This window comes from Fulmarus glacialis, unplaced genomic scaffold (assembly GCF_000690835.1).
Source record: "Fulmarus glacialis isolate BGI_N327 unplaced genomic scaffold, ASM69083v1 scaffold23051, whole genome shotgun sequence".
In the NCBI taxonomy this organism is placed as follows: Eukaryota; Metazoa; Chordata; class Aves; order Procellariiformes; family Procellariidae; genus Fulmarus; species Fulmarus glacialis.
The window spans coordinates 17,949-82,314 of record NW_009192487.1 but is presented as its reverse complement, the minus strand read 5'-3'; the positions used below and the strand labels follow the sequence as shown (position 1 = coordinate 82,314).

General features: G+C 49.3%; 2 protein-coding genes across 2 annotated transcripts in view; one reads left to right on the top strand and one right to left on the bottom strand.

The window, feature by feature from the left end:
- Window positions 1-7,648: 7,648 nt before the first annotated feature.
- On the top strand, window positions 7,649-26,544 carry CASQ2 (calsequestrin 2 (cardiac muscle)). Its single transcript, XM_009587100.1, has 10 exons — window positions 7,649-7,729; window positions 9,212-9,312; window positions 11,479-11,590; window positions 12,999-13,072; window positions 13,542-13,672; window positions 18,410-18,455; window positions 20,910-20,964; window positions 21,656-21,756; window positions 22,122-22,196; window positions 25,929-26,544. Exons 1-10 carry the CDS (start codon window positions 7,687-7,689, stop codon window positions 26,130-26,132), a joined length of 942 nt encoding a protein of 313 aa, XP_009585395.1. The 5' UTR covers window positions 7,649-7,686; the 3' UTR covers window positions 26,133-26,544.
- Window positions 26,545-42,418: 15,874 nt separating this feature from the next.
- VANGL1 (VANGL planar cell polarity protein 1) overlaps window positions 42,419-64,366 on the bottom strand; it is a 31,840-nt gene continuing 9,892 nt past the window's right edge. The window contains exons 4-7 of the mRNA XM_009587099.1: window positions 49,688-49,821; window positions 46,196-46,328; window positions 43,919-44,153; window positions 42,419-42,664 (exon numbers count right to left, since the gene is read on the bottom strand). Of these exons, the coding sequence (XP_009585394.1) occupies window positions 42,419-42,664; window positions 43,919-44,153; window positions 46,196-46,328; window positions 49,688-49,821 (748 nt within the window). The remainder of the gene's footprint in view (window positions 42,665-43,918; window positions 44,154-46,195; window positions 46,329-49,687; window positions 49,822-64,366) is intronic.

The following is a 64,366-nucleotide window of genomic DNA, read 5'->3' as shown; positions in this document are numbered from 1 at the left end:
CGCTCTTCAAAAGGCACCTTTCTCAGCTGCTAAAGTATGATCGGAGAAAGGTGTGCTAGCAGCAGTTCTCCAAGCAGAGACCAAGATCTAAAGAAAATCAAGCTGGTTTCCTCCAGAGACCCAACTTCTATGCAAATGTCACCTGGAGACATGGCAGACCCCTGTGAGCTTGGGTTCGCTTGCTGACACAGTGCAAGGCCAAGTCTGCTTAGGCTTTGCAGGCTTTCTTGGCCCTGAAGCGAGGAGCTCTCCTCACTGTCCAGCTGTTGCAGGCAACCTCTGTAGGTGCCATGCAAGACCTTAAGCCGCGCGGAGACTCCTTCTGTGTCACTCCTCCCTTCAGAAATGCAATAGAGGAAAAACGTTGAAAAGCCCATCCTCTTAGGTCTCAGCCGTCCTGCCACACTAGTCAGCTTCCCAAAAAAGTGCCAGGGAGGGTTCCCAGTGCCTTCCTGCTGGGCTGGTTCCCGGGAGGCAGGGTCTCACTCTTGTATAATGAGGTGCCTTTGCCCCGTCCTGAGTGGGGGGCCTCAAAAGGACTAGCTTGAGCTCACACTCGCCTACTCAGTGGACGTGTGTGGTGTTTAGAGTTATCATTTCATGTTCTCCGCCCCGGACTTTGACATTTCTCAGGAGCCTGCCTGCGGGCTGGGGCAGCTGTTGCTCTGTGAGGCAGACCGGGTATGGTGGGCCATGCCGCGCTCGCCCACCGTGACCTTACTCCAGAGCTTGGTCTGCCAGTGCCCTTCATCTAAAACCAAACTAATCAAAGCTTATGACTGCCCTTCCTTCATGCCTGAGCTTCATTTGTGGGGAGAATGGAAAGGGGATACGATAATTCTCTTTAAACACCCAGGAGGGCGAAGAGCTATTTAAGCACAAAGCCTAAGGACAAATGGGCTATGAATAAACCGAGCCTGGAAATTAGGAAGTCCCTAGTCACCAGAGGAGGAAGACATCAAGGGGAGAACAGCCCAATGAGTTTTAAACAGACGTTGACCAGGTTGTGACAGAGATTGAATGACATGGTCCTGGGTTTCATGACCAAAGATGTCCTTTTGCAGCCTCTGCCCCTAAATAACAGGCACCCAGGTAAGGAAGCCATGGCCTAGGAAAGAAGTGACTTAGCAAGGTCCAAGTTCTCCTTTTTTGTTTTCCTTTGCACATTGGGATTTACCTACATACATGAGACAAAACCTTGCCCGAGGAAATAGAACAAGCAGCGACAACGAAGAGCTCAATTCCCGGGGGGGCCGCAGAGCAGGCGTTCGCTCCTCCCCTCCCCGGCGCCCCGGGATGGGCAGCGCTCCCCCCTGAGCAGTGCTGATGGTGCTCATTCCTGTGTGCTCTCTGGCACAGCTTTGGCAAAGGCCAGCTGCTGTACGTGATACGTCCTTTTTCTGGGAACCCTGTCCAGCCCTGGCAGGAGACAGACCGCCGTCAGCTAGCAGACCTCTGACACCTCGAACCCTGAGCAAAGGGAGCTGCGTGTTTTTAAAGCTTTCCTCGGTTCTTACTTCTCTCTGCTCACTCCTTGTCTCAAGGACCCCTCCATTTCCCCAGGGCCCCCCCTTGCTGATCCTTCCCGTGGATGCAGGGTGGGATGCTCCTGGCTCCAGCCTGCAGCATCCCGGGCTCTCCAGGGTTTCGGAGGCGCTGGCTCACACCCACTTGGTCAGAAACTCAAGAAATCTGGCTTGTTGCTGGGAGCTGGAGGCGTAGGAATGACATGGTCAATGGTCTGCGGAGGTGCACGGGAACGGGCTGAATATCAAGCATGTTTCCCTCCTCCAACACCTACTGAAAGGAGCCAGCTTGCACCCGGCATGGGCTTCTCAGCAGCATCCAGCCTTCGGTTTCAAAGCAGCCTCTCTGAGGCCAGAAAGACAACAAGGCAGCGATGGCCTCACTTTTGTTGAGGACAGCCCCCAGATTGTGCCTCCGGTCTCCGTTTTGTCAAAGGGGAGCTTAGCGGGGTGGCCCCCAGGCACCGTCCCAGACCCCGCAACTTGGGTCAGCACACGCACACATGCACACAGGCACGCATGCCCCAGGGGCTGTCCTTGGCGTGCAAGCTGCCCAGCTGAGTTGGCAAAACATTTGTGACGCAGTGCCAGCGAGGACTGGCTGGGAGCAGCGGCAGGTGGCCCCTGCACCTGTGGGTGCTCGGTGGCACGGGCATCGGCCCCGGTTAGCTCACGGCTGGGGAGGCTGCGCTTTGGCTTACAGCTCGCTAAAATTAGGGATGCCCAGTGGGGATAAAAATACGGCCCTAAATATGCGAAACCTTTAGGGAGGCAGCCAAAGAGCACATCGTATGTCTGACCGGGCTGAGCGGCTGAGCGGCAATTAAAGCCCCGGGGCGGCGTTCTTGGAGCATTACCTGTGAAAGCCACCTCCGCGGGAGTGACCTTTAGGTGTTCCATATTTGGGGACTTGCCTTTTAGTCCAAGGAGCACTGACGCCCAGGTTCAGCAACAAACAGCCTCTCCGGGCAGCTCAGGTGGTGGAAAAGGGCAGGAAGGTGGGACCAACGCGCTCTCCCCCAGTCCCGCTGCCAGAGGAGTGGCTCCTCTCGTGGCAGCTGCTCGGTAGGCTTCTGCCCCTTCCCTTTGACCACCACTATGCTTCAGGACCTGTAATTCGCCAGCCTGAATTATGCAAGAACCCAAAACATTGCTGTTGGGGTATGTAAGGGGATGCTAGAGGAGACAGCACAGCTTTAGGAAGGAAAGTTAAGCCCCTCTGCTCTCCAACAAACTGCCCACCAGCTCGAACAACAGAGAAGCCAACTGTAGCGTGAAAGCATGAGTCCTGCATAAGGATTCAAAGCTTTTGGGGAAATACCCTAGGCTTTTGCCATCTCCTCCTGCTGTTTCTGAAAATAAAAACCTAACATTTTGGGGTATAAAGTCGTCAACTTTACATCAACCAGGATCAACATAAACTGCAGCTTTAAGGAGAGTAGGGGAGAAAAAGCGGAGAAGTGTCGATTGCTTGAGGGATGTTCCCTCAATCTCCTGTTGCTCTCCTTGCATTGCTTGAGTTTTCTTCTTCCACCACCATCAGCTAGGGAAACAGAAAGCTCCCCGTGCAAGTTTACTCATGACGGCTCTCACAGAGACCCAAATGTCCCCAGTGCCCTGCCTCCCAGCCTCAGCGGCTGGGGAAGGTGAGCCTTACTGTCTGTGGGAGCTCCAAGCAGGTGCTAGAGAAGCGGCAAGAAAATCCAGGCCACGAAGCCATAATGTCACTCCACAATGAAAAACTGACCATGCTGAGACATCCACCCCACCCACCCCCGTTTGTAACCCTCTCTGCTGGATTTTGTCTGCCATTTAGCAGCAAAACTGACACCAAATGCAAGGTTTGGCACAATTACTGTTGTTTGCAGCTGGAATAGGATCATGGCTGGGCAGCCTGTCACCTTTATACCGGTGACACTTCTGCTGCTCTATAACCTAGGATTTCAGAATGACCCCGTGGGACTTCTTAAATCTCCCAAAAGCGTCACACCTAAGTTCAGGAGGGTATGGTAGGTATGAAGCTGAGACGTTCTGGCAGGGAGTTGTTTCTTTCCATCCCCATTCAGATTGCCTGTAACTGTTGACACCATCCAAGACGAGGTGGTGCTTGCTTACTTGCTAGTACTCGAGCTTCACTTTGGGCTGGCTCCCCTCACACATCCCAGAGAGTTATGCGCTCCCTCGCACTTACTCAAACCCAAGTATGGCTATAAGCTGAGGGAAGTGGGAAAAAGGAGGAGTGCTCCCAAACTCGCACCTCCTTTTCCCAAGGTTGCACAGGACAAAGCTTGTGATCCTGTGGCTAGAAAGTGTGCATTGCAGAGCCTTCAAGCACATGAGAGGAAGGCTGCAAACTGTGCGTGAGATATGAGCTTACAAGCGACTGTGGTTTTTGCTCACGGTCTAAGCCAGCTCTGCTTGCCCAAAGCTCCTGCTGTACCTCAGGGACTGCATGACCAGTTAGGTCCAGTTCTTCCAGGCTAATTTCTCCCCTCCATCTCCCCATGCAGCTGTTGAAGCTAAATTACTCGCTATAGAGGCTGATACAAAGGCAAGGGCTCTGGCTGGCCAAGACTTCAAGCGATATGAATTTAAAGGGAAGAGGAGGAGTGGGAGGAGGAAGGGCTGTGTTCTTACATTACAGCTGCCTCTGTCCCAAGGACCCGAGCCAAGAGGATTGTCAAGATTAGAAACATTATCTGCATTCAAATCCCACTAGCATTATGGAATCAAAAAATACTGTAAGGGGATATATAAATGCTTGATACTGTAATGAGCAGGGAACAACAAGCCAAGCTGCTGGGCCTCTGGCATACTCTCTATTTTGCTCCTTTATGGGGTTCAAATATAGGTGTGGGAATACGTCCTCACCTAAGCACCGGTCAGACTCACTTGCTGCAGTGAAAAGCAGGGAAAGCAAGAGCAGGAGCAATGTCCAGCCCCTGCATAGCTGGCACTTGAAAAGGCCACCATGCAAAGGTCTCCTGCCTCCGGGTGCTGCCACAGTGGAAAGAGCTCCCAAGAGTCTCGTGTTGCATGAAGATTTCCCCGGTGCAGGACCCCAGTGCTCTGCTCATGGGCACAGGCTGTACCGCTCACCTCATTATCTCATTAGTGTGAAAGTCCCAGCGAAGGAGGCAGGCTGCCCGCATAGCTCTCAGCTCCCTCCCCGCAGACGCACGCACACGCTGTACACATGCACTCTCCTATATACACACGCTGTTGCACATCTTCTCTCGGGACAAGCCTCTTCAGAGGAACATCTCCAAACACTCGTACCCATGGTACATACACCTCCTAGAGACAGTCTTGCTAGACACAGCCACACAAGCCCTGCCACACCCACAGGCACACCTCCAGCATTACTGTGACCTTTTTTGCCCCCCGAGCCCTAACAAAGCGCACACTCCCACAGTCTCACACAAAGAGGCTTTCATCCCGTCACCCACATTTGCTGGACACGTTTGCTCTTTCCCAGCAAGGTCCCATGCTCACAGCTACACGGCTGCACCCACACCCCTCCAAAGAGCTACCTTGCGTACGGTGCATGTTCACATACATTCATCCCGATCAACGCCTCCTCTCTCGCAAATGTCCCCGCTCACACCCAACTACTTGTCTGTAGCACGTGTTGCAACCTCACACGATGAAGGAACATTTCTGAGCTTCTTCAAACACCCCCAAGAAACGCTAACCATCTCCTGTGTGCAGGAGTCAAGAACTATTGGGCTTAAACTGCCTTGACTTCGTCTGGCACATGGCTAACATAGCTGTAAGTAAGTAGCTAGATCAAGAATGGACTGGACTGGACATGACTGGACAGTCTTCTTCCCTTGGGCTTTCTCTGTTTTACCTCTGGTCACAGTGCAGCCAGAGCCTCAAGCGTTGACTCTGAGGAACCTCTTGCTGCTCTACACAACTGCCAACAAGCAGGGACTTGCTGACAATGCCCGCTAAAGCTGATGATCCTGCAGGCTCCATCCCTTTGTCCAGTAAAGGCAGATCCCCATAATGGGGAACAGAAAGCAGCTTCTCCCACCACCGCCTGCTTGCAGATGTCTAGGGAGCTCACAAGAGGTGTCCATCTCTCCCTGTGTTACTGGGAGAGATGCTGCTCTCAGGTGCTCTAACGTGGATGGCTGTGGCCTGAGCCAGGAGATGAGATGCCAGATGAGTCAGCCCAGTGCTCCGATGCCTTATCAATGGATGTGCAAATATGGACCAGTGCTCTGCCCCGTTCAGGCAGTATTGCCTGTAAGCACAAGCCCTGAACGTGCAGCCTCACCTTTATTTCAAAGCACTGGCAGAGAGCAAGGAAAGAGCGGTGAGACCATGTGTTTTCTGCATAACACGGAGCACCCCTTTTGCCTCATATGGTGGCATTTCCCCCTAAAGACAACAGGTCAGTAGCCACAGGGGGATTAAGGTTGCAGTGATGCTGTGATGGTTAGTGGAGAATATGTCCTTCTAGAGGGCTTCAGGACAGGCCTGAGGATGTGTATTTGGTGAAAGGGAGAAGACAACCATGTTCTCCATCACTTCCCTTTGCCCAAGCAAGGTCCCTGAGCCCTGATCCCCAGGGTGCCCGCAGTCTCCCCCAGGATTTTGGGGAAGGGCTGGGCACTGCCAGCATGGGGAACTGGCTGGCCCCGCAACACCCTGGGGCGCAGGTTGGGGGGCTGCCCCACCACTTTTGCTCCCCGATGCCTTTAATTGCCACTCTCGCAGCAGTCGGGTGCAGGCGGAAGCTATTTATAGCGGGGAGCCAAGGGGCCGCACGGCTGCAGGGCCAGCGTCGCTGGGTGACATTCAACCTGGCTTTGAGGCTGGGGGGGTGGTGCCAAAATGGGTCCTGGGGGAGGACATTCCTCATAAATCAGCCTGCCATCCCTCTGGCCGCGGCTTTTCTTCTGCCTCCCTCCAGCCTCCCACTGCCGAGCGCAGGCAGCTGTGCCCTAATAGGGACATTCCTGTCCCAGAGGCCCCTGACCCTTCATCCCCATTGTCCCCCCCATCCGGCAGGATTGGGAGGGGGAACAGCAAGAAGACCATCAGCATCAGAGGCGTTCGTGGAGCAGGGAGGGGGAGGCAGGAGGAGGGGGCTCTTACAGCTGGTTGGTGGTCTCAGAGCATCATTACCGCCTTGTAGGGTCTCTGATGTGCTTGTGATGGGGCTCAGTCATCTGGTGACTAAGGGGGCTCGTTTCCCAGGGTCACTGCACCTCTACGGAGCCCATCTGGAATTCACAGGGTCTCACCCGGGGCCACTCCCACTGCAGGGCACTTGCAGGGCGGCTCTCCTTTCCTCACATATCTATTTTCACAAAACAGGCAGGAACTCGATATCTTCAAGAGGCCCCTTCGTCAAAAATGGTGGGAACGGGGGGGCAGTGGTTTCTGAAGCTGCGAGGAGGCAAACACGAGCATGGCTGGGAATAGCTTCCTTTCCTTAGGAAAAAGAGGGGACCAGGAATTGCGGGGTGACTGAAGCCTGGACAGGAGACATGACTTAATGCATTTCATAGGAGAAGGGACCACTTTTGCAAAGCCAGGAGTCCCTCTGCTTTATTTTACTGGGAGCCTGCTTCAGCCATCCCGTCTCACCTACGAAGGAAATGTGATGCTGCAGTGCCCTGCATCCCCTCCAGTTTGCAGCCACGGCTGCCTGGCACCAAGCACTTCCAGAGTTAAAATATCTGTGGTGCCCGCATGTCACACTCCCCCGCAGGAGGCCACCAAGGCACGAGGGAGGAGACAGCTTTTTGCTTTGTTTTGGTGGCACAGGTCTTTCTCCCAGCCATGCCCACTGCTTTGGTGTCCCCGATTGGGCCGGGAGCCCTCTCCCCATGGCCGAGTGTCAAACAGCAGTTAGCAGCACGTGGTATCACCAGCAAACTCGGTGCTGCGACACAGTGGGAAGAAACCCAACCCTTGTGACCTTGGGGCAGCGTTATCTCAGCGGGGAGGCAACATGTGACACATGCCACCCATTGGTGCTGCCTGAAAGCAGAATATGGGTCATTTTTGTCTGTGGTGCCGTGCTGGCAGGGCATGATGCCCTTTAGCTACCCTGTGGTGTTAATGCCACTAATGTTGGGCTCTCTGGTTCCTCCCACAGCTGGCGGCACAGGTCCTGGAGCCCAGGAGCATCGGCTTCGGGATGGTGGATTCCAAGAAGGATGCCAAACTTGCTAAAAAACTAGGTTAGTCCCATACCTGATATCTCTGGAATGGCTTGGAGAGGGTGTTGGAGTGATGCCCAACAACCAGCCCCATAGAGGACAGCCAAATCCTTGCCACCAAGATGGGGAGGGTGATGGTGGCAATTGCACACTGACCACCTGCCCACCCCAACGTGGGCAGGATCAAGTTGGGGGACAAGGATGAGACACCCTTCCAGCTAAAAGCTTCCTTGCTCAGAGTGCCAAAACAAAACCAAACCAAGAGAAAAAGAAAACCAATTCATGCCATAGCAATGACAGGGTGGAAGCTCACAGCTTGCTGAACAGAAACTGTAGATAGGTGTCATGGAGTAACTCCATGCTCTTCCTGCAGAGAGACAGGTCTGACACAGTGGCGCAGAACCAAAACCTACAGGGATATGACATAGGCCCCCAAATGTCACCAGCCCCATGGCAGAGTGACCCCCAGCCACTAATGGGAGAGCCACAGCCTTGCAATGGTTTGGCAGCCAGCTGCCAACCCTTCCTGACTTGCTCCCCAGAGCAGAAGAGGGAACCTCCTGTAAAGATGAAAGGCTGCTGCATTGCCCACCCCTGGAAACAGCTGCCTTCCAGGGGCTGGCAATTCCTTCATATTTTAGCCCACAAAGCAATATGGAAATACTATGGCACATAAATACAACAGCACATAAGTATACCATTAGGCTTAAGGTCAGAGACTGTTTCAGCATACTGGACTGTATAGTGGACTGTAATTTTCTTTCCTAAATTAGAGGCTAAGTGTGCTGATGGAAGCCAAACTAAAGCTGAGAGCTTCTGCCTGCCCAAGAAGGAACAAACTACCAACCACCTTGACCTGTGGTACTCTGCCATCATGCATTGCAGGAGCTTAGTGCTGCTGATTCTGGAGCCTCCACTGAGATACTGTGGCAACCAATCCTCAGTCCAGTGATATCATTCAAATCTGCCAGCCTGCCACCTGTGGCATCTCTACCATAGGTTTCTAACCCTTTTGCCAAGGCTAGCTAAGCCGCAGAGAGTTTGAAGCTCGCTTTGGCTTCCAGCTCACTGTTTTTGTTCACATAGTTCAGCCTTCTCTAGGCAGAGAGCACAGCCCACATCAAAATCCATTTTCCATCTAGTGTCAGGTTGTTCAAATTTGGGATGTCAGTTAGAGCCCAGTGCTATTTACTGCAATATAGATAGCCAAGCTAAAACAAGTTCCTGGTACAGAATCTTTCCAACTGAGGCCAAACTGTGACCTCAATGAAAAAGTTCAACATTTGGGAAGAAGCTACCGCAAGTTCTGGGTGAGGGCTGTCCCTCGTGCCATGACACATCAGTCAGGAGATTGCTCGGGTCGTTTCTAACTGGACCAACTCAGAAAATTGGCAATTGTGTTTTCCCAGGAGGTGTTGCTAGAATAACAAGCAAGATACTCTGTAGTAAAAATGCTTTTAGTGACATGTTGACCACATCATGTTTCCTGTCTCCTTCTTGCAGGCTTGGTTGAAGAGGGAAGTCTCTATGTCTTTAAGGAGGAGCGGTTGATCGAATTTGATGGGGAACTGGCCACGGATGTCTTGGTGGAATTCCTCTTGGATGTAAGCACAGATAAGCTCAGAGCTAGATAAAGCCTCTCAAAGACGACCTTGCAAATACTCATTTTGCTGAAAAGCACTGGTTTATCTTTATTTGAAATGCCATCCCTGTTTGCTACACACTGGTAGAGATGATGTTTGCCAGCTTCCCAAATACTTGTCTGACCATGAGTTCCCGGGAAAGCTGGTACCTTTATATGCCACCAACTGCTTACATCTTAAAGACATTTTTCCCTCTTCACTGTTTATGGAGTATTTGATTGGAAGCAAGCAACAATCCCACATAACTAGCTGCTAGCTCAGTTAGCAAGCTGGCATGCAAACACTGCCATTTGCAAAATCTTTCACTTTTTTTTTTTTTAAAGAAGAGTTATTTTCAAAAAACATGCAAGAAGTAGCATTCCCATAGAAGAGCAACTAAAACCAGTTCAATTCATTGAAAAAGATATATGCTGCAAACTATTTGCCCATTTCTAGACACAACCGCACAAACAACGTAGTGTGCTACTGCCTCTTCAGTGAACTTACCAAATTGCACTGCCATGAGTTAGAGAAGAGCCTAGGACTCAGTGCTCTCAGGTCATTTTGTGCACAGGCACAATATGTACTCACCCTTGTGCCTAAATGCAAAAGAGATGCTGACTCCCTCATCAACGTGTTGCACTTCTCTTTACATTTTATTCCAATAGCCCAGAAACATGGTCTTTGCTTTGTAGTGAAAACATTTTGCAGTGGCTTGGCTTTCCTTTGAAATGAGGCTCCCTTTATGAGCAGCCGTGCAATAATGCAGATAAGGCAGGTAAGGCAAGCAGCGGAGCCAGCAGAGTTTGTTTCCCAGGGTGGCAGGTTTTTTTAGGAATGCCAGCGGCGAAAGGCACGTCTGGGGAAGAGAAACAGCTCCCTAGGACCTCAGCTCTCCTGCGGCAATGCGTCTGTGACTGCATGCATCAGGTATTGTGGCCAAAACACATATAAGTGCCTTCAGGGACAGAAGCGGGCGTCTTGCCCCACCTAGGAGGGCCACAGGCAGGGCAGGGCTTTGCTGTGACCCCAGCAGCGGTGGGATCCCTGGTTCCTGTGGCTCAGGCCACTGCGTCAGCAGGGAGCTGCCCACACTGCTCTGGACACAGCAGAGGCACAGCCGCACGCCAGAGCATCACTCGCAAGGGGTGCAGCGTGAGGCACTTTGTGAGGTTTTGCTTGCTGTACTTTGTGGTATGCCGCTGAAGAACCATGTTCTGTGAACAAAGGAAGAGAGGAAGGATTTCTGTTTGTGTTTTCCACTCGAGAGGGAAAATACCTAGCAAAGCAGGGAAATAAAAGCAAACACATCTGTGGTGCCCCGGCAGCCTGCTCTCAAAGCAAAACAAACCCAGAGGTCCTCTACTCCTCTGTAGGCTGTACAGTGGCCTGTCTGCATTTTTTTTTTCCTAGTGAAGCCACACCTGATTTACACCAGTATTTCTGGGCAAAATAATCATACCAAATCTTTTCACCAGCAGTAACTAGTTAAGAAAACAGAAACAAAGATTAGACTAACAACAGGCTGAAGCAGCAGATAGCTCTTCCAACTTCCTCATCAACACTGTGACGTGTCTGGGGCCAAAGCATGGGTTTAACCCATTCTGCATAAGGAGGATCAGCCAGGAAAATTCATATCCAGACTTTCCACTGCTCCAAAACATTGTTTAGCCACACTCTAGCATGCTGGTTTTAATGTTTTCTGAAAGCAAGTTCCTTGCAGTAACCTCTTCCAGCAAATTACAGTTAAAAACAAATACATCCATCATTCACAGAAGCTCAGTCTCCATGCCAGCCCCTTTCAACTGCTCTCCCTTTTTCTCAGCTGCTCTAAAGCCAGTTGCAACTGCTACCCCTTATCTCGCATCACAGCAGGTCCCTCAGCATCCATTTGGGTTACCCAGACCTCTGTCAGCTTCCCTCTAGATGCTTCAACCTATGCAGTGAACCTACTAACAGCTCCCTCTGAAGGTGACCTGCATCTCTCGGTTCCTCACATTAAGACAGAGAGCACTAAGCAGGGTTTCCAGCAGCAGAGAAATTGGGTGACCTCTTTCTCCCCACTTAGGCTGCTAGTGACATACCCTGCCAGGCATAGGTTGGTGCTGCAAATCGTTGCGTTATCATCAAATGCATTTCTCATGGCAGCTGCTAGAAGACCCCGTGGAGATCCTAAACAGCAAGCTGGAGCTTCAGGCCTTTGACCAAATCGATGAGGAAATCAAACTCATTGGCTACTTCAAAGGAGAAGACTCTGAACGTAAGACGAATATGTTCCTCTTGGGGCTTGGAGCCTGGCTGGGGGGTGGGCATTGGTTCTTCTGCATGAACGTTAGGGCTGTGTGGGTATATGGCAGGCTGTGACAGTGCCAGAGTTGCTGGAGGATGAGGTGGGGTTGCAGGCAAGTTTCTGCTGTTGCTATCCATGAGCCCATTCCTACACCAACAGTGGAGACCCTTCTGCAAGGTGTCTGCTGGCAAGAGAAGGGGGCGATTATCCAGGGTCTCCTGAAGTAAAGTAAGTCTACCTCACCCAAAATCAGCTGAGGTTACAGTTACCTTGGGTGAGCACCTAAAGGGAGCAAAGCTCCCTCTCTGACAAGCAGTGAGCCCAAAAGGTCAAAGAAAGAGGGAGGGATGTCGCACAATAAATACTAACATGGCAAACACACAGCCGCAGTAAGCAGGACGCCTCAGGGCAGCCTGGCAGAGGCACTGACCTGTTTCTCCTCGCTGAACCCCAAGACTGAGAAGAAGCTGATCCCATGCCCTGAGGGATGTGCAACTCAGGGACCATGCCAGGCAAAACCATCAGCTTTCAGAAGTCTTGAGAAACCCTCACCAGAGATTCTCCCCGGCAAGCCCCAGCAGTCTCCTCTGCCAGCCCCAAGCGCTCCCCCTGCTCTCCGGGCAGTGCTGGCAGCGTGCACCCCACACTTGCAAGGCTTGCCTTTAGCAAAAAGACAGGTATTCTTACCTGAACGAGCAACATATCATCAGGTCTGCTGCACCTCATCAGCCCATCCACCTCTCCCTTCAGCTTTCTCACCCGCTCAAAATGGCAGGGCAGCTTGGGAAGGGCTGTGCCCCTAACCTGTTCAGTAATAAGTATTTTGAAGAAAGGTGGGAAGGGCTCCCACCAGGCTGAGAGCATCCTTCCTGACTCCAGCTGAGGACCTGATACCCGTAACTGTAAAAACATACCTCGTTCCTGCCCCCTGCTCCTGCAGCAGGAGAAGCGTGCCTAATTGTGCTTGGTGACTGTTTAGGGAACAGAAGCAATCATTAATGCTGGAGAAACTCCATGTATTTCCCAGGCTGAACTACTGCTTGTGCAAGAGGGCAGCTGCAAACACCCTTATCAACAGGCTGGAGTTATAACCCCTGGACCTGCTTTGTAGGGCTGCTGATTTCAGCCCTAGTTAAGCGTGGCATGCCGGGATCTGTAGTTTCTCTGAGCGCTGTGGGGCTGCACAACATGTGTCCTGTTCGCTCCACGTGAAATGGTCCTTGTTTGTAAACCCTGGAAGGGTGGAAGAAACATAGTGCTGTCATCTGATGTATTTTGCAATAATTTATATTTGTTCTTCCCTAGTGCCTTCTGTGCTGATTGGAGCGTGGCCAGCTGCCTGTGAAATCTTTTCTTCATTCCCCTTTTCTCCCTCCAGATTACAAGGCATTTGAAGAAGCCGCTGAACACTTCCAGCCGTACATCAAGTTCTTTGCCACCTTCGACAAAGGGGTAAGCATCCATGTACCTCACTGTGGGAGATCACAACCTCCACCACCTGTTTTCCAGAAGCTCAGGATGCTCCCAGATTTAATATCTGGCTCCAGCCTCTCATTTTCAGCGTTCCTGTAATTTGTGGTATTGGTGTCCGCATTTGGATTTGGTCCTGTCGCAAGATAAAAGGCCATTGCTGCAGAGTGGGGGCAGGTCCTGGTCCGGGTTTGGAAACCAGCCCCATTAGGTTTGTGGGACCTTGACTCTGCCTTTGCTTTGCCCCAGTGCTTGAGACCAGTAGTGTAGAGAGCATCAGTGTTTTTTTTAACCAAGGAAAGATCCCTTCATATTTTGTTGGCCACCCTTAAAAGGTCATGCTCTGAAAGAGAGCCAGCACCTTGACCTCAGCTCTGCCACTGGGAGAGACTCTGGGCAGGCAAAGAGGTACGTCAGGCTCACTCACCTCTGACCATCTGCACTGCAACAGGTTGCCAAGAAGCTAGGTCTGAAGATGAACGAGGTGGACTTCTATGAACCGTTTATGGATGAGCCTGTTCACATCCCCGATAAGCCTTACACAGAAGAGGAGCTGGTTGAATTTGTGAAGGAGCACAAAAGGTACGTAGCATGCAGGACACTCCTGGCCATGGGAAGCGGGTAAAGGTGTCTGTCATTGCAGGCTTGCCCCTCTAGGGCATCCCTCTCAGTAAAAATTAGGATGACGACCACCTTTTGGCGATTTGCTGACCCACGTTTGGGATTTTGGCTGGTCTTTTCCTACTCCCAGAGGTGCAAGTATCTGTGCCGCAACCAGAGCCCACCACTGTGGGGCTGTGACAACACAGCTTCCCTCCTCCTCCTCTCTGGTTAGCCTTCCCTCAAAGAGCAGGGAGGCTTGCAGGCAGTGGAGAACAGAAACCCTGCCCTACTTGCCCATGCTTTTAATTTAGGTCTGTACAGAAGATTGTCTTCTCCAAGGCCTGTCAAGCCAAAACAAAATTCTGTCCAGTCCCTCCTTCCCCCAAACAGCTTCACTAATGGGTATATCCCTCTCCTGATGTCAGATATGGCTGTAGGCAGGTTCTGAGCTCAGACCAAGCCTGGAGGAACTGTGATGGACTAAGAGGCTCCTGCTGAATGCCAGCGCAGAGAGGAAGCCACTGCTGTTATGGCTGTCTTAGTCCTCATCTGCAAAGGTGCTGAACACCTACAATGTTTGATCAAGTCAGTGGGAGCTGTGGATGGTCCATGCTTTTTTGCAATCAGGTTTATTGCACAGTTGTTTAGGGACTCGGCCACCAACAGTCTGGAAGCAACGGGAAAGGCAGATCCCGTGTAAAAGCACAGGGTTATGTATAAGGGCACAACTACTTATGAAGTGCTGTATTTTTACACCCTTAAAAATACAGCACAGGATACTCACACAGGCTATCTGCTGCTCCTGCAGCTGCATTTCCCAGCAGATATTCAAAGGGCCAGAAAAGAGTTCAAGAAAAGCAGGGCCATTGATACTGTTAGGGGAGCCCAACTCGGGCTGAGCTGGAGGTTTGTGTTCATACACAGAGGGGTCAGAGACAGGAGATCATCTCCAGAGTCTGCCAGTCATCAGACTTGGAAACAGATCTCTGCTTTTTCTGAAATATGAAGGGGTCCTCTATCTCCCATGTACTCGCGGGTCACTTTGCTGACCTCCTGGACTTCCTGACCCCAGTCCTTCCCATCTTTCTTCCCAAGCTCTTTCTGCCAGGCAGCAGTGTCAGAAGGCTGATTAAACACAGTCAGCTAAGTGCTAGCCTAATAAGGCAAGCTCTCCACCAGCACAAAATTGCAGTGGAACCCCCCCAAGTCTTACATATTTCAAGATGCTATGTTGTGCTTGGTAGGAGCAAGGGGTTGGGCCATATATTTTGCAAGTGCCAAGGCTCAGAAGGGAATTAAAAGGAATCTCATGAAATCGGATGCCTGAAATCCCAAACCTGCCAAGGAGCTACCATGGCGGGGGAAAAACCCTGGGGTGACAGTGGTATGTACCCAGCAGTTAATACTGACTCTCTCGGAGCAGAAGTGCTTCTTCCTGCCTTGCCACCAGTAAAGGACCTAAGCCAAAGGCTGGAAGTGGAATTAGTCAGACACAGAGATGATCAGGCCTGTAGAGAAAAACAAAGCGACCTCAGCAGCTGCCACGTGCTGGTTCCCTGTAGACCACTCGGCAGGATCTTCTGCTCTGCAGGAAGGTGTAGAGGACCACCTGCCTCCTCCCCTTCACACAGCAGACTTTCTCGTTTCACCCCGGCCGGCAAACACGGGCTATCCCTCCGCTGATGTGCAAAGCCCCGCTGCCACCTCTCCACCCTGCAGAAGGAGCCCCGTCACATCACTGGGGAAAGCTCCCAGTGCTCAGCAGTACCCAGGCTCTTTGGCATGCTTTAAACAGCCCTTCCAAAAAGGGCTCCCCACTGCCATGCCCAGGCGGGCTTCACCTCCTCTTCCTCTAGCCCTGCGTGGAAACTGGGATTTGCTGAGCTCTCACTGCAGCCTCAAGACAGGAGCTGAACCAGGTGTCGAGGAGGAGCCCGTACGCAGCCTCCCGGCTGATGCTTCCCTGGGCAGCTGCAGGCAGCGGTGGGAAAGTTCATCCTCTCCCGAGCAGGTCAGGAAGCCGGTGTTCAGCGCAGTGGGGTGACTCGTCCAAGGTCAATAGGTGTCCGGCTGGGGATGGTGGCCGGGCGCCGTGACTCCGAGGTCTCAGCCCAGATTTTGCTCTCAGTTGCACAAATACAAATTACGTGGCAGTTCCTCTGCCTGCAGCAAGAGGCCTCTGGGTTTATGCCTGTTTCACATGCAAAATGCTGGGGGTGGACACCCCCACCCTGTTCTCTGTAACTGTGGTGTAGCATCGTGGGGGCTGAATTCTGCTCCCTCTTATTCACCTAAACCCCACTTACCTCTCTCCCTCCACCATTGGGGAGTAACCAAAGTAAATCTTGAGTAACTCCGCAAACAATCGGTACACATGGGTGTGATCAAATCCTTCCCACTGAGTTTCCTTTCTCCAAAAGCTGCCCGCAGAGAATGGCTAGGGAAAGCATCTTGAAAGCCAGGTACGAGTACATAATGTGCATTCACCTGATATAATCTCCAGTTTCTGACAATCAGCAATAGGGAGACTTGCTGGGTCAAAAATTGTATACCTGATCTTGTGCTTAGTGGCTATTTCTTCAATTTCTGTAGTCATTTTTCACCTCGTTTCTATTTTGATGCTGAAAGTATCCAATTGTAATGAGTTCAGTGGCTGAATTACGCATTGCATCACAAGAGCATTCCCATTTGTTCAGCTTATACCTGCTACCTAATAATTTCACTGTGTGCCTACTAGCTCTTGTGTTATGAGGAACAATGACTAGCCATTCCCTGTTTCACTTTTTTTTTTTACCATTCCCAATGTTTTAGATCCCCTGCCAATATCCTCTTTTACAAGATAAAGAGTTCTCATCTATTTAATCTCCCCCAAACAGAGGTCATTCCATACCTTCTTTCACTGCTGCCATGTTTCCATGTCCCTTTTTCAGTTGTCCCATACCGTTTCTGTGATGGGATGACCAGAACCACAAATACGTTCACTGTGGAGGTGCGTAGTGTAGTTGTCCATTGCTGTAACGGTATGATGTGTTTTCCCACTTGTTTGTAACCTTCTTTTTGCCTTTTGCCTTTGGAGCTGATGCCTTCTCAGTTTGTGACTCCTGGGCTCCTTTCCTGAGAGGCAATAATTAATTATAACTAATTTAGAACCCATTGTTGTATCTGTATAATCAGGGTTGTTTTTCTGCAAGTGCGTTACTTCCTAAGTCTATCATGCAGACACTCAAATCCCAGGAGATCCCGCTGTATCTCCTCACAGTCAGGGCTGTGTTGGTTTGTCTGAAGAATTGCATATGATAAGGAAACGCTACCATATTCCTATTTCCCATCTTTTTCAGATTACGTGAGAATACGTTATGCATATGATCATGCTAAAGCATATGCTATGAATCTTAATTGGTTAATTCCTTCTGTCGTGAAAACCGACATTCATCTCCACCCTTCATCTTCCAATGTCATTAATCCACAGAAGGATCTCTCCTCTAATCTAACTGCAGCTTAGTTTCTCTGAGACCCTTTAGCAAGGGACCTTGTCCAATGGTCCTCTGAAGACAGTTTACTGCATTGACCAACATACCTTTGCCCGCTCGTTGACTTGCTCTGGGAACTCCAGCAGATCCATGGCCATAATTTTCCTCTTAAAGGCCATGCGTCTCTTGTCCTATCACATCATATTCCTTCAAATGTCTGTTAACCCTATTTTTTCTGGTAGCATCGTGCCTATAAGGAAGTCACCCTTCCAGATCTGTGGCTCCTCAAGTCCTTTAGGAACCTCTAAAAAACGCTCCTTGTTTCCACTGCTCTGGTAGCGAGGCAAACCAAAGCGACAGGTTACACATCTCATTGATGCCACCTGGTCCTGGCAACGTGCTGCTACTCCCTTTGCCAATTTGTTCTAGGGCCTCATCGACTGACATTTCTCTTTGCAGCAGCTCCTGGGGCTGGTCTGCCAGGGAGACCCGCTCTGCTGGGGGAACCTCCCTGAACACCTGATGCCAGAGTGAGCAGAGGTGCAAAAGATTACTTGTGCTTGTCTGCCATGGCCTTGTGCCCCTTTAACACCCCAGTCACCTCTCAGCCCGCCAGGCTCTCTGACAGGCTTCCTGCTACAGCTGTGTCTGAAAACATTTACCATTCTTTTTTTTTTTTTGTCCTTTATGAGCTACATCTCAAAAAAACTTGTTTTGGCCAGTCTTATGGTTTAAATCTTCTTGCCAGCGGTTATTATGATCCAAATTTTCTTGCCAGTGATTATTCTGTCTTCTTTGCTTCAGCAGAGTTTGGAAGGATTTTTATGGTGGAATTATGCTGGGGCAAAACCGGGAGAAAAGGGGAACAAAGCCCAGTAGGAATGTCCCAGGGACTGCAATACACAAGTGAATGGGTCACCTCGTCCTCTCAGCAGGGACAGAACAATCTGCCATGTGTAGGACTAATTCACCAGCGTACCCCAGCACAGAGAGGCATCTCATCTTCCCAAGCTCAAATAGTGTCTGCAGTGACTCTAGGGGGGGCAAGGGCAGGGTTTTATCACCATAAATAAAAGCGTAAGTTGACCTACTGTGCCCCCGTGCTTGCATTCAAAATGTGGTGGCTGACGGCGCTGACTCCAGCCACCAACCAAATATGCCATGGTGACCTTTTCCGTGACGCCGGCAGCGTCATGTGTCATGGTGCTGTACGCGTCCTCAGAGAGCGTTTCTGTCTTCCTTTCAGGGCCACCTTGAGGAAACTGCGCCCAGAGGACATGTTTGAGACGTGGGTAAGCACACGTAGTGGGAAGCCTTGCCTCCCCTGCTAGCTTCCAACAAGAAACCACTGCTCAAAAGCTCTAGCCTCTTGTCTTCCCTTCCTTGCAAAGCCACTTTCCCTCCTCTGGGAAGAAGGGAAAGCCTTGGCTATGATGCCCAATGCCTGTATTCAAACTGTGTGCTCAAATGCTTTGCTGAACAGTGGTGGACAGCTGAGCTGGGTCCTGTTTCCACCACAGAGAGAACAGGGAATGCTAACCAAGTGTGCCAGGCGGGGGTTGAGCCTCTGTAGCAGCCATGATATAGCTATGGAGAGCATCCTTCCCAAGGATGCTCTATCTTATCTAAAGGGCATCAGTGCTGGTGGTGGGGTGACTTCAGTGGCCTGCTCGCTGGGCAAGCTACAGAGGTTGTACCGAACAGATGACTCATGGAAATTGTACCAGAGCAGTCGTACAATTCAAAATGCAAGCGAGGGCAGGCAGTTCAGTTAATTATATAGATTACGGAGCAAATCGTGCATTGATTGCACTTCTTATGGTGTGAGCAAGCTGCAAGTCAGCGATTGTGAAGAACTAACCAGTGGTTTGGCACCGATCACATGCAGAGGATTCTCCTGGTCTGCAGGTGTGGGGGAAAAGGGGAAGGGTGAAAATGAAAGAAAAATCATGTATAACAAATTATCCCTTCACTGTGAATGAGTACGATGTTAATAACCAGTCAGGGACCTTCAAGTGCCAGATGAACGCTGAAAAACAAAGCTGAACAGGTGCTTTACAGACGCTAAGGAAGATGCAGTCATTCCTCAGCAGACTGTGCAGAAAGCTCAGCACATTTATAACAGCATTCAGTTACCTCCTTGTTTGGCTGTGTAATGTGAAACGCTGCAGGACTCTGAAGCACCAAAGTCTTTAATACAACAAGGCAAGAGGTAATAAAACTGAATCAGGAGTTACGAGTCACTTACACATGATAGCTTTTCATATTATTTTGAAATACAGGTACTGTATGGAAGATAGCTTCCTAAACCCATTGAAGTCCCTCAAAGTTTGTTCATGGGGCTTCAGTGGGACCCAAATTTCACATGCAGTGGTTTTGCTTTTATACTGAATATATTCTAAAATAGCCCCAGGAAAAGTGTGAATTGTCAGCGATGGGATGTTCGCTTTACCAGCAGCCTGGGAACGCAGAGCTTGCCTCTGCTACGAGCAGGGGACTCGTATCTACAGGTGACAACAGGCTGGATTCTGATCTCACTGCAAGTTCAGAACACCCCCAATGCCTTCATTGGAGCTACTCCAGTTTTGTTTGCTGCCTTGGAGGTCAGAATATAGCTATATTATATAGCTATATATATAGCTTTTTTTTTTTTTTTTTAACTTGCTGTCTGACAATGCTGTGGGCAAATACGGAGAAAAAGCACTGGTGTAGATTTTGCCAGCTGTAAGTGGTCTGAATCCCAAGTAAATCTGCCTAGAATGCCCCAGTGAAAACGTATTCCCTGAAGATGCCAGCAAAGGCCCAGCATCTGCTATTGTTTTTAAAGATAATGTTTTCCACTTAATCTTTCAGGGTTTTTTTTTCCTTTCAGTTTTTGATGGTGGCTTTGTCACCTCTGGGCTCAGAAGGGAAAAGAAATTAGCATTTAGATGGGAATTTTTTCTTGCATTAAAACCAATTGAAATGGAAACAGGGACTGGCAGTGGGTGAGGAAGGTGAAGCCGATCCGTGGGATAATTCAGAGATGACATTCATAGCAGGCGGATGATGAACTGGCCGGCAGATCCATTGGCCTTTCCCAACATCATTACCCATTACTCACGTGTCTCATGGAGAAAAGCAGTCCACCAGGCTGTCATTTCTGTCCTCCACTCAGTGGAGCCCCGAAATGAGCCTCCTACTCAATACCCCTTGCTGCTCACCGAGACCCTCACCTAGAGCAGAAACCCTTCACCTCCTGAAAGTGTCCAAGTGAGCCACCTCGCCTCTCATGTTGTAAAGAAACCTCCTTTGCTGGCCCCATAAGGAGCATGTTTGGGGTCTGAGCACGGTGGCAGATATTTGTTTCCCCACAAACCATCCCCTGGCAGCTGCAAATTTATGAGGGTAGGTGGCCTCGAGCATGGAGGGTATTCCCATGATAGACAGCCCTTGGCCTTCTCTGCAGGCAAGGTTTTGCCCCACACGATCAGAAGCTCCCTTGCCTTTGCCATGATGGTGCCCACCTCATTTTTAGCTGAAGGGTTTCAGCAATGCTACCCAAACTACCTGCTTCAGCGCCTAATACCTCCACAACTCGCCCTCACCTCAGCTCTCATTTCTGGTGTCTCGGTGGGACTCCAGTCAAGCCTCCCTTTGCAATCGTCCTGTTCGTTTGAAGGGATCACACCGCTCCTCGTCTCCAGCAACTGCCCGGACACTGTCCTCCCTCCCTGGCCCATCAGTAATAGTTTTGTTTTTTCCAGGAGGACGACATGGAGGGAATCCATATTGTGGCCTTCGCCGAAGAAGATGACCCAGGTAGGAAGCCGTTTACCTCCTTGCATGACTCTCCGTCACTCAAGACGATGTAGTTTCACGTGCTTTGTTTGCATTGTGGAGCCCCGCGCCCTGGCCGGGACGGGGAGCCCCAGCCTGCCGGGATGGAGAGCCGGGATGCTTCTGGGTGTAAATGCTAGCGTGTGTGCTAGCCAGGATTCAAATTCTGGATATAAACAGATGGCCGGCTGGGAAAAAAAAGTCATCCCCTCCACCCCAGCGCCAGGATTTGCTCCCTACCTCTGCGTCCACCTTGCTGCGTGGCTCCAGGAAAGTACTGAGGGCCGGGCGCGTGATGCGCATGCGGGAAACCCGTGGGCATCAGCTCCTGAAAAGCCGTGGCGTCGGTGTTTCTCAGCACCCTCAGCGTGCCAAAAAGCTTCGGCCTCTCGGGATCTCGGTTCCTCCCTCGCCACAAGAAAATAGTGACATTGTTCCACTCCACGGAAGGATTATGAGACTTAATTCATGTGTAACTAATTTCAATACCCGGGGAGGCTGCTCAAAATTAAAAGCCTTATTATCAGCAGAAAGAGCTGGGAGACAGCATTTTAATGAGAACTATAAACAACTCCTGTGTGCAAAGGGGGGTGAGGGAAGTTGAAAACCCCGCAAGCGAAAAGTGCCTGCATGTTTGCAGGAGAGGGCTGCAGCGGTTCGTGTATCATTTCAGATGGTTTTGAGTTCCTGGAAATCCTGAAGCAGGTTGCCAGGGACAACACTGATAATCCCGACCTGAGCATTGTCTGGATTGACCCCGACGACTTTCCTCTGGTGAGTGGCAGGGGCTCCTTGCCTCTCTTGGTTTAATTCATGGATGGGAGGTGTGGGGTGCATGTATGCGAGTGCAGGAGTTGCCCCAGCGCATGCACAGGATATAAAGGATGGGAAATGGGAACACCGGTGATCCCTGAGAGCTGCTCGTTCGGGTCTGCCTCCCACAAAGGTGGTGTCTTGGGAATATCCCCAGAGCCAGCACTTTCCTTTGCCGTGTGCGGTGGCCCAAGCTTGCGTTCAGCCTCTCTCCTTTCCCGTGCACTCATCGATGCACGCTCCCTGCACCACAGCCCGGCCGGCTGAATTAATGCAATGGGGTATTGCAAATGCCCTTGTCTGAGCTTTGTTTCTCTCTCCTGCAGCTGATCACTTATTGGGAGAAGACCTTCAAGATTGACCTGTTCAGACCACAGATAGGGGTGGTGAACGTCACAGACGTGAGTAGCATGTGCCCAGAAAATCCAGCGATCCCAAGATTACGGTGCTAGAAAGGACGGGATCTGAGGTCCACTGGAATCAGTGGGATTTCTGCTGTTAGGTGGAAGTAGACCAGGCTTTTTCTCCAGGAAAAAGTGTAAAGACCTCACCATTCCCATGCACAGCTGGGTTCATAACACCTCTGATGTCAGGCTTCAGGGCTTTGGTCTGAGCGTGTTTCTGCTACCGAGTCACACACAAACCATGTCTGCTGAGGACAAGAGCAGTCCCTGTGGTCTGAGCTTCAGGGCTTTGCCTGGTTTTGTTTTCCAGGTCTCACATTTCCACCCCAACCCACAGCATGCACTGCTCTGACTGAACCTGGGTGGGCTTGTGGGGGAAAAGCGTGTGTGTAGGGGTGAAAGCAAGCCGTGCTTGGGAGAGGAGAAGAGGAGAAAAAGGAGGGTGTTTTTGCAGCAGAAGCAGAATGGCCCAGCTTGAGTGTAGGAGGGAAAGATGGTCCCCAACAGATGACAGGGAGAAACTGCACAGCTTGAAAAAAAACAAATAAATACACAGCCTTAATAAGATTACGACATAAACTGGTAACAGAGGGATCCTGCTGGGGCGAAGAGGGTACACTGGGGTTCATCGAGGCTCTCCTCCTCGTCAGCCACTGCCATGCAGGTGGTGCTGGAGAGATTTGGGTGGGAAAAGGAGAAGTGTCCGCCCCACGCCCAGTGGCAGTGAAGGGTTTCCACACCATCCTGCAGCCGGCAGTGCTCAGAGGGAGAGCTGCACAGGCAGGTGCTGCTTGGTACCCACAGCATCCACAGCTGTGCATTCGGACCAGCTTTCTAGCAGCTACTGTTTTCATCATGGTTGCCTTCAAGCCAGCAAGCCATGGGACTGATGTCAGGTTGTTCGCACACGGTGAACTTTTAAGGCAGGTGGGAGAGGGACCCATCCAACCCCCACTGGCAGAGATGTGGGGAGAGCTGCTGAGTGCAATGTAATGTGCATCACAGTCCTGACATGACTACGGAGAGAAACCATTTTTCCTCTTTCTGACAATAACTGTCCAGACAATGAGAGAGCACGTAACGCGGCGTGCTCCAGCCTGGCTCGCTTATTACCTTAGTTTATTTTTGATGGTTAAGTGCTAGGTGTTTTAATCTCTTTAAAATGAACCTGTGTGGGTATGTAAGTGTCTCTGGAAGCAGAAATCTCTCCACTGCAGAAGTATTTGTAATTTGGTGCTTGACTTCGTGTTTGAAATTTCAGCTGTATGGGAACCTGATGTTTCATTAGAAGAGAGCAGAGAGGGACTTAGAGTTGGGACAACTGCCCGGGGCTGGGCGCTGGCCCTGGGTCCACCACCAACCTTGCTCCCGGCCCCCATGTCCTCTCTCCTGTACCTCCCCAGAAAAAGAGGAACAGCGAGGGAGTACTAGACGATTGTCCCTCCTGTTATAACAAATGCTGCAAGACCATAAGATGGGAGACGGCAAAGTGATGGTGTTATGAAGAAAGTGGAGGCCCTGGATCTTGCTCGTTCCATTGAGGGGAATGAGAGGGAAGCACACAGGCTGGCTTGGGAGTGACGGAGTAGATGCGGCACTGGCTGGACGCGAGCGGTACTTTACCTGTAATAGAGCAGCATCCGCCAGACCTAGTGAGTGGGGACCCAGTGGGTTAAGGCTTGTTAGCAGAATTGTTAAGGGGGAGACAAAAGAGAAGAGGGACAAGATAGCATCTGTCACCTAAAATCATGAGAGAAATGGACAAGCCAGAAATACAGCCCAAGTGTTCCAGTCTTTTGCCCTTATTACTAGCCTGCAGTATCTCTCTTCATTACATTTACTGCAGCTGGATGTGTTTAAGTCATATCAAAGCTACGTTAAACAGCTATCAATGAAAATTCACGGAAGTAGGATTGTCATTGGCAAAAGAATCATATAGAAAGCAGTATCAGGCAGGAACATATGCCTTATTAACTAACAGTCACTCAGAGACCTGTAAAAACTCATGCATTACCTAGCTTTGGTAAAGTAAATGTTTGAGGCTGTTGATTATAGTATTTGCAATTTTTATTTCATTACTCTTAAGTCTGTTTTCTATTCCTCAAGAGAGAGATTTAAGAAAGTTCTAGGTTGGTGGGTGATATCTAAAACAAACACTGAGCTCATTTTGTTATTTCAGTGTTACATCACTCCATTCAGCCAAGTTACACAGGTACGAAGTGGGGCTTACACAACGGAGTGAAAATAAACACTGCTGTTGGCTTTGGTGGACATAACCCCTGTGACCCCATCGCTTCTCTAAAAACCTGCCAATACAAACACCAGAGCTCCCAGTGGCCCCCACTGGCCCGTCACGTTGTAGTGGCTCAGGACTAGGGCCATGACACGCTACAGAATATTGCTGCTTTATTTGCACAGCATCTTTTCTAGGTGCAATGGGCCCACTCCTGTTCCCCTGATTTAAAGGTGTCACTTTAGCTGACAGTCCTGAGGTGGGGGACAAGATCATCTCATGAAGCAAGAGCTGCATGCCTCTCCGTGGCTCTTTTTTATTACAGTTTTGGTGTTTTAGGAAGAAAATGTTGTAAGGGCGAAACAGCTTTCCCTGAGCAGCAATTTTTATCAAGCCATACAACAAAGAGAATTAGGTGCCACAGACAGGAAAAAAAGTGGGGCGAATTTGCAAAAGCCGATAGTTATCTTCCAACATATGAAAAGCACTTGCTTCTGCAACATCAAACGCTGAATGAGATTACCTCACAGCACCTCTGCGAAACAGGAGGCTGATCCTATTTGATGGAGGGGACACAGTGAAGGGAAAGGGGCTTACCCAGGCATTTACCCAAGGAAGCAAAGCAGGGAGAAAACCTTTCATTTCCAGGTCTCAGAGACTGTCTAAACTATGCTTCCTGTCCTGGCTAATAGCTGCAGTTTAGCCAGCATCTTCTTACTGCATTTTAGACAGCATCTTCTTACTGAATCCCCCCATCCCCTCCAGTTTATGGAAGTAATGCAGACAGCTGGAGAGAAAGAGCAGGGGGCACCTCTAGTCCAGGGCACTGGTGTTTTTCACCATTCTGCAGCTGGAGCATGGTTGAGATGATCTGAGGAAAGGCTCTTCCAAGAGGAGAAACCACTATCACATGTGGAGAGCCCAGAGCAACATCCTGAAGCAAAGGTGATGGTAAAAGAGGCTGGGGAGAAGGGGTGCTGAGAGCAGAGTGTAAAGGCTCAAAGGAAGAGGTCCCAGAAGGGCTCTGGAAGGAAGGAGGGAAATGCTGTGATGTCCTGTGAACGGGGGCAATGCAGGGGGAGCTGGCATAGGTCTCTTTATGCTCTCTTTATGGAGACTTGGAGTCTATAGAACTGGCCAGACGGGGTGAGGACAATGCATCAGGTGGACGATGCTCTTGCTCACAGGTGTAGGCACTGCAGGAGAGGAAGGGGCAGCGGGCACACATCTAACCCAGGGCAAACAGTACCACACACTCATGTAAACCCATTGACCAGTCCCACCACCCCTAGTCAGAGGCAAGAGGGCTTCAGGGGGAAGTGGTAATCCCAACATGTGGGCAGAGAGACGCTGTGGCTGAGCCTGCCTACAGGCTGTGGCAGAGATCCCCCGCCCCTGCATCCCCCCCCGTGCTCCAACCCTTACCCCCACAATAGAACCTGACCTCTTCCTTGTGTCTCTGAGGGTGACTAATCCCCCATCACCTGTCCCCGCAGGCTGACAGCATCTGGATGGAGATCAGAGATGACGATGACCTGCCTACGGCCGAGGAGCTGGAGGACTGGATAGAGGACGTGCTGTCTGGGAAGATAAATACCGAAGATGATGACGACGATGATGATGATGACGATGATGACGACGATGACGATGACGACGATGATGATGACGATGACGACGATGACGACGATGACGACGACTAACTATGACTTTGTGCAGAGGCCTCCCCCCGCGGCAGGTCCCTCCATTGGAAGACCTGTGTTTGAGCGTCAGCAAGCACCACTGCTCCTCTTTCCCCCCTGCCCCGCTCCCCCTGCCCCTGCTCTCGCTGGGACCCCCTGGCCTGATTCTCAGTGGTGCTGAGCCACCAGGACTGCCCCTGCGGCGGGCAGTGCCTGCAGGCACCCAGCACCGCTGTAAATCATGCCTCCTTAGTAAGGGCAACAGGAATCTGCAAGGAATCTGCCCCCAGTGCCCCAGGGCGGGAGGAAAGTGCCTTCCTGCTCGCTGCCAGAGGGACACAGGGAGCCAATTTATATTTTCCATGCTCATCAGCCCAGCACTTAACATCTAAAGACCAAATCTCAAGACATAGGGAAGGCCATTGTAAAGTTTGCAGCTATTCTGCCAAGACCACTCAGTCCTGCAAGTTCTGCTGCGGGAGTCTGTAGCTACTCATTAACATGTTAGGAGCAGCAAAAAGCTTTGAGAGGGGAGGAAGATTTTAGGGATACTATTTAAGTTTTCGGTGATTCCATATAACGACAGGATATTCTTGTCTGGCAGTGCAATGCAAAACCAAACACCACAATCCCTGTCTGAACCTCTTTCTTCTTGAAAGCTCAGGCCAAAGATAGGGTAAGTGCAGGTGGTCTGATATGGGACATCAAAGCTTGCGAGTTCCTGAACTGCTGGAAAGGCTGATCCAGGTCTGAGCCCAAACTCTTGAGGCTGAAGATCATGGCACTGAGCCAAACCATTGGTCTTAACCCCAAAGAAACACCAGAGCAGATCCCGGGCCAGTTCCAAACATCTGCAGCCAGGTCTGGGCTGGGCCTACCTTGCCTTTCAGGTGAACCTCAGCAGGACTGAAGGTGGTACACATGAGATAGATAGCATACTCCTGCTAGTGGAAACATTCATAGGGGCCCACCCTGAAGCCCTCCTATTCCCCATGACCTTCCAGCTTTAGCTGACTTTTAATCCAAAGCCTACATAGCATCTTTTCCCATGACCAAGATGTTGGGAGGGAACTCATCCATCCAACCATATTAGATGCTGGATAATGAGAGCTGGGCAATGAGCAATGAAAGGATTCAAGCTGTTTGGCTTTTAAGCATTCAGTTGCACAGTTACTCCCTGCTTAGAGACTCGGACGTCCCATGGTAGCCCGCGAGAAGCCTCTTTTGACTGCAGACTGAGAAGGAGCTGAGGGCACCAGTTCTCAGTCGAGGGGGTCAATCACAAAGCCAAGGGTCAGCAACTCAGTCCTGGTGAGTGCAGCACCATCCATGTGCAGGTCACTGCGACAGTGTTATGTCTCCCTGCTTTCCCATGCCGGCAGATTTCAATTGTCTTAGCTTATTAGGTTTGACAGTAGTGCAATGAGTTTGGAGATAGTTTTATCTTCATAAATATATTTATAAATATGTTCTCCAGTCGTTCAGACTTGTTAGCATAGGTAGGGTACACACGTCCTCTCTTGCTACAGATGAAAAACATTGTTCTGACCTTTCTTATACTGGCTTATGTCAGAGGTAAGTGATGTTAGGGGAAATAACAGTGCGAGGGACATGAGAATCGGAGCTCGTTATATGAATGCGAATCAGCCTGATGAGAAACAAGGTTTACACACTATATATTTCCTTTATCAGATGAACTGCAAAGCAAGATTTTATAGATTTTCTTTCCTGCCTGTTGATCAGTCTCTTTGACTCTCTCTCTCTCTTTACATTAGCTGAAATAGAAATTTGAAACTACTGGTATAAAAAAGCTGAAGTACTGATATATTCCTACGTGTGCTACATCCCCTTGGTGGAAAGTGCCAGCATGAAAAATACGCAGCTGGATATCTCTATATCTTTATGTATATGAATGAATATTGTGCTTATATGGTATATGACCGTAGGCCACGTTAGCTCCTCATTGAACATCAAACACTCTACCCGTGCTTTTCAGGCACAGCTTATTAGAAGAATAGACAGGACAGCAAAGCCCCTAGGTCAACTATTATCTTTTATAGACTTGCCCTTTCTTGCTTCTTTATGATGGATAAGCACTGCCTGGAAGACTTGAACCAAGTGAGTTTGAGGAGACCATCCGCCTGGTCACACTGGGGTTATGAACAACTCAGCCCCATGCCAGAGGACCTGGTCGGAGACTTTCAGAAGGTTGGAAATGCAGAGTGCTCTCAGCCTGGAGGTCCCCTCCTCTCCTTCACACACCCCTCTCTCCTGGCCGGAGGGGTGCCCAGCACCCTCCTTCTGCTCTTTTCTTTCAGCTTTTTCCTCAAGAGGTTTGCTCGAGGACCCTGGCTCAGAGAAAGAGGGAGCGAGCGGGACTCAAGGTCTCACTGATGCACATCGAGCAAGAACAGTCAAAACTGGCAGTTTAGCAGTCTCCTAGTCTGTGATTAAGGGACAAATGCTGCATATGTTACTCACCTCGGCAAACCACTTGTTTATCTTTACCTTGGGGCTATTCCCAGGAGTAAAACATGCACAGTTTCACCCTGCATAAGGTAGTAGCTCCAGATCAGTCACCGCAAAGTGCCATGAATTTCTATAAACATGAAGAATAAATGAAAAGTTGCTCTACTGCCTTTCCCAACTGGCACTGTCTCCGGACGTCCCGATTGCCTGGGTACTCTCCATGTACCTCCCCTCCCGCTGTGGACGCCTGTCTATTCTGATGTGCCCCTCTCCAAATGCCCCGAGAGGCACAGCTTACACAGGCAGAGCAGGCAGACCCTGCAAACGGCACTACGGACGCGTTCAAGTGCAGAGGTGTTTCACAGGCACATACACATTTCAATGCATCAAGCAACAGAGCTCTGGGAGAAAAAAACCATTAATGTAGTGGTGCTTAGGCTTATACAAAGGCCAGTGAGGCTGAGCTCAAACTGGCTGGTGTCAGTAGTTTATGGAAAGTTTCCCTTGAGTTATGAGAGAGAGGGCTAATCCTGTGGCTGCCACTCCTTCATGGTGACAGCACAGGCCTTGGGGCCACCCTTTTCCTCCTCTCTCATCCCCCCATTATGGTTTTCATGGCTCTCTTTGCCCATGCACAGTAACTTTTTATCTTCAGCTTATGAGATAAACACATAAAAAGTTAAGAAAACGTTGCAGCAGAGGAAGGATTGCAGAAGCGCAGGCAGCAAAGCCTCTCCCATTCACCCATAACACCTCGTCTGCCCTGAGTTCATAAAGACCAAACCACTGAATGAGGTAATACCCCTTGTCAAGAAGATGGCAGCTTGAATTTGAGTGTCTTCCTTGCAGGGACAGGTATCACACACAAGACCCCATGCACAGGCGCTCCTGGGCTCCTCTGTCAGAAGTAGGCACAATTGGTACGTGAAAGGCACAGGCGACCCTGAGGAGAAAAGTCAGCCTAACCCTGCCCACTACGCACTCAAAAGCAAAAGGTCAGTATGTTTGGATGACGAACCAGCAAAAAACCTTCTTTATTTAAAAAAAAAAAAAGCATGCACGTGGGCAGCACTGAGTGTTTCTGCAGGCAAGTCAGCTAAGACTGTCCCTTTCTTAGCAAATAGTTCTTTTTCTCCAAAGTGTTAAGTAGACATTCCTATTAAATGGGTCTTAATACACATAAAGACAGACAAGGAATCGTACTTTGCCGTCATCCAACTGCGAGTGCTTCAAGCTGATCAGTGACTTCAAAGTACCCAAAACCCCCTAGCCTTACCAGCCGCCAACAATGGTGAGGACCCCCTCGCAAACGATACGTGGCAAGAACATGAATTCATAGGCCACCTCCTCCCAGTCCACAGGCACGGGGCTAGGGGCCATGGAAGAGGGGTTTGTTCAGTGTCCTGTACCACCGGCCACCCCATGCCGTTCATGGGCAATGATCAAGGGAGAGGGAAACCCATCAAAAGCCATATACTACAGCTATCATACAGAAGCACGGAGGAGAAAGCTTCTGCCTTTGCAGTGGACCCAAGGAGACTGATGGAGAGGCTCTGTGAACCAGAAACTGCCCTGAGCTAACATCAACCCTTTGGGAAACAGCTCCAGAAGGAGAGGACAAGTGACAGATTACTCCGTATTTTTCAGGGTCAGCAGTTTTTGTGATGTTTCTGAGGAGTGGTGAGAGTCTCTTGTGCTGCTCTTGGGAGAGGAACGGCCCCGTAGTGAAACCAGGGATCTTGGCTGCTTCCCTTACCAGAACAGAGCTGCTCAGCCAGATGCCAACATGCACACATAGCTGAGGACACCGGCTGCTTCTCCATGTCTGTCCACACATCATACCTCAGAAATGATTGATTCATTAACGAGACCAAACAAAAAACATTGCCTTTTATTCCCAGAGAAATAATTAATAAGACAGGAACATATCACTTCCCAGCTGGCGCTGACTTGCAGTGCTGTGAAAACGGGCCAGGATCGCATCTGGATTCCTCTCTGCCCCAGCAGAGCTTTGGCCTTGGGGAAGCCCCACATACAGCCAGTCGCACACTGATGCTTGGACTTGCGGGGCTGAAGAACGAGAACGGCTCAACAGGCGACAAGCACCAAGGACCTCCAAGGCAAAGCGAACTGCCTCCTGGCTACTTTTACACCCCAGGGATGTCTACGCTATGCAGTGCAATGCCACCTGCTAGAAACTGGAAGCAGCAGAGCACAGCATGAGGGTAATTAACCTCGGTAATGAGGCTGCGCCGGCAGGGCTGTGTCCTACCAGAGACCCAAGACTCCGTGCAGCACCCCACTGCGCTGCAGCATCCCCTGCCTTTGCCCTGTCCCCTTGTACCACTGACATGGGGGCAAAGCAGCCCTCCGACGGTCAGTACCCCTTGGGGCCAGCAGTGGGATGGCTCTCACACCCATCTGGCAGAAGATGATGTCTAATGGCGATGGGGACCATTGGGCAGGGTCCAGGGCAGAGCCAGCCCTCTTGGCCCTGCTCCCAGAACTGCTCCCTGCCAGGTTTAAAAGGTGCTAAACTATTTAAGCGGGGGGGAGGAGGGGAGGGCGGAAAAAGCTACAGAGCTTCCTTGCAGCTTGAAGACCCATTTCTGGAGTCAGATTACAAGCAGCTTTTGGGATGGAAGCAAAGATCCTTCCGGTGCCTCGCCCCCCCTTTCCGCTCCCCCCTTGCGCCTTCTCTTGCTGAGCCCTTGTGATGAAGGACATCAGCAAAGCACTCAAAGGACATCTGGTATTGTCCCTAATGATATGGACAATGAGAAGAAAACACAGCTTTTTCAACTTTCTTTTCATCCCTCTTGACTTAGTACTCTTCTGATCTTCACCGGCTCCCCTAATTGTTCTGCTCTCTCCGTTTCTATCTAGCTTGTCTTTCTCTTCTCCTCAATCCACCCCCACAGCATGTGGTATCGAGAGTTGCTTAACGACAAGGTCCTCCCCTGCCCCTGCTGCTTCAGCTCATCCCCAGCCCAGGGAGACAGCAGCCTCCCTCATGCCACTGCCAGGAACCGGCCATGGTGGACCCCCATGCCATGAGCCGTGGCTGTGAACACGGGGAGAGACGACATTTCCTTCCCAAGGAGAAAGCCGACCAGACAAGGCTGGGACTGGCTTTCGTTGTTGGGGGGGACAGGTGGGACACGCTCAAGGCGAAGCTGTTTCACCAGACTGGGTGCTGTGGAAATACCAGGATTTTTTGGGGGTGGGTACTTTTTCCCCTTGTCCCAAAATCCAGATGAGGAACCATGACCCTTTGACCAAGCCCTGACTGCACGGGCAGAGGTTGGGCCATCTTGGCTGCCGCTGCGGGAGGAGACCACTGGCACTCACACTACGATACTGCCTGAGCAGAAGACAAGTGGCGTGACTTCACACACGAGAAACAAGCCTCGAGGGTTAAACGAACTGAGTTTCCTGGAGGGGTCATCTCATACTTCAACAGCAGCCAGAAGGCCAACTACCCGCCCGAGAAGACCAGAAGTCCTGACTGAGTCCTCCTTTGGTTGTGGGTGGCAAATGACCTAAATAGCCATGGGCAACCTCATCCTCCGCTTTTGGATTTGGAGGAAGCCCAGCTTGAATCATGTCCCTCCCTCAGTAACACAGGTGAAAATAAAATGATGTTGGACCAGAGAGCTGCCCTGAAATTTGCCTGGTGTTAGATTTTTTGCTTAAAAATTCAATCCAGCATGTCAAAGCCCTGCTCCTGCTAGTGACAAAGAAAGAGGCTATTGAATGACAAAAGTAACTAAATGTTGGAAGAACATTTTAGTCCTTGCAAAATGAAATCGCTGAAGGAATTTGCACAGCTTCCCACAGTCTAGTTACTGAATTACTAAACCAGTTTCTCCCAACCACTTACAAAGCAAAATTATAATCAACTGTAGGATCTGGTATTATGAGTACTCAAGAATGAGCTTTTACAAAATAGAAGCTAAAAGGTTTGCAGATCTGTTTCACATCTGTGGCCCAGATATAATCAGCTCCTTCTTGTTCCCTCTTTTAAAGCATTCCCACAGCATCTGACTCGTGCTGAAGAGAAGTCCAAAGAGCTAAAAAGTTCTGAATGTCTCTTAAAACTTCCAGAGAAGCTGAATCAAATGTGTTTTATCAGAACTTCCTTCTCTCCACGCATCTACTTTTCATTCATGCTACCTTTTCAAGTAGCAAGGAAAAAAAAAAAAGGAAAAAAAAAAAAGACAACCAAGACTGTAGATGTCTAAGCATTTGGAAACCTGATTTTTGCCTTTGGAAGGGACTTAAAATGTTTCAATTTACAGAGTAGCTTCATGCCTAGAGCAATTTGTGGTGTGTCTGTTTTTAAAATCTTTGTACCTTCATGTTTCTAAGGATGCTGGAGGGAAAAACCACACCCTATTCTCCAAGGTCTCTTCCACTGTCTTCACATTGCCTCCTCCTTGTCTTGCTGTCTCTCTCGAGGTTTTGCTATTTGCTCTGTATTTTGATACATAAGCAAGGTGGATGCACTGAGCTATCCCAAATGCACATCCACAAGGTACAAGTTCTCTCCCTTCTTCCTCTTCTAAATTGTATTTAGTGCTGCCCACACGGAGCCCAAAGACCGCTTGTTCCCTTCGTCTTGGCCGTGGCCCCACCAGCAAACAACTGTTCTGCTCCTGCCGCAGGCAGGACCCACAGGCTTTGGGAGGCTGGCAAGCAGCAGCATTGCTGCGTGAGGGCTCTTGGCGTCCCCAGGTTATTTGCATTAGCTGAGCTGGAACCAGAGCAAGCCCCAGGTCACATACAGAAGCAGCTGTTTTCATCCCATTCAGCTCCCCAGATTTTGGGAGAATGGAGATCAGCTCAGGGCTTTGGAGTAGGCTGGCAGTCTTGCAGTGGCCCCCAAGCTGATCACAGACCATTGTATAAGCCGTAGCCAGGGGAAAAAAAAAAAACCCAAACCCAAACCTTGTCCAAGTTCATTATGGAGGGGGACAGGGAGGTGAGGAGAAACAAGAAAACAGCTTTCTTCCCGCTTGAGGTAGTCTCCATTTTACTAGCAATGTGTCAGCATAAACCAACACACATGCTCACAGCAGGGCTGTAAAACCTGTTACAGCATTTCAAAGCAACTTGGGTAACCTTGTTCATAGATAGTGATTTACATATGTGCAATCACCCCACTACGCCATCCCTACCTACCTCTGCAGACATGTTATGCTCAGTGCTCTCTCTTCTCTCGGCACCTCCTGACCCAGCAGTGCATGGATGCACACGTGAAAAGGAATGGACAGCCCTGCCCCAGTGGATTATCTGTCAGTACCGGAAAGGACTGTAACCTAAACCCATCACCTTCCCAGCCCAACATAAACTCAGGAGTGGTGTTGAAAGACAAATCAAAGCGCTCCGCTTGGCCAACTCCCAGGGCGCCTTCCCTTCCTGCCTGCTGCTGCGAGACACCGTGTCCTGCTGAGAGATCCCCTGCCCCTCGCACCCACCCCACCTGCCCCGAGCCCCAGGGCCCCTGGCTTGCTGCACACGCTTTCCTTGGAAGTCCTCAAGTTCAATCCCTCCCTGTACCTGCCAGGAGTTCAGATCTGGGGCTGGAACAGCAGAGCCAGTACGTACCACCGGGAGAAGCTGTTGTGGGGTTTGAAGCCCCACCCACTTCTACAGCCAGATGTTTAATTGAACTATTAATTTAGCTAACAATATTGTATGGTGAGGTGTTGCTAGTGCTTCACACAAGGCTCTGAAGCCAGTTGCCTAAGGTGACAAATGCCTTTCTTAACCCATTTGTTATGCCCTGACTACATGCGGCCCCTTTGCCCCATACCTCCCCACTGAATTCCCCAAAGCTGATGTTTTCTGACCGTCCATAACTGTGAGGCCTGGTCCCATCACCTACTGAGGTCAATCAATCTTCTTACGTATTAAGCCACACTTCAGCTACCAAACACTCTACCCCAGTGGTTGTTGCTGTGCTGTCTCGGGGTAACCACAGCCTTACGCCCTCACGGCCGGGCAGGGCACTGCAGGACAGTTATCTCCTTCCCAAGTGACCCCAGCCTGGTATCTCCCTCAGGCAGAAGATGCTTACCTCTTGTTCAGCATGCCAGGTCCCTCCAAGTGTTGCTTGCCCATGAAAGCCTCCATCCCCTTTCTGTCAGAGGTTCGCGTCAGTAATACTTAACCCAACGTTGCACCTGAAGCTCCCTCACACCTCAAAGACCCCTGCAACTTCAGTGAAAGACTTGGCCAAGCCAGAACAGCACCCTCAGCTCTAATTTCTGCTGAGCTATGCACCACAGCCCCTTATGATTCAGATAGCTGAGCTCTGGGTGAAGGCCAAGGGAACTGGTCCCTCTAGCAAAGCCTGTTCCTTCCACCAGCTTCCACAACCCACGGCAGGAGAGAAAGTGCCACGAACGGCAACACGATCGGGTGTTGATTCAGTATCAGCACTAAGCCACAAATGAAACAGAGCATGTTGAACTCGTACGTAAAGACACAACTCTCAAGGCTAAGAGCCTAGGACGAGGCTGGTGAGCAGATTATCTTGTTTGTGTCAAATTTCTGCTTCTCACACCTTCCCGCGGCACACCTGCGGCCGGCTCCCACAGTGTATTTACCTACATAGCTCCAGTCGGTCAAGTCAGGTCTTCTTCCGAGGGGCAGGAAGGGGCCGGCGACGGCTGCGCACCCAGCACAGGCTCTGCAGGGCGGTAGGAGCGTTATTTCCTTTCTTTTCCTGCCCACCTCCAGGAGCTGCGCTGCAAACAGCCCAGGGCTGGGCACTGCCAGAGCACCAGCAGGATGAGGGGGACAGATCAAAAGCAGAGAGATCAAGGGAGGGCAGGAGGCAGGACCCAGCACACCCCCATCCCACCCTTCCTGCTTCCTCCTGGGCTTTAGTTCTGTGCTCTGTAGCTTAAATACATCCATCTCCCCCCCAAGCAGAGAATCACCCATTTGGATGTTTCTCTCCACCAGTGTTTATACACGTGCTGCTTATCTCCACAACTGTTGCACTCTATTTTTTCACTGCGCAGCAGCATCCTGTGGATTTTTCCAGCAGTCGAAGCCACCGAGGAGATCTGCTGGGCAGGGCGCAGCTGTGAGGCCAGGTACTCCCCGTTAAAAGGGGCTTTCCTGAAAAGCAGGTACCAAAGACTGTCTAGGTAAGAAGGCTGCTCCCACGTTTCCTCAGGCACGGGCACTCGGTCTTTCCGAGCTCCCGGCATGCTGGTGAAGGAAGCTGGAGGTGGGGAGAGCCGTGCCCACAGGTGCTGTTGAGGCGAGATCCCCGCGCATTGTTTTAGCGGAGCACAGGCTCGCATCCACACAAACAAGGAGCACTGGCTTTTCCTCCTCTCGCCACTCCTCCTCCCCACCAGATCCAAATAAGGAACTCGGCAATGAGTCCTGCACTTCGTAATTTGTGTGCGAACTAGGAGAGAAGACAGGAGGCAGAAAAACCTGTTCCCACTCCAGTCATGCCCCCCAACCCCCAGCTGCATTTGCTCCCCATCATTTGAGATTTCAGGTGTTCAAAGCAGTCACCTACCAGTCTTTCTTCAGGAGTGATAAATGAGTTTGCATTTTACTGTGGCAGGGCGGATCAGAAAAGTCTAGAACGAGGGTGACAAAAAGACAGCCTCAAAAAAGTTAAACCACATGTTTGCAGGGCCCCTCCCAGCCACAGCTAAGGAATGCTTGAAGGCCAGAAAAGCTTTTTTTTTTTTCTGTCTGAAAGGATAAGAGGAAGGAGTGGGACAATCAAATCTGGTTTCAGTTTATTTCCAGAATTTTACTGTACAAAATATGCAAAGTGTAAAACGGTTTTATGTTTCAGTTTAAAAACAACAAAACCCCATCCAGCTATAACTTAAGAGAACCCAGCTTGGAACAGAACAATTTACTAGGCTAGACCCACAGTGCATTAATGTCACAGACACCAGGAATTTGCTTACTTAAGTTCACGATTAGAAAAGAACAGAAAGACCATGTACCATTGCAGTTAAAGTCACATGTGCAAAGGGGGGGGGAGGGGGAAGGAGAAGAAAGAAATGCTGGTTAGTGTCTATTAATTAGAAAACCTTGGCAAAACCCATCTTACTATACACAGTTCGTGTAGAAAAAGAGTATTACACAGTGATCAAAAGAGGGTGAGGGACGGGCGTTCGCTCCTATCCCCTTCCCCAAGACACGATAATGCTGAATCAAAGAAACAGGCACAGAAGAGTATAAGATTCCTTCACAGTTACATCTGTGCAGGTGTAGCGAGCCACCGCATTCCCCCGTGCACACAGGAGGTACCCCCAAGCATGGTTAGCGCTGGTGAGAGGTGCCCGGGAAGCAGCCAGGGGGAAGGATTCCCTCTCTCGGCAGAGCACACATAGGGCAGGGCTGGCTGCCTGCTGCCCGCAGGGCTTCAGTGTGTTGCAGGGATAAAAACAGAGTCTCTCGGAGGGATGCAGAGGGGTGGGTAACACCAGCTGTACTGCTGGCGCGGCGGGGACCCAGCTCAGGAGTATCCCAAAGCGATCCGCACTGGTCACAGAGCAGCTGTCGGAAACGGCAACTTTTGGTCATCATCTATCGGAGGCAGCAGCCGGGACGCAGAAGGATGCATATTCCTGTAGGAGACTTCACGGCCCAAAGCCATCTCTTTTAGGAGAACAGAAATTTGGGGTTTTTTTTGGGTTTTAATTTTTAAAAAACAAAACAAAACAAAAAAACCCCAACAGCTCAATCCCAAGAGTGCTTCCTTCTTAACAACACAGTTTAAACACTGAAACACTGGCTTGAGGCTTTAGACATGTATAACGCACACACCTATAAGGGAAAAAGCACACAGACACACAAGCTGAATGAGAAAACAGACATCTGCCCACACATCTCGTGAACAGCTCTTATACAGCAGGGCAGAACCGAGCACAACTGAATAGCAGAGTGTGGGACCAGACTACAGCATTTTTGCAAAACACTGCAAGACTTTTGTTTTACCTTTTGAAAAGGGCAGATTTACAAGTTTTGGTAAGCAAGATGAAATTGGCTTGAACAGGTTTCCACGTTTAGCACGGTATGGATCTTTCCAGTTTCTTCAGCAGCAAGTGTTGGAAACCAGCATATCTCAAACAGGACTTTTAAAAGCTACATACGCAGGGCCAGCTTCAGAAACTGCTTCCCCACAGCTTTTGGCATACTTGGCAACAGCTGATTCCCGAGGCTTTGCATGGAGATCCCCATCCCAAAGGAAAAGATTAAGAGGCTCCGTGAAGGCTGAGATTTGTTCAGACCTCCCCCAAACTTGCGCCTTATCACGAGCTGCCCCCAAGCCCCAAGCTGCAGCCCCATCACCTCCCATCCCAGTGGATACTTGTTCTGCCTCGGTAGGGAACTTCGGGGAAAAAAACAGGGAGGGGAGGAGGGGAGCTAGAGGTGGAGTGACTGAAGTTGCTGGCAGGAAAATTTTTAGAGGCAGAAGCCAGAGGAATAGGTGGCAGAGACTGAAATCAGATCTGCCTTTCTCTCCAATATACCCCTTCAGGGGGGATTGCTCTTGAAGGCACCCAGGACAACCCCAGAAGCAGGAGCTGACCTAGCTCTGCCAGCAAGCTGCATCATGCCACCGTGGGATGCACAGTGCATCCCACCCCGGCTACCCCACCGCCTACAGGGGTGTGTGGGTGGCAACATCTCCCCTCCACAGGGTGAAAACTTGTAATTGCAAGCAGCCCCCCCCATCTCCCCAAGCTGACAGGGGCTCGGTCAGTGACTGGTATGCTATGGAAGGGAGTGCTAAAACGCTTACGCTTCTGAGAGTGCTGCCTGCTCTGCTCCCATGAGTGGGGAAGGAGTCCGAGACCTGGGGCAGCCCCACAGAGCCTACACATGGCTGCAGCCACATGGCAATGGGAGGCTAACAGATGTGCTAACAACCTTTGCCCAAGCCTAGTTCCAGGACTGGCAAGGTATTAAGGGTCTAATATCTGCCCTTACACTCCTAGATAGCTGCAATAAATCCAAATCTTTCACTCTTTAGCCATGAAAGAGAAAGCCAGCCTTCGTGGAAACCCACAGCCATTTCCATCTGCTCTGGCACAGTTGAAAGTCTTAGCTGCATCTGGTTTTGGAAGATCTCTGCATGGCTTTGGATTTAGGCTGTAACAAATCTGAGAGCAAGAAAACAAAGCCTTTAAAGTATCCAAGCAGCATACTTGAGAGTCACAGGAAAAGCACCAACATGGAAGAGAGGAGTAGGGCAACACCACTCCTGTCTAGGCAACACGGCACCCTATCGAATGGTTCAGCCTTTAGTGAAGGATGTCCAGTGCAAGGAACATTGTCCACTTCACCACAAACAGGGTCGTCTTATAAACCACTTGAATTATAAAAAAAAAAAAAACCAATTCCCAGCCAGGTACAAGCTGTGAGAGAGGAGGGAGAATATGTTCAAGGAGACAATGCAGGATAGGAGAGGCATTCAGAGGAAAACAGCCTGCGCTTGGCTGGCAAACCCTACAAGCCTTATTTATGCTCAGCTCTTGGCAAACTCTGCAGAAGTAAGGACTGCAGGATTTGGATCAGAGCTTCATTCCTTGTGACTCGATTCTTACTCATTAGCTGGCTATAAACAGAGTTAAACAAACCAGTCTGCTCTCACCACTCAGTATTTTTATAAAGAGTCTGAATTCCTATAGATGCCACAGATCCATCTGTGGATCTCAAAGCACTTGATGACAAGTTGAGTTTAGCCTCAAAACACCCCAGTGAGGTAGGTATGACAGTGGTCCCCCGATTTTGCACAGAGAGGGGAAATAAGAGAGACCCTGAAAAAGAAAATGTCATTTAAAAAAAACCCCAAAACAATAGGGAATACTCAGGAGTCCCGATTCCCCTTTTAGTCTGTCCTCACCCCTAAGCAAGTTGCATCTCTAAAGAGACCATTTGAGAAGCCAAGTCCTCTCCTTCACATTTCATCAGGCAAAGCACTTGCATTGCTTAATGTAGGAGTTAGCCCCCGTTGACAGTGTCCTTTTCGGCAGTACGCAGAAAAGGCAGCGCTGAACCACAGCACACAGATGAGGAAGCAGACCCAGAGCGAGCACACGCTGCTTCTGTCTGGTTCTCCATGTGTTCAAAGATTTAACGCAATTAAGACATGAGTTTCCTGAGCAGATACTGTCAGACAACCCCCCTTGTGGGGGAGGGAAAAGGAAAGGGGAAGGAAATCCTGGGAAAGTAAGAAAGTTTTGCAGAGGTGCCTGAGACAAGGTGCGCACACGGCACACCTAAGCCCCCAGCAAGGTGGTTCTTGTTCTGGCTTCACAGAAATGAGCCAACTCAGCCACAGGCAGTAGCCTCCACACAGGCATAAGTGCTCCATAGTCTCCCAAGCTACTCCCAGTCTCTCCCACCTTGCTGGTTACGCACATCATAAAAGCCAGATACACGCATCTTTAGGAGAGCCAAGTGTGAGATACTATATGCTCCCCTTCCTTTTCAAGGAGGGAATAAAACTATTTTTTCAAAATAAAATACTGCAAAGGCCACAGTCAATAAAGGAGTCCCCGTACAGACTACCAGAAAGCCTGACCTAGAAAGAAACCCAAACACTGAGTTCAGAGAAGGGAAAACTCTACCTACTTCCCATCCTGTAAGGGATGTGGGCCTGATCCTGTCATGTACCGCGCCATCTAGTTTCTTCACAACCACGTCTGGCACAGTACATGGAGAAGACAGCATCCAGATGACTACCACGCACTTATAAGAAAGGTGCAGGAGACTGCAGGTGTCACTTGGGAATCACCACTTTGGACCCTTGCTCACCAGGGTGCTCCCTTGATCGCGAGAGGACTATCGGCAGATGCTGTGGAACACGCAGCTCCATTGCTGCTGAAGCTGAAGAGGCTGCACCCCCCTGCTTAAGGCGGCTGCTCCCTCCCACTGGCTCATGGTGGGCACTGGCCAGCCCACACCAGCCATGCCATGCAGGACTAGCAGAGACCCACTCCCTGGCATTAACTGGGCCACCGCACGCTGGTGGGAGTGGGGGGCAGCGCCACGAGCTGGTGAAGGAGCCCGGGGAAAGCCTGGGGAAGGCCAAAGGGGACGGGAAGGGCTGTCACAGGCCCCCTTGGAAGATGATGCACCCTGGTAGTGAAAGGCACTGGCTTACGTACCTTGCTGAATTGGGACCCTCTGTGTTAAGACATCCATATGGAGGGCAGGTCAGCTCCTGCCTGATAGAGATATTTGCATGACAAAAGACCAGGCAGAATGAATTGAGCGTTTGCATTCACACGTGCAAATACACAGAGCTGGGGGGAGTCTCGGAGGGACCTGACTGCAGGCAGGTCACTGCCAGCCTCGGAGCTGGCTGAGTCACGCAATGCCCTGTGCCAGCAATGAGACTTCAGACACCGGTTTACACTCATCATTAAAAGCAAACCTTTCAAAACTCTGCAAATCTCAGATGACAGAAGTCACACACGAAAGCTGCACTGAAGGCAAAGGCAGTCTTACAAACCAAACTGCAATTTAAGTTACGCATCTCTCGCAGGAACAGATCCCGGTATTGAGCAGAAACTCCTGCAGTACAGAAAGGCCAAGAAAGGCAGGCAGATTTTCAACATTCAGACATAGTTTGGTATTTCTTAGCTATAGGCTGAAGGCGTACAGTGGGGAAGAACACACTGCGGTGTTTCCAGAGCACAGAAGTTCTCCAAAGCAAGTGCATGCGGCAGAGGTCAGCCCTTCCCTGGCTCCTCTCCTCAAGGAGGGAAGTGCTTTTGCCCGTCTTTCCTCCAGACGCACTTGAAACCAGCTGGAAAGGGAAGGGCACATTCCTGCCTGCACCCCCCTTCCCCTCAAAGAGGCTGTCAGATATAGGGAGGGTCTGTGATTTATCTGAGGAGAAGCCAGCTACTTACCTACCCTGTCCCAGTGCAAATACGCAGCCCTTGCAGGTGCAAAAGGAAGCGGCGGTAAGGCAGACCCTGAGGGGACCGTAGCTGGAGAAACACATTTGGAAAGCCAGACAGAAGGGGACAGAAACGGGGAGCTTTGGGAGTGCCCGACACAGATGCAGGCAAGCAGGAGAAAGAGAAGTAGGTGAGAGATAACAGAGAGCTGTGTCACACAGAACAGTTTCACTAACAAGCACTGGTAAAAAAAAAAAAAGATTAAAAAATTGAAGAGCTGCAAGATGGTCTGATCCAATTCAAGACAAGCAACTTCAGAGACACAGAGAGAAAAACCTCGTACAGGTCCAGCACTGACAGAAGAGGGCACATGGAGAGGAGGAAAAGAGTAAGTCTTCAGTCTCCAGGTTAGGTGGCTCACAGAAGCAGTCCTCTCACACCCACCCTTTGATACCCTCTCCTCCCTGAGCGAACAGGGACTAGCAAACTCCCCCTGCGCAAGCAGGTTTCTACAGTGGAGAGGCGAGCAACGTGCTCTCAGAAACAGCTACAGGTAGCAGAAGCAGAGACACAAAAGTGCAGGCACACGCGCAGCGTAAGGCAGCGCTCCAACAAAAATACCAACATTGCAATCGTGCGGAGAAAGAGAGAGCATGAGATTTACAGTATGCCTGGGACGGGGGAGAAAAAAAATCTGTTCTGTCTCCAAGGCTGAGCTAACCGAGCCAAGTCACCCTGTCGCCTCTTAAGATATTTCTTTCTAGATAAGATATCCCAACTCCCCCCTTCCCTTTCCAAATAAAGTGCAGATGGTCAAATATTACTGGTCCATCATCTGCCAGTTTCAGTCAGCATTGGGGAAATCAAACCCAAAAGCACAATATTGAAAAAAAAAAAAATCCCCAAACAACCCACCCTCAAAATCCCTTAGACTGAAGTCTCAGACTGTAAGCGGAGGACAAATTTATGAGATTTAGGGTCTATGAACTCTTCGGAGAGTTTGATGAAGGGGATTTTCTTCACATTAACAACAAGGCTGAAGTCCAAGCACTTCAGGACAAAAACAATGCCGTCTTGTAACCCGCTTGTGACCGCTTCCTCGCTGACAAGCGTCCACTGCTTGGAGAACCAGCGATCCCTGTCATACTGCAGGGTTGGGCCCGGGTTTAATGCCTGCCGAGAGAGGGACATGTGTTAGCACCGGCCCCGCAACCTGCTCTGCGTCGATGCTCTCTTCCCATCCCCAGCTACAGCTCTGCGAGCACAGGCTTGCCACGCTGCAATTGGTTTCAGCTTCCATGCTTCAGGAGACATCCTCTCCCCAGTCCCTCCCAGCTTTTCAGACCCCAGGAGCAGACACAACCACCAAGAGATCCTCCTTCAGTCCATCCCAGCAAGCTTGCAAAGTTATAGCCCCGACTTCTGCTGTCAGCACTGCCATCCGGCAGCAGTTCTGCAGAGTAGAGGTCATTTCTCCCCTACCAGCCCCATAACCCATCCCATCCCAGACAGGCAGATAGGATAGCTGGTCCTCCCTTCTTCAGGCCAAGCTAAGGTGGAAAGCAGAGGTTTCCATGTTTGCAGCCTGACTGAGGCTGCAAAACTGAAAGCAGAACAGGGAACGCCATTTAATGTTCCTTGTGTTTTAAAGTCTCCTTTGTAATCTTAATGGCACTGAACTGCCCCTTACATACCTGGGCGAGGTCCCAGGTGGATCCCAGTGACAGGGTGCTAAGCCCCATCTCTTGACAGCATTTCTGCTCTTAGCATAGTAAGTCCTGCGTAAATGCCCAGGAGTAAATTCTCACATTTCTAACCCTTCTCTAGGATTGTGGGGTGTTTTTAGAGGAGAAGGTGGAGAGTGGGAGGGGGATCCTGTGACACGTTTCCCTCATCATTCAGTCCCTCCCTGTGTCTGCAAGTCAACAGTCACAGTCAGGGCGTGAAGCAGCAAACTGACATTTGACCAAGCAGCCCACAAATTAGAAACACTGTCAGACAGACAGGGATTTAGGCAATAATTAGAAGCAGTCCAAAATACAGTACTGCAGAGGGGACAAAAAAAAAAAAAAAAATGGTCCTTTGCAGGTTGCCATCTGCATCATGCTGCTACCATGAGCCAGCTGGGAGAATACCCTGTGACTCAAGCCCACCGTCTCGGACACTTCTTTGGTACTCCCTTTGCTGAACTGAGTATGAGAACAATTAACTCATATGCACTTTCAGATAAAGAGACAGATGATGCTGTAGAGGAAACATTATTTCCCTTTAAGACCTGATGCAACCTACAATGCACTGATCATATCACAGACAGCAACTATGAAAACTTCCACTCATCTCCCCTGACAATTTTCTGTTCTGTGTGCGCACACAGATGTGCTATCCCTTTATCCCTCATTCCTGCACCAGCGTTAGAGAAAGCGTTACCTTTGGTGTCATGTTATTGGTGATGCAGAAGGACAAGTGTTGCAAGATGCTCTCCATGCTGTGGTACTGTTGCTGGCGGGTGGTGCGAAGGTACTTCTGCAGAGCTCTTGCCATGGAGGGGAAGATTGCCTGGGCTGCTTCTCGGGGGTCCATCATCTCTCCTGGAGCTTTCTGCTGTTCCTCTGCCTGGAGGCGTTTGATGTGAGTGAAAGCCTCCTCTACTGCAACCACAAGCCTGCAGAAGGAAAATCAGGACAGTAGGAGTCACAACAAGAGAGGCAGGATGGGTCTGTGGTTAAGGCAGAGCCTGGGAGTCAGGATTTACAAGCTCCTATTCCCATCTCTGCCACTGACTCACTGCCTGCCATCAGACAATTTACATAAAATCTTCTCTACTGACAGTCTGAGGGGTAGAGAGCAGCTTTTCTTTCCTTGCCCAAGCCATCCAGCAACTGAGGGTCATAAACCAGGATTAAGACTTTAAAAGCGTGAGTGTCGTACTTGGTTCTGCCAACACAGCATAAACATCAGCTACATGACTCAAACAAGACACAGCTGCCCTTGCGTTTAATGCATGTCTTTGGAAACAACAGTTCCAGCATACAGTACCGCAGTGTGAAGCGTAAGGATGGGCAAGCAGTCAGGAAGGGGCTGGCTATAAACTAGCATGACCCAGGACACAGACTGCTCCGTGACTCTCTGTGCTCACAAGCTGCAGTCTGCTCCGATTTGCATCAACAGGGTACAGACCTTGTGCTGCCGAATGATCGTTCTGCTCCCCTCCACTGAACAGCAACGGGGCTCCTGTCTTCACTCCTAACACTGCAGCTAGAGACATCCTCTGCAAACCATTCCTGTGTTGGCACAGGTGAGCAAACACCAAGACCACACCATAAAAAGGCAAACAGATGCCATACGACACTTGCAAGTTAGCCCAGTACTAAGTAACAAGTGAGGGGCTACACTGCAGTTAGTGAGGAAAAAGTAACGATAATAGAAGAGTCACCCAACAAAACTCTCTTGCCCCTCCAGACAGGACTTGTTTCACACTAGATTTCCACTCAAGTCACCAACTACTGTCCACACTGCCCTCAGTACCCAAAGCACTGTAAAGCCAGGGGAAGCTGCCTCACGACAAGCAGAGGTATAGCATACCATATTCAGACTATATATGAGGAACAGCACGAGAAGCCCTGACCCCTGCCCATTTTGTTTAATTTGACTTGGGGGAGATAGGGGGTGGAAATCAGTTTCTAATCTCCTCATACCTTTTTGTTGCAGCTCTGACCTTCCTCCTTTGAAACATCCGGCCTGATCTTCTAGTGACTGATGGTTTTCCTCTGACTAAGCAGCTGTTCTAACCAAACTCAGCAAGCAATGGAGACGTGCCCGAGTTAGGATGCTACACTGCATGGAAAGGAAAGTTAAAGTTCCTATTGCTCCGAGGCTGGAAGAGAGCCCAAAAGGCAGCGGCTATGGAGCACAGGTCAGAGCGAAGCAGGCTAGGGGGGACGCTGTGCCAGCACTTTCCCAATGAAATATAAACTGCCAAAAGAAAACACAAAACAAACCAGCTCCTTCCAGTTACAGCACATTCCTTCCAAACACAGCTCAGCTCAGGGGTGCCTGTCTGTAAGCAACTTGCCTCAAACGGTTAGGTATGTTAACTACAAACTGTAATTAGGCTCCAGAGCAAATAGAGGCACTATCTCGGGTCACCTCAACTAAGCATCAACTCTGCAGCCTAAGCTTGACTGGCAGAAAACATACCTATGTTCCAAAATAAAATGCAACCAGTTCTGGTCATGTCTTTCCTCCCCAGCTCACTGAAGAGGGCAAACTGCCCCTTTTAGTAGTCTGCAAACACAAATATCCTCCTCGCCATGAACAGGCAACATCAAGTGCTCCACCAATCCTGTCCCTGGATTACTTCAACTGAGGCGACAAGCCTGGGCATGGGGGAAATAATGGGATTTCCTACAGCAAGTAACTACAAATTTGTCAAGCACTGGACTGTTCCTTAATCTGTGACATTGCGTTAGCTAATCTGGCATAATAATCCTGAGCTCTGCTTTATGCACGTTCTTCAGATAATTCCAGTTGCAAGCTGTCACCGTCCCTTGTGCATCTGGGTTTCATACGCTTCTTTGCTGTGACAAATTTACAGCCAACGCCCAGCCTTTAATCACGGGTCCCCCCTCTCGTCAGGCTCAGCAAGCCCCATGTGACTGAGCCTCGCAGCACCGAGGAGCGGCACCCGGGAAGGGACAACTTTACCTTGCACGGCGTTTTTTCACTCGGCGCTCATGGTCAGCCTCTTCATAGTAGAGCTCGTTGTGACTGGAGTCCCTGCGACGGGCCGCGGCTGCAATCATAGCACGGGACTGCCCCGAGGCGTTGTTACCTGGGCCTTTGGGAGGCGAGGACGAGCAAAAAGGAGACAAGAAAGGTGGCGTTACTGTCACAGGACTGGGGCTGGGACAGACCAGCACCTCACAGCATCTGTCACAAGTGCCCTGTGGCTCCAGCCTTCGCAGCCGAGGCTATAAACCCTTCCCCGGTCCTCAGGAGCTCTGATAGAAACCCTGGCAGATAGCACAGGCTTGCAGAGGGGACTTTGGCTTGTGGACAAGGGAAGTTAGTTGGGATGAAAGATCTCACCCAACATACGCAAAGGCAGAGGTGAGGTGCACATGCCAAGGATGCAACTTACCACCCATTACATATGTTTTCAGCTTGAAGGCAAGGGCAGCTGGAACACACCACATTTCAGCAACAAGACAGTGTGAGAGCACCAAGAAGCGGGGAGGTGCAAAGAGGAGAAAGACAAACAAGAACATCAAGAGACATGGAGATGCATGAACAAAAGCCAAACTGCAGTTACATGCAGGGAGGATAAACAGGATGCAGAGGCAGCAGGGTCACCTCTAGACAAAGCATAGGGTTTTCCAGAAGGGCAGATGCTGTCAGAGCAACCCTGCAATAGGGTAGGCTGGGATCTATATGCATAGTAGCTCCTATGGCTCCTACGCTCTCAAAGCAGCACCTGCCATTAGTGCTTCATGGCTGTTAACAGATCCCACATAGCTACAGGAACAGGGAAGCTGCAGTCTGCTCTAACACCCAGACAAGTGACAGAGCTGTCTATTAAAGGACCTTAACTAGTCACCTTAAAATGCAGTAGTAGCTTCTGCAGTTCCCCCATGAAGCTACAGCTCTGGCTGTTTGGGCAGAGAGGGGGAAAAAAATCGTTGCCCCAGAAGAGTCCACCAACCCTTCTATCTAGATAGAGGATAGAGGTGGGTCTACCCAGAGGGGAAAAAAGGAGAAATCTAGGACAGTCTCCAAACCACCAAGAGCTGCTTTTCTGACTAACTGCTCTGAAAGCCCACACTTTCAACTGGCAGTGGTTAAGGCCAATCAATTGCACAGACATGCTTAAAATTGTTCTGCTCACGCAAGGGCAACTTTTTAATTTTTTCCTAAAAAGCACAAACCAGATTCCAAGACAGAAGCCTGAAGCTCAGCAATGGAAAGGACGAACATTCACACAGACAGCTTCTTAAGAGTCTAAACACTTCAGACTTTGCTTGACAGCCCTGAAATGGAGGATATTACTCAAGGGAGACACTAGCTCCCAAATTTGGGTTAGAACTGTAATTTGCCTCATTGACTATGCCTGGAGACGAAAATCCTGGGTTTGAAGGTGAGCCTCTCCACTCTGTATACGAGAGATTACAGAAAGATGGTTTTCCTTCCTGGCTGCTCCAGTATCAAATACAAAAGCTGCCAATAAATCAGGCTGCCTAAATAGCATTACTGTCTTTTCACATGGAGTGTGTAAGAGACTGTCAGGATGCCAAAGTAAGCTGCAGCCAGAACTACACTCTGCTTCGTAAAATGGATGGGAGTCTTTTTAAGGACATGCCTCTAAGCCTGAGATCTCCACGTCCGCAAAGGCAGCGGCATTGCACAAGGAACAGCCCAGGGAACTGGTACTGCCCCAGAAGGGAAGGCACAAGTTTTCAGGCCCTGGCAGGCTCATGAGCTTGACACTTGGAAAGGCCTGCCAGCCACATCTGGAGCTTGCTTCTGGCTCCTTCTCTTCCAACAAAGTCTCGTGAGCTTGCAGCTCCTAAGCTACTAATGCTACCAGACCAGCAGTTTTTCCTCCGAGCTTGGGAGTCCCAACATCCGAGCAGGTGCTGTGGGAACAGAGACCCTGCCACCTCCTGAAGAGATGCTGCAGCACAGGAGAAGACAAGCCAGCTAGTAACCAGAATGGCACGTCCTGCAGCCAGCCTGGCGGGCTGTTCGGTTTGAATGGTGTGCAGACACCTGTGGGATTGGGAAGCCCTCAGTTTCCACATGCCAGGCCTCATCGAGAACGAGCAGCTGGAATGAAAGATTTCACCTCTAGAAAAGTGCAGAGCAAGTCTGTCTGCTTCCCCTCTCCACTCAACTCGTTCTCTCCCACCTGAGAGCTTCTTCGCCCCAGGGAGCAGGGGACACATGATGAGCAAGCCTGCCCCTCTCCCCCTCCCCTGCTTCCCTTCACCCTTCCTCTGTCAGGATGAGGACATCTCACTGTAAGGATCTAAACCTCCAATTAATTTTACAGACTCAGGAGTGCTGCATCAGGTTTGGGGAAACATTTAGAACAAGGTCTTTGAAACTTCTGAAGTCACCAAAAATGGAAAAAAAAAAAAACCAAAACCAAAAACCCAAAACAAAAAAAAAAACCCCAAACCATAAGGCACTAAAGCTTTGTTGAAGGTAAAACAATCATGTCTCATGTTTTCCCCTGTGACAGATATTCTTCATATTTTGGTCTCCACACCCTGCACGCAGAGCCACCTTGCCCAGCTAAGTCTCTTCAGTTCCTTCTCTGTTCCAGCTCTCAAAGCCTTTCAATACTAACGAATTCACGGGCAGGATGTGCTTTACCACATCTTGTCAGAGGACTTCATCGTCCTTCACCATAAAAGCTTCCCAGCAACTTCAGCTCTTCCATCAAAGGAATGCGCACTTTTATAAAGACTCTGATGGCTGGGCATACCGTGCTTACCAAGCTTAGCTTTCACTGATAGAGTTTAAGAGTGTCAAATGATTAAGTCCAGTTTTCACGGCTTTGAGTGTCCACAGGCATCCACCCATCCATCCTCTTTAAAGCCCAAAAGTTTGAAACAGGTTTGCAGAAAGGCAAAGCTCAAGAGGGGTAGTTATCTGTCGCTGAATTTCCATGAACTGCTTAGCATCATGATGACTTGGGAACGCAGCCACGTATAAGCCAGGCATAGCTAATTTCCTGCTAAGGCTGCTGCTTCTTCCCACATTGGTATCAACCTCCTTTGCTTTCCTGAAGGTTGCCTGTGGAAGTGGCATGGTAAATGACTGAGGAACTCATTTAGGTTAAAAGTTGTGTTTATTGTACTAGCACAACCAAGGAGATGACCCAAGGGTGACAAAAAGCAGAGGCTGCCTAAAATAAGCAGTGGTGCTGAAAAGCACTTGTCAAGTCACGTAATAATTAAGCCTGACCCAAAACTTGGCCGTTTCACCTGGCAAAGACAAAAGCCTTATTGTGGGCTAAATGCATCTGTAAAGTCATCTGGAACCAGCAAAATCAGCACTGTTAGGAAGATTTCCAGCAAGAGACAAGGATTTGGCAAAGCAAAAAGGTGAGAATGTGTGCATAACAAAACATAAAGCCAACCCAGCCCTTCCCCATCCCACCCAGTCTCAGAGACTACATTTCACCTCACCTACCATCAACATTGTAGACTTTCAGGCCAGCCATGTGCTTGGCTGCACGGGATTTGGAGGCCGTTAACAAGGCTGGGTTGTAGACTGTGAAATCTTTGTAGTAATTTTCCAGAACCACTAGTGCAGCTCGCTGGATGCTAGGGAAAAAAGAAAAAAACCACAAGACAAAACCCCCCAAAATGCAACAAGTTCTTTTGTTTTCTTAAAATTAAAAAAAAAAAAGAAGAAATAGCCACATTATTTGGAATGGGTTGTCACGCCCGCAGAATTGTGCAATACACAGAATATTAATTACTCTCTCTAGGACCTGAAATTTCATTTGAGGTGCAAGATAAACGTCTCCGCCCTCATCTCAATAGAAAGATGACAGTAAATCCCTAAACAAGGGCAGCACACAAAACTGAAGCACTAGGCTGCCTGCAGTATGGGAAAACACAGAACAAGAGCTCAGCCCGCCTCAGCAGCGGGGCAGCTGCGACCCAGAGACCTTGCCCAGGCTGAAGATCCGAGCACCGCACCAGTTTTGCTGTAGCTGGCCAGCCTAGATGGAAGGACCAGCTCAGGATGGATGCTTTTCCCTTTGAGTCATTTTCGGCCGCACCTCGCAGCTCCTCAGATCTTTTCCATCCAAGCACTGACAAGAGCCCGATCTCTTCAGCTTTCACGGCAAGATAAGATCACTGCCTGAGGAGTACGGCTGCCAGAGAAGGGATTACCTCAGTATTGCTTGTTAAATCCCAGGCAAGGGACACAATAAGGAGCAGTGACACTCCCTCCCTCCCTTTGAAGGGATGCCTCTACATAAAATGACGACACACGGGAGCAAAACAGCACACGCGCCAGCAGCAGGAAAGGCTCAACCCAGAGGTACCTTCCTTTGCAACCATTTCGACAACAGAGAGAGAGATGTCTGTAGGCACTGCTAGTAACAAATAGGACAGTATTCAAAACAAGCCAGAGCTATGGTATTTAAAAAAGCCAATGCAGGATCTAGGACATAGCTCTCTCCACGCTGGTCTGGCTCCATGCCCCAGCCTGGTGTCCGGCTGCCAGTAGTGTTCTCCAGCAAATCACCAAGATCATCGATTCAGCCAGCTGGAGTTTGCCAAGAACCCACACTTAATTTCATTTTGAACCCACAAAAATTATAAGGGAACTGCCAACACATTTGTTGCCAGTTAATTGTAAAGTTCACACTTACCAACAAAGCCTCTCCTAAGGAAAGCAACCAAGTATTCTCACACATATTACAACATAGGAAGAAAACATTACAAGGACAGTAACGTGGGAAAATAAGACATGAACAAATTAAGACCTAAATTCAATTCTCAGCACTACCACTGATTCAATGCGCGCTCCCAGAGGAGCAATTTAAATGTTCCTGTGCCTTGTGCTAATATTAAACTTTTGCATCACACCCCAGTAATTTAAACACACACACACCCTCTGCCATCCTCATTCTCCAGCTGCCCCCCCCTCCCACTGATCAGTGAATTAAGCGTAGATGCCAGCCCATTCACGAGATTCTGAGAAAGAAGGACAAACCCAGACTTGTTCACTGTGTACCTTCATCAGTCAGTATTACGGTACAGCACCATATATTTCTTTAGCTGTGTACCTTTAAGATGATGAATTTAGCTTTTGAAGCAAATTCCATCTTAGGACTGTTTGGGGGTCTTTTGCATCCAGCTAGAGCATCTTAAAGCAGCTTTACTTTTCAGGTGCCAGTCCTTCATATTTCCTCAAATCATGTTTGTTAAAAGCAACTCCATTTAAGCACTCAGCTACTGATATGGAATAAAAAGCCATTATTTCATCAAGGAAATAATCTTCCTTTAATGAAGTAGTAGGGACTGACCCACTGCCACACACATGTAGGTGCTGACACAAAACAAGTGAAAGCCGGTTTATTTCTCCCTGCCAAACTTCTGATTTCTACTGTGAATTTGCTGCAGCTTAAAAACAAAATTTTATAAAAGAAGTCATGTGGCAGCAGCACATATTTCCCCTTCTGAGTGCATTCAAACATGACCGAGTTTTTCCATGTCCGCTTCCCAGGAAGGTAAAACTCCATAAGAGTTTCACCTCAAAATCCAACATTTGGAAAACCAGGATCAACTAAAAACAAGAAGATAAAAATGAACAGAGTTATACTCTGCTAATACACTGCACTCATTTCAGGCAGCGTTGGGACTTCCATCCCAGCAGCGGGAAATGTTTGGGAGGTGCTCCATTGACCAACTAGCTCTATTAGGACAAAGCACAATGCATCACACAAGAGAATAATTTATTTTAATACATACACATTTTCCCTGGACCCCACAGAGAACGTTATCATCAGGATGCCAGCTTTCCCCACCCACCAACCCCTCCATCCCCTCACTAAATAACCTACCCCGCCAATTCATTGGCACACGCACCCAAAATCCAAACACAATAAAGCTTTCATGTTGCAATAAGCAACCATCATTGCCCTGAAAATTAAAGCCCAGCTATTTTTTGTTGATGCAAATCCAGTACAGGCTCAGTCCCGCATATGAGATACCCCAATCACACAGAAGGTGTGCTCTCTAGGGAAAGGATTGTAATTAAACACCAGTTTCCTAAATTTTTACCAGCCCATTTCTGTCTCCCATGTAGTCCATCCTAAGCATGGCAGGTTAGGAAGGCAGCTGGACTGCAACTCCTCAAATTCTCTTCTAAAGAAAAAAAGCAAAAAAAAAAAAATTAAAGAGAAGATGCTGTGGACAAGAAAATTAGAAGGGTCACAATAATTAGCAAGAGCGAGGAGAAGGCTGAATCAGAGCCTTCTGGGCTGTGTTGCTCAACCTCTTCACCCACATCAAGGGGAAGCCTCACCCTGCACAGCGCAGGAGCTGCAAAGCAACAAGAACCCACCTCCCCCCCGAACAGGCCCAGCCGTCACAGGCCCAGCAGAAAGGGACCCAACGCACTTGTGCAACACCATGTGCAAGGAGGAGGGTAACTGCAAGCAAATAAGCGTCCAGAGCAGCCCTGAGGAGCGAGTAGGAGCAAAGCAAAACGCTAAGGAGGCCTGCTGTCTCCCAACATTCAATTCAATTTTTTGGGACTTTCCCCACTGCAGGGCAGACCCTCTGCTGCCTTGCGAGCAAGGTGAAGTGGCTGCAGCAAGCCTCCTCTCCACCCACACGCCAGCTCCAGTGGGAATGGAAACTGGCAGTCTTCCCAGAGCCCGCATTTGGAGGCTGTTTCCTTGCAGAAGTGCCTAAGGAGGAGTTCAGCACCATGTCGGTCACTGCATTCAGTCACCCCGCACTTCAGCAAACCGAGGCTTTCCTTGCTCTTACGATTTTAAAAGAATGGGGAGGGGCAGGAAGAAAATGAACAGAAAGTTTCAATACTTAATTGCCTGTTTGGAGAGGGTCAGAGTGAGGATCCTCCTCACGTCCTACAAAGCAGATCTGGCAGCCCAATATATTTCAGGCATTGTAACAAACTACTAGAACACAGAAAAGCGTATTGGGACACAAAGAGCATTTTCATGCAGCAGTTCAGACTCAGAAAACCTATGACATGAGAACAAAAAATTCTCGCACAGGCCAGTGACCTACTGGAAACCCAGTTTTCCTTGAAGGCAATATCGGTAAGGCTCTAGATTTTGTTGCTTTGCATTTTGTGTGGTTGGAGGGTTGCTTAGTTTGTTTTCTTTTTTTTAATTATTATTATTACTACCCTGAAGAAGGCCATGTCACAGCACATTGCCAACACGGAAAGCAAACAAGGAGATCCAACAGAAGCACAGGGTACCTCAGTGGCATTTGGCAGCAGAGAAACGCAGTCCTTTACAAACAGTAATGAATTAACTTCTACAGGCCATCCAAGGAAGTGGAGGAGGGGACTATGTGACAAAGGCAGCAACTATTGCCAATTTTTTTTCTCTCAAAAGGTAAGTCAGGAACAGTTTTGCCTGAATACTTGCACACGGGATTTTGATATTTGAGGTCTTGCCATACTCTGTAGCTCAGAGGCCATTTTGGCTTTGTATTTGCCTTCTGTGACATAGCTACACCAATACTGAAATTGGCTTTTTTAGAGGATTTCCAGGAAAACAAGCCAGCACTATACTGAAGCAAAGCACAAGGAAACAAGCCTGTTTATGTAATCAAAATACTGGTTTTGGGCCCTGCCAGTTTCTAGAAAAATGGTTTCGAGTCTTCTGAAGTGGTGGGAAAGGGTTAGTGAAAAAGAAAATAAGGAGGAAAGGAAAAAAAAAAACAACCCACCAGAACACCGAAGCCACACCCCTATGCTCAAAGTTGCATTTGACACACTAGGGTCAAACCCAGCAGGCTGCAGCAGCCATCATTCTCATGGTTTTAGCAGTTTCGTGCTTTCCTGCTAAGCTAGAAATGTAGCCTGTCATGGTACTATACCAACCATCAGCTAGATACTGCTAATCATCGAAGGCAGAGGAGTGCCTCACACTTTTCCAACAGATCTAAATACACATCCAGAAAGAGCTGCTTGCTACCAAGAGCACCCACTTCCTTACCTTGCTATGAATGCAAATCGTGTAGCATCAGAGTTTAGGGTGAGCCACACACCTAAAATCCACAGGGATACCCAGAGAGGCCTGATCACTGCTGTGCTAATTAAGGGCTGAGGGCAGAGGAAGCCTAGGGTTACTCAATCAAATGGTTCCCAGCACTGACTCCTCTCCTCCAAACAACGTTTTTTATGTTCTCCAAAATAGACACAGCATCAAAACAAGCCAAGGTCTCTGGGCACATGAAATACATGCCACAGCCAGTTGGGAAGCTTTGGCATCTCAAAGAGAAGCTGAGCAAGGATTACAAAAAGCAACCTTCCACACAGAGCCAGCTTTGCCTTACCGGCTGTCTCCAGCCTACAACTGCATCAAGCTTATCTACTGCAAGATATGCTGAGATCTCCTGGGGTGCTGAGCTATTCATCCACAGTACTTCTTACTCTCTAGCAGTGCTGTCAGCTCACACCCAACAGGCTCGGAAAACTTCTGCGCCTTCCCAGAAGCACCCTACAATCACACCTCCCCCTCCTAGAAAACCCCTTTCCTTCACATACTCTTTTGCCAGGCGCAGAGCTGGGGCTCGAGTTCCTGGTCCTTCACCACGCTTGACTGCTCTTCCAAAGCAAAGTCACTAGGACCAAAGCCTTGGAAATAAGACTGGAAATAGACAATTGAAATTAAAATGCTTCCCACACGAACATCCCTGCTGAAACCGGTTCCAGAAGGCATTTCCCCCATCCTCTATACAGACTTGCTACCCTGCTCTGCCTACCACAGCTAGGGCTGAGGCCAGCGCAGGCTGCCCAGGCAGATGCTCCCAGGGCAGCACTGCCACACCAGGAGTCATCTCCTGTGAGCTGGCAGAGCGCGAGGGATTTGGTACTCGCTGTCCTTCCCAAGCAGCACCTTGAAGCAAGGCTCCCGAGAGGACCGAGGTCGTGCAGAAGTACTTCACAGCACTGGCAGTAGCACCAGTGCCTTAGCTACAGTTTTGTCCTCTCCAGTAAACAGAGCCGGAGTCAGATCTCAGCAGAGATGCCAAGACAAGGAACTCCTTCTGCAGCTGTGGCCAAACAAGCAGAGCAGAAAAATGCCTTTTGATCGTCGTAACTACAACAGCATTTCAGTCTGGTAGAGTCAAGAGAACAAGACCGCAGCCCCTAGGAACAGGAAAACCACATTTTCTTGTCAGACAACCACAACTGAAGCCTCCACTCGGCTGAGGCAGGCAAGCGCAATCCTCGCCCTACCCAGAACCAGCACCAGGTGTCCGAGACACAGCGGGTTTGTTTTAGATACCCGACTTCTGGCATTTGGTCAGGTAGGGAAGAGAATTTGCAAGGTCAAGCCTTTATCGGGGAAGGGAAGGAAACCTCAACGTAGTAACAGGTTGTCACTGTGATGGCAGCATGGCTGCTGCCCCCAAGGAAGTGAACATCCATCCGTTAATGGTGCGATTTGTATGGAGCCCAAACACACACACAGAGTTGGTCCCACAGTTTTGCAGCAACCAGTCCCCATCTGTTCTCTCCCCTGCCAGCCTTTTTTAAAAAAAAATAAAAAAATAAAAAACCAGGAATTTAAGTGTGCGTCCATACCCTCAACACTGGGCATCTGAACAACTGTCACATGAATGTTGTAAGTTTAAGGAGAGCACCAGCCTGGCTTCTAGCCATAGATCTCCCCTTTTCTGCCCTGCATGGTCCAAGATGCAGTGCTCTCCAACACACACACACACACACTCTATACCAAGTCTCATCTTTCTTGAGACAAAAACCAGAATCAACATACCAGCTGACCAATACAGTAGTTTGCCGCTGATGCAGAAGGGATAACAATGTACAGATTTTCTGAATGAAAAGAAAGTAGGAAAGTAGGATTCATTTTCAGGTTGGATTTTTTGTTTGTTTTCCTCAATAGCAGCCTAGCCAAAACCCTCCAATATGGAGGACAAAGGAAAGGACCCCTGCAAGTCTACTACTAATGTCGCTGTTACGTTCTAATCTTTTTATTTGGAGGAGAAACTGTGAGTATGGAAACGAGAGCTTTCAAAATAGAGGATTTTACAGGAAGGCATGACCAAACTTGAGAAAAAAATTCACTCCTTTATGTCATACGACCCAAACAAGCTACTTATTTAAGCCTCCCTGAAGAACCCTATAAAAGTATTCCCAGGCCAGTACTCAGAAGATGCTGCTACAGAAGTAGAGAGTGCTAAGTTTTAGCAAGCAGCTATAAAACCCCAGTAAACCCACAGGCATGCTCCAATTGCAATTCTCCTTCTGAGAAACTTTGCAGCCTGATACTTCAGGAAGTTAACTCATCTTCAGGGTACCAGCACATGGGCTGAATGTTTTTCCCAGTCACCTTTACTGGTAGAACTTCAAATTTCGATGAACCCTTTCCCAACAGCCGCACTGCCCTCGGTTCTACTTCCAACAGCTGAAGGTGGCAGCTAGTATAATTAGCCAGGAAAAAAACACAAGACACTAGTGGTAATATATAGCGAGGAGTAGAGGAGAGCACAATCTTCTCACTCAAAGAGTGGTCCAAATGGTCCAATAATATGATTTACCATGAAAAGACAGTGACTGTATTGAGGTCAGATACTGTGACAGCACCACACTTCTCTTCCTCAGTAACACAGTGAACATCTTTTCATGGTATACAGTGCCAAGGGAGGCAAAGATCATAGGGACACTTGTTACCCCTGCCATCCCATTCAACAGATACAAAATGAAAAAAGAAATAAGCTGCAAAAGCCTAATGTGAGTTTTAGAAACAATGGAGGTCCCGGAGCACCAAAAGAGCTTCCTATGGGAGGCAGGGAACTCTTTTCACAAGAAAGGAAAGACTTAAGCTGTTGCTGAGGCTAAGCTTCTTCCCAGGTTCACCGTATGCAATTCTAGGATGCATTATTGCAAGGGGTCAGCCTAGGTAACCAGAAAGGCTATCTTCCAGCCCCCTCACAGAATAGCAAAGGGGAGTTTGTTAACATGCGGCAAAGGTACGTTGCTCCGATTACCTCAGCCCATCCATTGGGACGGGTACATGAGCGTACAACAAGAGCAGCTTCAGGGGCTGCATCTGAAAGAGAAGCTTGTGAAAGCCTGAGCATGCGGCATGACAAACCTCTCCCCCAGAAAGCTGAGGAAGCCAGCTGCCCAGAGAGCAGGCTCCAAAGCAAACCACTCACATCCTCCTACGCCAAGACCGCCTCTCCAAGACGAACAGTGTGTGTGGGGGGTTGTTTTCAACACTTACTCACCATGCAGATACCTAGCAGAACCACTAAATCCAAACAGTATACTTGCAGACTAGCCAGTGGACAACAGCAGCTTTCAGGCACTAACAGCTTGGGCTGGATTTGAACCAGTTCCTCAGACACCAATAACCACACGCAGATGCCCCAACAGCCCTCAAACTAGAGAGACTCACTTCCCTTTGATCATATGTAACACAAACAGGCGAAGGCGCTACCTTCTCATCAAGCAGAGAGCGAGCCCTTGCTACTAGCAGCTCATTGCCCCAGGGTCTGCTCAACACAGAGAAAAAAGATGACAGCAAAGGAGCTGCCCGTGCCCAGCCATGTATCCACCATGTCTCAGGCACCCACAGTGAACCGAACCAACGCCTGGCCAGACATCCACACCACAAGCTCTACCCAGCACCCTCAGGAGCCAGTAGTAGTTGAATAGGATCTGGAGAGCAGCAGCTACTGGATCCACACGCTAGAGCTCAGAAATGGGTTTTGCAAGCGCACTGCCAGCACACCAAGCAGTCTGCCTCCACGCCACAGTTTTGCAAAGTGGTGGGGTATCCTCAAGGGAGCTAGTGAGAATACTAACTTGCTTATTTAGGAGAAAAAAACCCAAACAACTACCGTCTGCTCACAGTGAAGCAAACCTAAAGCTGTGAAAGATTTCCTTTATCTATTGAGCAAACTGGCAGGTTGGGAAGGCGGGCAGCGAGAGAAGAGCACAAAGGGGACAACTTAAGTGAAAAGACGATGGGAGGAAGCTGCTGCCGAGATGTCCCCACAGCATGGTAGATACAGGCACACCAGACAGACACAGGTGCCAACAGAGAAGGGCAAGCCGGCTTCCCCGGGCATCTGCGGATGTTGCACCCAGCTGCCAGCAGCCCAAGCAGGCTCCACTTGTCCGCACCCAACTCAACACATGACCGATTTGAGAGAGTCAGGGACACTACTGAAGTCGATCTTATGGTTAACATCTCCATAGCTGAGCAGACTACTGAGGCCAATGAGCCCCATGGAAGGAAACCCGCATGACTCAAGATAATAGTTTAAAGTCCTGTCTCAAAACTGATGATCTGACTCTACACTAAGCCCACAACACTGAACTGCCATGGGGTACACCATGTCCGGCTCTGCACCTTGACTGATGTGGCCTGGGACATGAGATTTGTCCCTCATGTTTGGGCCACAACTGGTCTCCTGTAGGCCTGCTGGGTAGGGGAGGAGAAGCAAGGACTTGATGCTCTCCTTTCCCCAAGCTCAGCAGAGGAGCACACATTTGTAGACAGCCATGCATCACAAGGACTGCTCCTGCTCTGCAGGCAGACTGCAGCAATGCATGTGTGCAACCTATCTCCTCATGCACGCAGCAGCAGGACTGCTTTCAGTGAAACATCACCACCATGAGAGGATGTTGTCCCCATCACACCTTTCTTCTGCCACCACAAGTCTTTGTAACCTTTAAGCACCATAAAGGCAGCTAAAAAGACCACAGGAATTGAGCTGCGCTAAATAATCCAGGAAGACAGACAGACACACAAACTATATAGATAATATATAGAGATAAATTACCAGTTCCACCATTCAGATCCTTGTGCAACCAGACAAGATTTCTTTGGGAGGGGTGAGGAAGGATCAGACAGTTGACAGAATATTTTTTTGCAGCAGCATTAGTTCAAGAAGTGATGTGAATCTATGATCAAACATTTATGTAATTGAGGGGTGTACCGAGCACTTATGGGGGAGGCTTAACCTCTTTCAAAAAGTTTCTACCCACTTGAGGTTATATTTAGGATTTAAGGAGTTTCAAACAAGTCGGGGGGACAGGACGACACCAAGGTGTGCTTTACCTTCTGAACACAGGAGTTGGGAGCAAGACCAAGAGCTTACCCTGCATGCAAGAGTGAAACGGGCACTTAGTGCAGCCACGTAAGGGATGAAATACCAGACTCCCCAGGGCCCTGAGCTCCGGCGCACCCATTAGCCTCCAACTCTAGCCTGTGCCTCGCTCAAGCACCTAGGAACCTTGCAGCAGCTGGCAATACACGGTACCCTGAATTACCAGTTCCAGTCCCTGGGAGTAGCATAATCCATGACAGCGATGCATTTCCTCTTCCCAATATACATGTATGCTATACCTCTGATTGGTCTGAGCCTCAAAAGAAAAAAAAATATGCAGGAACTTGCAGGTATGGCAAGAAGTTTGTAAGAGTCTACATTTTCAAAAGATATTTAAAGCCTGATCATGCATCAAATAAGGCCACAGTCTTTAGACAAGGAATTCTTCAAGTTACATTACTAGTTATGAAGTAACTAAGGGTGGGGTGGGGGTTTTAAGTGAAGGCTAAGAAATGCAACTTTAATTCTAAGGAAAGAACAGAAAGAAAGTGTTCAAAGCTTCAACTGGCAGCAAAACTCCAGTGCTGTAATAGGACTTCACATTTAAATGCTGCCATGAAACAGCAGTATTCAGCTCTTGTTCCAACGGCAGCCTGGTAGGGTCCTCTCAGGAAAGAGGACCACCTCTTACTTGATCCCCAGCAGGGGACAGGATTAACATAGCCAGACTTTGAATGAAGTTTGCCATTTGAGTCAATACAAGAGCTGTGACTTCTTCTAGAATTTCTCTCACAATACCTTGGAGCATTACTTCCCTGCAAGCCTACACGGACAGGCCTGAAGAGGCAGCATCAACTCTACCCGCTAGCAGACCCTTGCACACAGAGGAATATCAACTCTCGAACTACAGCCCAGCCCTCCCTGAACAGCATCCCTCCACCACAGGGCATCCCCCACCCAGCTCCACCCCAGCAGGCTTCGCAAAAGCAAGAGCCGCCTCATTTTAAAGCCAGCACCCAGCAACCCTACAAACAATGCTGGGGCTGCAGGGACATGGTGTGCAGTTCTGAGCCGAGCATCAAAAATCCAGCCCCAACAAGGATGCAGGCAACCCTCTGCCAAGACTTCGTGAGCGCAAGCCAGAGTTGTCAGCCCCCGAACCGCAGCTAAGGTCCTTACTGCTGTGCCGGGAGCCTGTTTTGCTGTCAGCTGGGGAATAGCTCTCCCCAAACTGTCAGCTGAGGTCCTTACTTGACCTAAACTGCACAAAGGGAATTTAAGCACAGAGGTTCATTTAATAGGAGCGAGTGCTGGAAGGGGAATCAAGTTATAAGCGAAAATACTGCCCCCAGTTTTGTGAAGGAAAAAAAAAAAAATTCTTTTATTACCACCCAGCTCCCTATTAACTCTTCCTTATTCCTTCGGGGTAGGGTCAGGAATTAGCTTCCAGTCTTCTTGGACATATTACTTGGTTGTGCTGTACGAGAACTGTAAATTCCCAGTTTCTTGCACTTTTAACAAAAAGTGAGCCTCCTCCTTTCCCTAAAGGGCGCACAGCTCACTCCTTTGCAGAATATTTGTATTTCATCATTCACCACAAGAAATGGATGTCAAAGGTTGAGGGGGTGGATTTTTTTTGCAGCATTTGAAGATAAAAGTATCTTCACAGCCACAAAATTTGTTCAGCAGCTTAGGGAGACCATCTGTCTCCGTGGGTGGTACACACAGGCGATTTGGAGGGCACTGACAGCAGGGGAAAAGAAATTACATGACAAACCCCTTAAGTACAGGGTAGGCTGGAGTGCATGCTGTTCTTGTATTTCTGGGCAGTGTTGATTTTGAAAGACAAACCAACACGAAGGGAAATCCCTTCAGATGAAACCAATGGCATTTCCTCCACACCATCTCTTTCAGAAGGACGAAGCCTAGCAGCTCCCCATCAGGGAGCAAGTAATACCGTAGTAGCCAGGGGGATTAATGATTGACAGCAGGCCCTTCACTTACAAGTAGGCTTGTAAGCTTTTAAAGTATTAAGTATTCCAAAAATGTGAGACAGCTCCAGGGTATAACAATCACCCTGCACCACTCGCCATCGCTGCCTGGTGCATTTGCAGGAGCGCAATACGACTGGTACCTGGGCTCTGGTCTAGTACACTCAACTCCATGTTCCTTCTGGTGAAAAGGAGAGGAGAGGTGATGTGTGCGCAAGGGGCGGTGGGGGTGATCAAAGATCAAGAAAAGTATATGCAGAAAGGCAAGAGGCTAGGAAAACACGTTCCTTTCAGAAAAGCAGAGCCTTCCCAGGCTTTGGAGACAGGCTTTACCACATCAGAAACTCCCAGATGAATTGTGCATGCAGATACTGACAGTCCATCTTAGACCTTCCCCTCCCCTCTAATGAGAAGCACCTGGCACTCCTGGAGTCTTCTGTTCCCTACTGTCACAAACAAACATCTTCTTAATGAGGTGTTGCTCTGACCCAAGTAAGATGTCCTATCTGGTCTTTACTGACAACACACCCCATGCACCATCAGACAGAGCCTCGTAAAACAGAACAAGGTACCGTTCCCATAACTCATCTGGAGCATCAAAGGAGACTGCTCCCTGCTCAGCAGGCAGCAGCACACAGTTTTTTTCACAGGCTACCAGAAAACTCCCTTCTGCAATTCCACAGGTACCCTCACAGCATGAGCAATCAGGTGAACCGCTTTCTGCGGCACCATCCTCCTGGAGGCGAGGCAGCAGACACAGGCAGGAGGGGGAAAGGTATGGCCTGTGACTAAGAATGACTAAGAATGCGGTTGGAAGTCTTTTCTCATTAAGTCATTATTAGTTCAGCCCCAAGTCAGAGCTTCCTTCCCTACTCCATGGCATGGGGTATTTGAAGGGTGTTAATGCTCAACTGCCCATGCCACACAACTGTGGACAGAGAGTTCTGCAAGCTCAGGAATGGGAGCATTGAGAAGCAGCCCAGCTGCGGAGAGGATGGGTTGCAAAAAGGTTGTTGTAAACACCCAGTTACGTGAAGTGCTGCTGCAAAGACACTGCCTTGGAGGTCACCAGTCTGACACCTCTCAGTTAGTGCTAAAGAAGCTGGTCTGGAGCAGACAGCTCAGCTTCTTCAGGAGCTTCACACTTGCAGATGCAGTTAACACCATTTAGCCTGCTATCCCAAAACTTCTTGGGAGGAGAGACTATTTAATGCTGGTGCTCGTCAGGTTTGGCGATGGACGGGAGGGAGGGACAGTCATACAAATGCTCATCAGCGTGCCTTGTACAGATTTCAGGACAGAAAAAATGCATTCAGGAACGAGGCTAATTTCACACAGGCTCGAGGTTCTGGCGACAGAGCTGCTCTGCAAAGTCGCTAGTCTGTGGAACATGCTGTTCTAAGAAGCTCTTGTAATCAAGGCAGCAAGACAGTTAATAAGATGTTTTGCTACAGAACAAGATAAAACCTCACCAGCGCAATCTCTTTCATCACAGTGTTTATCACTATGGAAGATGGTGAGGGTTAAAGAAACCCCAAGGAGAAAGGAGGGTCAGTGTAATTCTTCTAGTCCCTGGGAATGCAGACCAAGCAAACTGCACACAGCGTAGAAGGAAGAGCGCACAAGCCCAGAGTGCCTCCAGCAGGATTTAGCTGGGCAGGTACAGCATTGCACCCATGTGCACCGATGCTTGTTCTGCAGTCCCACTTCTGACCACCTAACTGGAAACAGAAATAGCCCACAAGTGTACGGGATCAGTCACACTAGGAACAAGCAATGCAATTGGACGCACTTTATGAAGTTCTTTCACCAGAAAACACCAAGATTTCAGCAGCTCTTGCCTCAGGCAAGTGATCCAGTTTCCTAAACCCATGGTTAAGCTGATATATTTCACCATGCTAGAAACAGAAACAAAGGTGTCTGTATGCCATGGAAGCTTTCCTTTTGGGGGGTAGGGAGATTTTAGGACAGCATAACCTACAGAGAAGTGTTGACACAACTACAGGTAAGAGCACTCTGTACAGTTGAAATGCTGACCAGGTGTTCTTCATTAGGAAAATTTCACCCTTGATAAGGGCAGGCATATTTGAGCAACACCTCATTGTTGAAAGATCAGATTGTGAGGCTTACAAATGCAGTCTAGAGTATGAAGAAGCTTATTCCCACTCCTTAGCCCTCTACGCACTCCCTCACTAGAGAACACGACCCCAGTGGCACCAAGGGATACAGGCAAGAGAGTGCTCATCAGATTAGAGCAGTAAATACTGACAGCCTAGAGATCAGTTTTATAACCAACAGGTTCAATACATACAAGACTGCCGACCCAAAGCAGCTGGGTCAAAAGTGGTATCAGCTTCCACCATGCAATTCTGTTTCAGTTCTGGTTTGTATTAAAGGTAAGGGCTCACGCACCACCTAAGAAACAGCTACTCTGCTGCCTCCAGTTCAGCTGGGAGACAGGCTGAATGTTTTCCCCTTCCACAAAACATGTATGCATCTAGTTTGTTTTGTGACCATGTGCAAGCCACAAGATTTCTCAGTAAGATATTGATAGTTCCTGTAGGGAAGGTACAGGCTCTTCAGAGACAGGTACTTGTTTTGAGGAAGCAGCTGCTCCCTTCCTGGATTTTTAAACCGCAGTTCAGCAAACATCCATCCAAATGCAGATGGGTAACACAGGTACAGGCAATGCTCTAACAAACTTTTTCCATACAGAGCTGCTATTTCTGAGTACTAAGCTTCTCTTGCTTCGATGGACAGAGAACATCAGTTAGCTCACAGCCGTCTGCAAAAGCTGTACCCTGATTCCAAAGGCGTACGGAGGCCTCCCCACTAGATTCCTAGCCAGCTGGTTCATACAGGCAAGCCCGTGCCAGGAAGGACAGAAAAACAGACTGAAGCTCTCAGTACTTCATACAGCCCAACACATGACAAACTATCATGGCCCTGCTCCTCATATCCCTACTGCAAGGCTGAGAAAAAGGAGGAGAAAGACTCACTCTCAGACATTTCTAACCTCAGAAAAACCAAGACTATACTGGAGCCCAACATTCAGTCTAAGG

Excerpts from the sequence above, each read along its gene's own strand:
- CASQ2 (XM_009587100.1), top strand. The coding sequence starts at position 7,687 with ATGGTGGATTCCAAGAAGGATGCCAAACTTGCTAAAAAACTAG. Across the intron at positions 7,730-9,211 it reads CAAACTTGCTAAAAAACTAG|GCTTGGTTGAAGAGGGAAGT; the intron begins GTTAGTCCCATA and ends TCCTTCTTGCAG. Across the intron at positions 11,591-12,998 it reads CAAAGGAGAAGACTCTGAAC|ATTACAAGGCATTTGAAGAA; the intron begins GTAAGACGAATA and ends TTCTCCCTCCAG.